This window comes from Odocoileus virginianus, chromosome 33 (assembly GCF_023699985.2).
Source record: "Odocoileus virginianus isolate 20LAN1187 ecotype Illinois chromosome 33, Ovbor_1.2, whole genome shotgun sequence".
Lineage (NCBI taxonomy): Eukaryota > Metazoa > Chordata > Mammalia > Artiodactyla > Cervidae > Odocoileus > Odocoileus virginianus.
The window spans coordinates 25,003,506-25,054,553 of NC_069706.1; the positions used below are offsets into that span (position 1 = coordinate 25,003,506).

At 49.6% G+C, this 51,048-nt stretch overlaps 4 protein-coding genes and 1 non-coding gene across 10 annotated transcripts; 2 read left to right on the forward strand and 3 right to left on the reverse strand.

Annotated features, from left to right (window-relative positions):
* Positions 1 to 5,073: 5,073 nt before the first annotated feature.
* CLN3 (CLN3 lysosomal/endosomal transmembrane protein, battenin) lies at positions 5,074 to 18,621 on the reverse strand. 6 transcript variants are annotated; one of them, XM_020909553.2, is made up of 17 exons: positions 17,902 to 18,621; positions 17,038 to 17,177; positions 16,730 to 16,852; positions 16,486 to 16,564; positions 14,775 to 14,871; positions 13,522 to 13,593; positions 13,032 to 13,111; positions 12,832 to 12,917; positions 11,910 to 11,982; positions 11,678 to 11,821; positions 10,401 to 10,513; positions 9,341 to 9,387; positions 9,193 to 9,261; positions 9,043 to 9,098; positions 8,812 to 8,905; positions 5,561 to 5,701; positions 5,074 to 5,453 (listed from the first exon to the last, which is right to left on the reverse strand). In XM_020909553.2, the coding sequence occupies exons 3-17, from the start codon at positions 16,773 to 16,775 to the stop codon at positions 5,334 to 5,336; spliced, it is 1,317 nt and encodes a 438-aa protein (XP_020765212.1). In that variant the 5' UTR covers positions 16,776 to 16,852; positions 17,038 to 17,177; positions 17,902 to 18,621; the 3' UTR covers positions 5,074 to 5,333. The 6 variants fall into 6 exon arrangements, with proteins under 6 accessions (XP_020765212.1, XP_070317249.1, XP_070317252.1 ...); XM_070461148.1 differs by having other exon boundaries at positions 16,473 to 16,564; XM_070461151.1 differs by having other exon boundaries at positions 17,135 to 17,233.
* Positions 18,622 to 18,695: 74 nt separating this feature from the next.
* Positions 18,696 to 23,188, forward strand: APOBR (apolipoprotein B receptor). Its single transcript, XM_020909551.2, has 4 exons — positions 18,696 to 18,817; positions 19,154 to 21,811; positions 21,903 to 22,165; positions 22,256 to 23,188. The coding sequence occupies exons 1-4, from the start codon at positions 18,761 to 18,763 to the stop codon at positions 22,323 to 22,325; spliced, it is 3,048 nt and encodes a 1,015-aa protein (XP_020765210.2). The 5' UTR covers positions 18,696 to 18,760; the 3' UTR covers positions 22,326 to 23,188.
* IL27 (interleukin 27) lies at positions 23,053 to 28,481 on the reverse strand. Its single transcript, XM_020909555.2, has 5 exons — positions 28,333 to 28,481; positions 25,839 to 26,011; positions 25,656 to 25,754; positions 24,490 to 24,648; positions 23,053 to 23,572 (listed from the first exon to the last, which is right to left on the reverse strand). The coding sequence occupies exons 1-5, from the start codon at positions 28,361 to 28,363 to the stop codon at positions 23,321 to 23,323; spliced, it is 714 nt and encodes a 237-aa protein (XP_020765214.2). The 5' UTR covers positions 28,364 to 28,481; the 3' UTR covers positions 23,053 to 23,320.
* A 3,380-nt stretch (positions 28,482 to 31,861) lies between these two features.
* Positions 31,862 to 31,965, forward strand: LOC139032914 (U6 spliceosomal RNA). The gene has a single exon (XR_011485552.1). It is a non-coding gene; the product is annotated as a U6 spliceosomal RNA (small nuclear RNA).
* Positions 31,966 to 44,360: 12,395 nt separating this feature from the next.
* NUPR1 (nuclear protein 1, transcriptional regulator) lies at positions 44,361 to 45,852 on the reverse strand. Its single transcript, XM_020909549.2, has 3 exons — positions 45,553 to 45,852; positions 44,980 to 45,129; positions 44,361 to 44,652 (listed from the first exon to the last, which is right to left on the reverse strand). Exons 1-2 carry the CDS (start codon positions 45,662 to 45,664, stop codon positions 44,993 to 44,995), a joined length of 249 nt encoding a protein of 82 aa, XP_020765208.1. The 5' UTR covers positions 45,665 to 45,852; the 3' UTR covers positions 44,361 to 44,652; positions 44,980 to 44,992.
* Positions 45,853 to 51,048: the final 5,196 nt, after the last annotated feature.

Here is a 51,048-nt window from a genome sequence, read left to right on the forward strand (position 1 = left end):
AGCTAAGTAAATAATTTTTTAAAATATGTATTTAAGTATGTAAATGTTGAGACAGTTCCTTAGAAGATACAAAGAAATAGAAATTTGCACCTATTTGCAGTGACATTGTTTGGATTTATGAAGGGTCAATTATCATATGAACAAATGTTGAATTTCTTTCTTCATGTTTGACATTTTGAAATAAGGATGTATATGTATACTTAGCGTTTTTATATATACTTAGAATCACAGTGAATGAGGCAATGGGTATTCCCTTTACTAAGCGGATTTTTCAAACATTGCAACAAGCTCTTGATAAATATTCAAACAAAACAAAATGCAGTCTTCCTTCCATGAACATGATACTTGAGATCCTGTAAAATTCATGTATATTAAAACTAAGCAAGATATACTCTGGGTTCACATGTAAAATGGAGCTAGATATCTTGAGGGGGACACTGAAAAGTCACTCACGCATAGGAAAATTACTCTTCACGCAGGACCATGTTGTACACCGTAGGATGGCTTGGCCCTCAGCTTCTCATAGGCTCTCTGCCCCATTTACAATAGGATTCAAAATCCCACAAACTACCAAAATGACCATAGGGGGCAGTACCACCCCATTGACGACCACTGTTCAAGACCTATTCTATAAGAACAACCACCTGTGGTTTATTTAACTTAACTCATTAGTATTAAATGAAATTAAAATTTCAGTTTCTCAGTCATACTAACCACATTTCAACTGCTTAAAAGCCACATGTAGCAAAAACTCTGGGAGACAGTGAAGGACAAGGAAGCCTGGCATGCTGCCATCTATAGGGTCGCAAAGAATTGGACACGACAGAACAATAACAAAAAAGCAAAAATTACCCACAGAAAAAAGTCCAGATCCACATGGTTTCACTAGCTAACTCTACAAATATTTAAAGAATTAACACCAGTTCCTCACAAACTCTTCCTTCAAAATAGAAGAGGGAATACTTCTCAACTCCTACTCTGAGGCCTACATTGACCAGATATTAAAACCAAACAAAAATGACACAAGAAAAGGAAATTACAGACCAGTTTCTGTCATGAATGTTGGCATAAAAGTCCTCAGCAAATTACTAGAAAATCTCATACATAAACCATAAACCATAACCAAGTGGGATTTTCTCAGAAATGCAAAGTCAGGTTTTGTTTTTTTTTTAGTTATTTTTATCTGGCTGCAGTGGGTCTAAGTTGTGACACATGGGACCTTTAGTTATAGAAAACTCTTAGTTGTGGGTTCCAGTTTCCTGATCAGGGATTGAACCCAGGCCCCCTGCATTGGGAGCACGGAGTCTTAGCCACTGGACCACCAAGGAAGTCTCGCAAAGTCAGTTTTAATTAAAAACCACATGATCAAAAAAATAAAAAATAAAAACCACATGATCATCTCAATAAATTTAAAAAAAAAAGCATTTGACAACATTTTTCACCCCTTCATGAGCAAAACACCTAACAGAGTAGGCATAGAAGGGAACTTCTTCAATATAATAAAAGGCATCCATAAAAAATCCACAGCTAATATCATACTTAATGAAAAATGACTGAAAGCTTTCCCCTAAGATCAGGAACAAGACAAGAGTGTCCACTGTTGTCATTTCTATTCAACGTTGTACTGGAGGTTCTAGCCAGTGCAATTAGATCAGAAAGTGAAACAAAAGGCATTCAGATTAGGAAGGTTTGCGGAGAACGTAATCTTGTATATAGAAGATCCTAAGGACTCTACAAAAACCTATTTGAACTAATAAATTCAGCAGGGCTGGAGGGCAAAAAGATCAATGGACAAAAATCAATTGTATTTTTAGACAATTGCAATGAAAAACCCAGAAAGGAAATTAGGACAGTAATTCCATGTACAAAAGCACCAAAAACAGTAATTTTATTCAGGCAAAATTTTTATCTTTTTTTTTTTTTGCTGTGCTGGGTCTTCACTGCAGCGGGCAGACGTAGTTGGCCTGCAGCATGTGGGATTCTAGTTCTGAGACCAGGGATCAAACCTGTGTCCCCCGCACTGGAAGGCAGACTCCTTACCACTAGACCACCAGGGACATCCCTAGGCATAAATTTAACAAAAGAGATACAAAATGTGTACGATGAAAGCAACAAAATATTGTTGAAAGAAAATAATGAAGATCAGGTCCCTGGTGGCTCAGACTGTAAAGAATCCACCTGCAATGCAGGAGACCTGGGTTGGGAAGATCCCATGGAGAAGGAAACGGCAACCCACTCCAGTATTCTTGCCTAGAGCATTCCGTAGACAGAAGAGCCTGGCAGGCTATAGTCCATGGGGTCGCAAAGAGTCAAACATGACTGAACGACTAACACTTTCATTAATAAATAAGTGAAGGACATCCCATGTTCATGGATCATAAATTAGCCCTTTCATTGATGTGGTTCAGGTTTAATCCTGGATGGGGAACTAAGATCCCACAAGCCACAAAGGGCAGCAGACAAAAGAAAAAAAGTTTTTTTTTTAAATTCCACATGTAAATGAAATCCTACAGTGTTTGTCTTTTGCTATCAATCTTATTCACCTAGCGTAATGCCTTCAAGCTTCATCCATGTAGCTGCAAAGGGTAGAATTCATGTGTGTGTGTGTGTGTGTGTCTTTTTTTGCCACAACTTCTTCATCCACTTATCCATCAGTGGATACTTAGGTTGTTCCCATGTCTTGGCTATTGTAAATAACACTGCTATGAACATAGGGGTGCAGGTATTTTTCTTTTAAAAAATTTTTATTTATTTTTGGTTGCGCTCAGTCTTCGTTGCTTTCTCTACTTGCAGTGAACCAGGCTACTCTTCCTTGAGGTGCACCGGCTCTAGAATGAGTGAGTTCAGTAGTTGTGACACTCAGGCTTACTTGCTCCACAGCATGTGGTCTTTCCGGACCAGGGATCGAACCTGTATCCCCTGCATTGGCAGGCAAATTCTTATCCACTGAGTCACCAGGGAAGTCCAGATATCTTTTGAAATTAGTGTTTTCATTTCCTTTAGATATATTCCCAGAAGTGGAATTGCTGCATCATATGGTAGTTCTTTTAATTTTTTGAGGATCTTCTCACCGTTTTCCATAGGGGCTGCGCAAATTTACAATCCCACCAATGCTCAAGGGTTCTCTTTACTATTCATCCTTGCCAGCGTTTGTTATCTCTGGTCTTTTTGAGGATGGCTATTCTAAGAGGTGTGAAGTGACATGTTACTGTGGTTTTGATTTGCATTCCCCTAATGACTAGTGGTTTTTTTGTTTTGTTTTGGCCGCCCCACTCGGCTTGCGGGATTTCAGTTCCCTGACCAGAGCCTGAACTCAGGCCACAGCACTAAAAGCCAGGAATCCTAACCACTAGGCCACCAGGGAACTCCCATGACTAGTGATATTGAGCATCTTTTCAAGTACCTGTTGACCTGTTAACCTTTCATATTTCTTTAGAGGAATATCTATTCAGTTCCTTTGCCCACTTTAAATTGGATTATTATTATTATTTTTTTTGCTACTGGATTGTATTATTTCTTTACGTATTTTGGATATGAATTCAGCCATCTGTATTTCAACAAGCCTTATGGTGCACACTCATTGGAAAAGACCCTGATGCTAGGAAAGATTGAAGGCAAAAGGAGAAGAGGTCAGCACAGGATGAGATAATTGGATAGCATCACCGACTCAATGGACATGAACTTGGGCAAACTCCAGGAGATAGTGAGGGACAGAGAAGCCTGGCGTGCTGCAGTCCATGGGGTCACAATATTCCGACACTGACTTAGCAATTGAACAACATGGTGTACACTAAAGTTTGAGAACCACTGAAATAAGACAAGATGAAAGGTAGAGTCAAACCACAACATGATCTAAGCCAACATCAACTGAGTGCCATGCTTTCCCAGGGGCTCATGTAATTTCCACAGCCACTTTATGATGTGTTGGTCTTATTAACATCTGACAGATCACGAGATTGAGGTTCAGAGAAATGAAGAGATTTGCACAAGATTTTAGAACTACTGGATAGCAGATTTGGGACCCCAAAACCAGGTTTCTCCACCTCCAAAGCCCATGCTGTCAACCACCAAGTCAGCGTTTTCCCTGAATGTGGGCCAAAAATATCACTGATAGAGATGGGGTAGTCTCAGAGGGTACTTGAATGTTAGTTTTACATTCCACTAGCTATATATTTTAACACATTCTTGAAAAACTATATATATAACTAGCATTCCAAACTCATCATTTTAATAGTAACATTGTTTTTCTTTAAAATAACCAAATTTTATTAAAAGTTAATTGCTTTAATGAAAAATCTTAATAAAGTATTGTTATGCACAGGTATAGCAAATATGGTAGAGACAGTAATAATGAAGAGTAGGAAAGACTGCAAAGTCAACCTCAGTTACTTTGAAACTATGTAACTGTAACAGATTTGTGCATTTTACTGTATGTAAATAACCTTGAAAAGGGACTGTAAACAAGACTAGATTCTAGGTAAAACTGTGCATGCCGAAGCATTTAGAGGGAGGTTTTTTTGTAGTCACCCTCTTTCTTTGAAACACATCACAAAAATAAGTTGAACTAAGGAAAGGTTAGATGTGCGTGGAAGGTTGGCTACATGACAAAGCAAACAGCAAAACATTCACTGTAGAAGCCAGGTGGTGCGTACAATAGTACTCACTGTGGAAGTTCTTTCAGCCTCTGTAGGTTTGGAAACTTACATGTTGGCAGAAAAAAAGGTATATAGATTGTCCCGCACAGTGAATGAATAAAGGAACTAACAAATAAAGCCTCAAAGACTAGACCATTTGCTGAAGTGCTTCCTTCACACTCTCCTTGTATATATTCCATAGTGAACTTACTATTTTTATAAACAGAACAAAATGTTTTTGTTTTTTAAAGTCTTTACTGAATTTGTTACAATATTGCTTCTGTTTTATGTTTTAGTTTTTTGCCCAAGAGGCTTGTGGGATCTTACCTCCCTGACCAGGGATCGAACCCCCAACCCTTGCATTGGAAGGTGAAGTCTTAACCACTGGACTACCAGGGAAGTCCCAGGAAATGTTTTCAAAGAGAAAAATGGCCAAGAGTCAATTGATAAAATAGGCATTTATTCCGAGGGCCTAATGCCAAGATATTCCCTGAAACCAGCTTGGTAGCGGTAGAAAAATTGCTGCCCCTCCATCCAAGGGGAATGGGGCCTCAGCACTTTTCTACACCACAGCCATGTAGCGAAGGCTGGGGATAGACCTCATAGATGGGATCTGGGTGGGCATGGGGTTGGTCCAACCTGTCCACCTATCAGTAGAGACCCAGGTCAGTGTGTCCTATGTCCCAAGGAGTCAGAATGTCAGGAGAGTTGGCAGAGGAAGTCATGCAGAGGCAGGGCCAGGAGCCCTGAGAGCGAGATCCCCAAGGTGTCAGAGATACAGGCGGTTGCCATGGCAAATTCCCGGTGCTCATCGCTGGTCTGGGGAGGGTGGGGAGCGAAAGTGAGGCTTCAGTCCTCAACACTCCTGCTTGGGACTTTTCCCAGAGAGGCCGCCCACCCACAGCCCTCGCCCGGCTGGTGCTGACCTCCATGGCAATGTTGTGAAAGGTGTTCACGTAGGCCGCGCCCCCTAGGAGCCCCTCATACACAATGATCAGGAAGACAACGTAGATGCTCGGCAGGAAGCTCAGCCACACGTCCACCAGCAGGAAGGCCAGGTTGAGGCACTGTGGGTGCAGGGAGAGGAGAAGGGTGAACCTGGGACCAGAGGAGGGCAAGAAGGGAGGTGCCATCCCATCCAGTGGTCCGGGGTCTGGGAGAATGCTGATGAAGGTGAGGGCTGACAGGCGGGGACCAAATTCCAACACCCAGCTGGCCTACTGGACCCTGGGACCTGGGGGAGGCCTTCTCCCTACCGCTTCCCAGCAGCCTGGACCCTGGAGGTCTCCTCCCCTCCTCCCTACGCCCGTGTCACTCCCACCGTCTGGGATGCTAGCCTGCGGTCCCCCGCTTGGGCTCTCCTAGTCACCACTGTTCACGGCTCAGCTTGGATCAAGGCCACTCTCACTCCCATGATCTCATTCCCCCTCCCAAAGGCTCCCTGAGGGGAGAGGTCTCCCTTCCCCCGATTTTACCAGCCAGATGCTAAGTGAGACCAGAGGTTCTCAATGGGCGTGACTCTGATGCCTATGGGACATGCGGCAACATCCAGAGATGTTCCTGGTTGTTACACCTGGGGAGGGAGGGTGCTACGGGCAAGGAGTGGGTAGAGGCCAGGGATGCTGCTCAACATCCTATGGCTCCCAGGGCAGCCTAACAACGAAGAACCATCCAGGCCCAAAATGCCAATAAAGTCAAGATTGAGAAAGCAGGGCTAAGGTGTTCCCTTGCCTTCTAGGAAGGCTTGCTGACTCCATCCAAGGGTGTAGGTCCCTTCCTCTGTGCCCTAGTCCTTCAGGGCATCCTACCAACCCAGTGGGACATAAGTTTGCCTCCCTAGTCTGCAGGCCACCCCAGTGGTTCACATGCTTCATGTATTGGGTTGGCCAAAAAGTTCATTTGAGGTTTTCACTACAATGGCATGGGGAAACCTGAACGAACTTTTTGGCCAAGCCAATACATACAGATCACCTGTGGGTCTTGTTACATAGGCCTTGCCCTCAGAGGTTCTAATTCAGGAAGCCAGAGGTGGGCTCAGAGATCTGCATCTAAAAGAACACACCCTGGTAATACCAAGGTCACCCTAGAAATACTGCACACACATTCATCTGGCACATCAGGGCCAGATGCTTTCTGTAATGGAATCAAACGATTATACGCCGCTAATTCTATGAAGTAGCCTTGCTTAAAATTATAGCGAAAATCGTAAGTGACTCATTTCAGTGGCATCTAATGAAGAATCCAAGTTAAGAACATACACTTTGGAACTTGGCAAGTACAAAGCCCTAGGCTGACAATAGTTTAAATAAATAAGGAAGAAACTGAGAGGATATTTGCATGCAGTTGACTTAACATTAAAGTATAATCTATTCTAATGCTGTACCTTGTTATCATAGAAGTGAGTTAAAATTATTAAAAAGGGCAAAGGACTTTCCTGTAAGTTCAGCTGCTCAGTCGTGCCCAACTCTTTGAGACGCCATGGACTGCAGCATACCAGGCTTCCCTGTCTATCACCAACTCCCGGAGCCTACTCAAACTCATGTCCATTGCATCAGTGATGCCATCCAACCACCTCATCCTGTCTTCCCCTTCTCCTCCTGTCTTCAATCTTTCCCAGCATCAGGGTCTCTTCCAGTGAATCAGTTATTCACATCAGGTGGCCAAAGCATTGGAGTTTCAGCTTTAGCATCAGTCCTTCCAATGAACATTCAGGACTGATTTCCTTCAGGACGGACTGGTTGGATCTCCTTGCAGTCCAAGGGACTCTCAAGACCAAGGGACTCTCCAACATCACAGTTCAAAAGCATCAATTCTTTAGTGCTCAGTTTTCTTTATAGTCCAACTCTCACATCCATAAATGACTACTGGAAAAGCCATAACTTTGACTAGACGGACCTTTGTGAGATTTATTTTTTAAAGGTCACCTTTTTATATGCCCTTCTGGGCTTCCCTGGTGGCTCAGACGGTAAAGAGTCTGCCTGCGGAGACCCAGGTTCAATCCCTAAGTAGGGAAGATCTCCTGGAGAAGGAAATGGCAACCCACTCCAATATCCTTGCCTGGAAAATTCCATGGACGGAAGAGTCTGGCAGGCTACAGTCCATGGGGTCTCAAAGAGTCGGACACAACTGAACAACTTCACTTGCTTTCTTTCTGTTCCCAAGAGCATGGTCCAGAGTGATATTAAAATAATTTAGAGGTTGCCAACCACTTGTTTTGGGCTTCCCTGATAGCTCAGTGTCAAAGAATCCGTCTGCTAAGCAGGAGATGTAGATTTAATCACTGGGTTTTGGAAGATCCCCTGGAGGAGGAAATAGCAACTCGCTCCAGTACTCTTGCCTGGAAAAAAATCCCCTGGACAGAGCAAACTGGCAGGCTACAGTCCACGGGATCGCAAACAGTTGGACACGACTGAGCGGGTGAGCACACAATAAGGACTTATTTTTGTTTGACCAAGAACTCTGACATTTAGAAACGAATAAAAAGACATGAATGTTTAAAATCATGTTTTCTTAAAAAAAAAAAAAGAAGTCGAAGGTTTATTAGTTACCTTCAGTGGCTTTAATTGCATGACAATGAAATGATTGCTGGTTATGTAAAACTCCTTTCATTAAAATTGTTGTATGGAATGGTGTTTTTGCTTATTTAAAGCTTAATCACTTACATGACCTTTGCCATGAATTTGCTCACCAGTCTTGAGATAAATAACCTGCTTTACTCACAAAGTCACTGGTTCTATATAATTACATCCGGGATAAAAGAACAGGACGTTTTTCTGATTGTTAGAAACATTCTTTGAAAGTCTGCCTCTTTGCATGAGGCTTGGGTAAATAGTCATCTAACTGATTAAGACATGATACACAATCTCGCTCTTTCATGCTTCACATTTCCATTTCTTACAACCATGCCCAGTTTACAGATGAAGAAACTGAGGTTCAAGATTAGCTCAGAGACCTGCCCTAAATCACACAGCTACTGAGTATAGAAGCTGGGATCTGCACCCAGGTTTGCTGGGCACCTGAGGCCATGCATCTTACACAGACCCCTGTTGGCCTCCATTCCCCATGATTAGAACATGATGGGATGCGATCAATAACCCCTGCTGAGGGAGAGAAATGATGGAACCTGGGGAAGCTGGGAGCCAAGGGAGGAGGGGAGTGAGGGCCAGGGGCTCAGTACCTGCAGCAAGGCCAGGATCCACGTGTGGCGGATGCGACAGCAGCGGAGGGAGGAGCGGGAGGCAAAGACGCCAGCCTGGTACAGCATCTGGTACCTTCGATGGGGCACGGAGAAGTAGGAAGCCCCTCTGGTGCCTCCTTGGCAGGGCAGCCCCTCCCAACTCCAGTCCTTATCATCGAGGGGCGCCCCCAGCCCCCTGCTGGTCCTGCCGCCCACCCCCACACTTCTCACCAGCGGTACTGCTGAGCATGAGTCAGGAATGTGTTCCTGAAGAAGAGGAGTTCAAACTGCAGCAAAGAGCAGACAGGGGAGATGGACAAGGCCGTGTGGGTCCCCACCTCCATCACTGTTCCCACGCCCCTCCTGGCAGCCCTCACTCACAAGTCCCTGGTTGATGAAATACTCAGCGAAGTAAACCAGCACCAAGGGGACGATGTAGTGCAACAGGCCCTGGAAAGTCAGGAGACGTGAGTGGGAGGCGGGTGATGAATGCTGGCCGCGGGGGACACGCCACAGCCACCATCCGTACCTTAAACACGGTCCACCTTTCCTGAAGGGAAAGGGGTGAGCCGAAGCCTGCAGGGCGGCAGGGAGAGAAGGGCAGGTGAGGTCAGCACCTTGACTCAGAAAAAGGGGTGCTGGTGTGCAGGAATCAACCAGCCAACACTACAGTGTGAATGCACACAGGCCACTGGACTGTACAATTCAATATGGTTAAACTGATAAACTTCATGGTATGAATGTTACCATGATTTAAAAAAAAAAAGTAACCAGATAAAAGATTTTTTCATGACTCCTGTATAGCTCTTATTTTTTTTGCCACATGGTTCAGTATATGGGATCTTAATTCCCTGACCAGGGATTGAACCCGTGCCCCTTGCATTGGAAGGCAGAGTCTTAACCACTGGACCATCAGGAAAGTCCCTGTATAGCTTACAGCTTGATGGTGGTATACAGGGCCCTGCCCGCAGCCACACTGGGCCCCTCTTTCTGTTTCTTTGAACAACATCCAAGCTCATTCCCACCACAGGGCCTTAACACTTGCTGATCCCTCTGCCTGGAACCTATTCACCCCAATGGACACAGAGCTGACTCCCTGTCTTTCATATTTCAAACCAATGAGATGTCCTCAAAAAGGCCTTCGATGAGCACCTTCTCTAAGTAGAACCCCTCTCCTTCCCACCATGTCATTTCCAAGCACATCACTCTGTTATGCTCTTCTAATACTTATCAGCATCATGTGAAAATGAGTTTCTGATCTGGTTATTTGTTTACAAATGACATAATACGTAGTATTTGATAATTTTTTTTTTTTTTTTTTTTGCCGTACTACACAGCATATGGAAACTTTGTTCCCTGACCAAGGACTGAACCCATGCCCCTTGCATTGGAAGCGCAGAGTCTGAACCACTGGACTGCCAGGGAAGTCCCAAAGACAAGTGTTTCTTGAATAGACTAATGTGATTGGCTCTCACCATAACCGGCCTGCCCATCCATGTCCCCTCCAAACTGCCCACAGTAGAAAGGAAAAGACTGAAACCCAGAGAGAGAAAGTGACCACTGCTCTGAGGGGCTCCTGAGTCTCCTACCTGGCTTCGACTCTGAAGTCTCATTGTTGATCAGCGGCTGCCGAGCTGCTGGGTCTGAATCCTCTTCCCCTCTAGGATCCTGTGGCCCAGGAGATGTGAGCAACAAGAAATAGCTAGAAAAGGACAGAATGAAGAGAAGATTGAAGAGCCTCTGTCGGACTGGAAAGGCCACTCCCTCCCAGGATAGCCCCCATCATTCCTCCCCTCCTCCAAGACACCTCAAACCTGGCCAGAGAGCCTTTAACTGTGCAAAAATGCTTCTTCCTCTGGAGCTGAAATGTATATCCTTGTTTCTAAACCACGGGCCCTCATTTTGACTCTCGGCTCACAAGCAGCGTATCAGCTCTGTCTTCTTGTTATTTTTCTAATAATCACTCTCATTTAGTCACTGAGTCATCTCAGACTCTGTGACCCCATGGACTGTAGCCCACCAAGCTCCTCTGTCCGTGGGATTTCTCAGGCAAGAATACTGGAGTGGGTTGCTGTTTCTTTCTCCAGGGGATCTTCCCCACCCAGGGATCGAACCCATGTTTTCTGCATTGGCAGGTGGATTCTTTAGCACTGAGCCACCAGGAAAGCACCAATAATCACTCCAGTTTCCATTGATGATGTGCTCATCCTGTAAGACGCTGATGCTGGGAGGGATTGGGGGCAGGAGGAGAAGGGGATGACAGAAGATGAGATGGCTGGATGGCATCACCGACTCGATGGACATGAGTTTGAGTAAACTCCGGGAGTTGGTGATGGACAGGGAGGCCTGGTGTGCTGCAATTCATGGGGTCGCAAAAAGTCGGACACGACTGAGCAACTGAACTGAACTGAACTGAGCATCCTGTACTAGACCAGAACTTCCCAAAGTTCGGTCACTTATGTTTTGCCTTCATGATATTTGCCATGTCCATATCCCTCCTGTATATCATATTTTTTTACTTAGTATTTCCCTTTCAATTGACTCCCTTTTTTCTACATGGCCTGGTCCTAAGCGATCATCTGTGAAATCACAGGTTTGATTGACCAATGAAAATGTTTTCCTAACACACATGAAAATACACACAAGATGAACAGGGTCCACCTACGGGAAAACTGAGGGTCAGAGGTGTAAAGCAACTTGTCCCATATAAGACCGCTAACAAGAAGCAGGCTCCAGAATTCAAACCCAGGCCTGTCAGAGACCAGAACCCATATCCCCCCACTTGGCTGTAGGGATCTGAAGATCGGGATCATAGTCAAGTTCTCACTCCTCGAATCCCTCTTCCTCCCAGCCCAGGGCTGCTTACCTGGCCAGCAGCAGGGCGGGAATACCCAGCATGGACAGTAGGGTGTGCTGGGGAGAGAGGCCAGCCTGGGTGAGGCCCAAGTAAGACAGTGCCCCTAGCAGCCCTGCTCCCCCAGTACCTGAGGACCAGCAGGAGATCACGGCCCTGAGAAGGAGAACACAGTAGCAGTAGGTAGGATCAAAGCCAGCAGCAGGGCCCCCTCCTCCCCTCACTCCCTGCTCTGCCTGCTTACCTGGGGTAGAAGGCAGTGAGAGAGAGGAAGGTGACCTCCCCCAGACCCGAAGAGATGCTAGCCAAGACCACACCTGGGGGACGACAAGCATGGCAGTGGCCACACCTGGCCTTTCCCCGACAGCCCCAATCCCCTAAGCAGGTATGGCCACAACCTCCTCTGCATCCACACGGAGGGGCTGAAAAGAGACCTCCTGGGACTTCCCTGGTGATCCAGTGGTTAAGAATCCGCCTTCCAATGTAGGGAACGTGGGTTCGATCCCACATGATGATGGGCAACTAACTTCATGCTCCACAACAAGAGAACACCAAGCCACAACTAGAGAAGACCCCGCATGCCGCAAACTAGAGAAAGCCCTCATGCCACAAGGAAGACCCCACGCAGCCAAAAATCAAATAAATAAAAACAGCTCCCTGGGATAGGCTGGGCTCCAGATGTGAAGTAGAACCAAGCCCCTTCCTCTGTACGTCCTCTCATAGGGAATGGCACCCTCCACCCACCCAGCTATCAAACCAAGAGCAAGAACTCATTCTTTTTGTTTGTTTTGGCTGGGCGTGTAGCTTGCAGGATCTTAGTTCCCCAACCAGTTTTCCAACCTGGGCCACAGCAATGAAAGCGCTGAGTCCTAACCACTGGACCACCAGGGAATTCCCAAGAATTCCCTGTCCTTGATGCCTCCTCCACCTCCATCACAAACTCTTGGTGACTGCTCATCTTGATCTCCATCTATTCTGTCCATTTTCTCCCATCTCCCCTACCTATCCCTCCAGATTGACCTCATGTCCTGTTTCCTACCGTGACAGTTTTAGCAGGTGTCTGAGGGTTATAAAAAATGCTCTCTCTCCTCTGGGAAGTTGGGGAGACTACCTTGTCTGTTGTGGATCCTTTGAACCCCCCACTTGACATAAAACCTCCCACTCACCACACAGGCTGATCGTCACGGAATGAGAAAAGGCAACTAGGAGGAAGCTTCCTGCAGCACAGATCCCACTGGTGAGCACCCGGGGGCTGGAGGGAGGTGGGAGACGGGGATGGTCAGCTATCATTCTCAGCTCCCCAGCCCTCCCCGTCTCCCCACTCACAGATCCCACCTGCCTTTCCTCCCGCCACCCACACCCAGACCTGTAGGGCAGCAGATGAAGGCCAAGAGGAGCCAGCAATTTGATGACGAGGGTGGGAAGGATGTCGGCCAGAAGCACTGCCTGGGATCAGAGAATCCGAATGAGACCCCAGACCTTCCCAGGGACAAGCCTTCCAACCCAGTGGCCAAGGAAAGACAGAAACCCGGGTTAGTTGGGTACAAACACAGGTTCTGACATCACATAGGTCTGGATCCCAGTCCCAGCTCTGCTGCTCCTGAGTTATGTGTTCAGTATTCACATTCTCTGAGTTTCAGTTTATTGAGAAAATGGAGATCCTTATAGAGTCTAACTCACAGTACTGTTACATGGATTCAATAAGCTAATTCCTGCTGCACACAGGAAGTGCTCAGTAGATGGCAGCCTTAATGATTAGAATCATTAAGATTAGAATTAGAATCATGCTGGGTTCTGAGTGGGTGGGATCTATGGACCCAGAAGAAGGGGAAGGGGAGGACCAGATGGGTACTCACTGCTGTGGAGACAGGGTTGCAGTCAAATCGAGATGAGCTATTGTGTGAGGTGGGCGTTGAGTCTGGGTCCACCTGATGGAAGAGAAGAAAGTTTTTCACCCAGGGAGGCAGGAGGGCAGACAAACAAGGCCTGATTCCATTCCCAGCTCTGCTCTGACTTGAAGGATGTCCTTGGGTCAGTCCTCGCCTCTTAAGACCTCACTTTCTCTACGGGCTCAATGGGAAGGGGGAGGTTTCCACCGGAGTCTCAAATTAAAGGTCGACATGCCAAAGAGGGCCCTGTAAACGGACTTTATTTGGGTAACACACTCGGGAACTTTCATTTTAAAAACCTAGGTTTCCAGACAAATTTGATCTTGGGCCAAATTTCCTGTTGGACCTGAAAGGTGGTAGCTGTTCCTCTTAGGCCTGCCTCCTCTAGCTCATGATAGACAAGAAGTTTTCAACCAAAGGTGATTATACCCTCCAGGGAACATTTGGCCATGTCTGGAGACATTCTTGGTTGTCATCAACTGGAGCGTGAGGGACATTCTATTAGTGTCCAGTGGGCAGAGGCCAGATATGCTGTTAAACATCGTATGATGCATAGGAAGGTCACCCAACAAAGAATTATCCAGCCCCAAACGTCAACAATAATGCTGGGGTTAAAAAACCATGCTTCAGACCATAGTCCCACCCAGCCAACATTTGAGTTTGCAATTGGTTTGCAAGAACCAACTGATTCTTTTCTAAAAAAAAGTTTTAAATTTTATTTATCTTTGGCTATACTGGGTCTTCATTGCTGCACAGTCTTCTCTCTAGTTGTGGCAAGTGGGGGCTCCTCTCCGGTTGCAGTGGGCAGGCTTCTCACTGTGGTAGCCCCTCTGGTTGCAGAGCAGGGACTCTCGGGCACTCAGGATTCAGGAGTGGCAGCCCACAGGCTCAATGGTTGCGGCTCCTGGGCCCCAGAGCACAGGCTCAATAGGTGTGGCTCATGGGCTTATTTGCTCTGCGGCATGTGGGATCTTCTCAGATCAGGGATTGAACCCTTGTCTTCTACACTGGCAGGCAAATTCTTTACCACAGAGCCACCAAGGAAGCCCATACCAATTGATTCTTAAAGGCCCTTACTGCTCCGAGGTCTGGGAACTTTAGCCATCTTGCCCCACCCCTTAGCCATCCCATTCCATGAGTGTTTCAAGTGGGTCTCTGCCCAAGGTGAGTCCCTCATCTTCCCACAGCAACTGCTGGTGGTGGTAGAGAGGGTCACTTACATGGCTCTGATTCCCAGGTGTTCTCTGGTGACTAAGGATGTCGTGGGCAGCGCTGAGCATCACCACATAAGAGAAGTTGTTGCAGAGGCCCAAGAGCCTGGAGTCAGCAGGACAGATCCCCCCATCCCCAGTTTTATTGAGATACAATTGACAAATGAGAATAGATCATAACCTCTATTTAGGACTACAATCTATCCACCATCCCAGCACCAAACCTCCCCCTTCCCCATGCCTTCTTTTTCCTCTGTCTTCAGACCACATCCCCATGTAGTGGGAGGGTTCGAAATACAGGCCTCGGGATGACAAACTTAGGTTCACATCTAATCTTCGAGACCTCTCCCAGGAAGAGAAGGAAGTCATCCTTGATGATTCTCTCCTCCAAGCTCCCACCATGACTCAATTCCTGGGGCATTTCTAATCCATGGATCCAATGTCTCCAACTGTGGTATAGTAGAAAGATCCTGGGGGCTTGAAACCCAAAGGACTATGTTCAGGTCCCAAGTCTGCCACTTCCTACTTGAGTGGCCTCAGTCAAGTCATGTGTAAAATGGGGGTACAAACTTCCCTGCTGACTGTGTCAGAATGATGTAGAGATCAAAACAAGATAATACCCTTTATGATCCATGAAGGATCTTGTTCACTTACTCTCATCTCCCACAGCTGCTGTCAGCGATGGGTAGGGAACAGGGCACAGCAATAGAATTTCATGTGTCCTTTTCACAAGCCTACGAAGTGGTACTGCTGCTCCTCCCATTTTACTGCCGAGAAACTGAGGCTGAGAGAGAGAAGCCTCACTTCCAACCCAATCTGCTACCCAAGTCCTTGATGCTTGTTGCTGTTGTTGTAAATATCACCAAGTCGTGTCCGACTCTTTGCAATGCCATGGACTATAGCACGCCAGGCTCCTCTGTCCATGGGATTTTCCAGGTAAGGATACTGGGGTGGGTTGCCATTTCCTTCTCCAGGGGATCTTCCCAACCCAGGAATCAAACCTGGTTCTCCTGCTTGGCAGGTGGATTCTGTACTGCTGAGCCACCGGGGAAGCCCCCTTGATGTTTAAGTTAGTGCTAAAATTATTTCCTAAGGCTCAGTATTTGAATGATTTCAGGAGGTAGACAGATGACTTTTTTTTTTTTTGACAGATGACTTTTTAAAGTTAGTGATGCATTTATTCAAAAGTGCATTAAGAAAATATTGGCGTTTAATCCAGAATAGTGACTTACAGTTTTCTTTTTAAAAATACATGTATTTATACATTTAAAGGCTGAGTTGATTGCAGTAAAAACAAGAAGAAAATAACCCTCCAGGTGATATGCAAAACTGACCAAAAGGTGAAAGTGAATGAGCGAAATGTGGAAAATTTACAGTGGATCCTCAGGGCAAAAAAAAACTTCCCTGGTGGCTCAATGGTAAAGAATCTGCCTGCCAAGGCAGGGAATGTGGGTTCCATCCCTGGGTGGGAAAGATCCTCTGGAAAAGCAAATGGCAAATCACTCCAGCATTCTAGCTGGAAAACCCCGCCGGCAAAGGAGCCTGCCTGGCAGGTTACAATTCACTGGGTTGCAAAAGAATCTCGACTTAGCGACTAAAACAACAAACAACAAAAAAATTTTGTGAATTCAGCTCCTTTTCTGAAGCTCAATTCTTTCTTTCCTCTTTCCTCTGTTGCTTCCCTCTTCCCACCAGCTTTTTACTTACTCAGGCCACTCACCAGAAGCCCACCGCGTTCTTCCAATGGGCGCCCTGACTGTCTTGCAGCGGAGGCCGAGGTGCCGGGTCTGTCTCCTCCCCTGAAAGAGGGAAAAAAGAGGGCATGACTCCCACCCCAATCTCAGGTGCACGATGGTCCCACGGATATTCTCCCGGGGCCGACCAGCGCCCGAGCCTGTCAGGTACTTCGCGAGGACACAGGAAGTCAATCCCGTTGAGGGATTATACTCAGCGGCTATACTCACCCTCGGAATCCGAAAGGCGCCGCGGCGAGCCCGTACAGCCTCCCATGGCATCAAGTTCTGGTCCCTCCGGGAGTCCGAAGTCAGCGAGAGTTCAAACTTGGCTCCAATGGGACGGATGAGGGTCTGAGACAGGTAAGAGGGATCAACGCCTCATTGCCGTCCCAGTTTCGAGTCCTCCGTTGCACTCACGCCCGGCAAGCCACGACCCTAACCCCGGGCTCCATCTCCCACCCTGGTACGCCCTACCAAGCCCCGTTGTCGGACTCTGCCCCCGCCCCCTCTAAAGCAGGGGGCCCTGCAGCCTGTACCTTTAAGAGTAGCTGAACATTTCGCACCCGCACCCTTAAACAGACAGTCACGTGACAGCACCGGCGGGTCCCTCATCACGTGCTTTAAAGTCCTCACCACTTCCGGGTCTTCTCTCGGCCTTCGTTTTAGACCTTCCCAGCTTCGGGGCGTAGGAGAGATAGAGGCTGTGAGAATCGTGGTACCACCGGTTTAAAACTGGTGTGGATAGGATAAGCAAGAAGAGCTATGATGTTAGGTGGCAGCGCCCAAGGCCTTGAACGTCTTGCCAGCACTAGTCATGGCTACCAATGGCTTCAGTTTCTCTCACGGCCTGCAACTTCCAGAAACAAATATGGCCACACAGCTACCCCAGACTGTTTCTGGCTGACAACAAAGGCAGCCGCTTCACATCATTTTTATTCCTATCTGTTGCCTTTAGATTGCTTTAGAAACTGTAAGTAAAGATAGCACCCAACTAAAAAGATTTTATGAATTATCTATTGGCAGTATCCAAGAGTTAAGGGAACTCTTTTCTTAATTTATGTTAGAACCAAGGTAGTTCAACCCTGGTTTTACAGAGAGAAAACAAAAAAGGAAAGCTACTGATGATCATACAAAATTAGATCTAAAGGTGACTTTAGAAACTCGGCATTAAGAAATAGAGCACCAGGGGCAGGGTTGCTGGCTGAGCTGGCTGCAGATTCCTGCCTGCATTCAGGGTGCTTAGACCAAATGATTCTAAGGTCGGAGATTCTGAGTCTGTGATCTCATCTAGTTCCTCTCATTGAAAATTTAGAAAGTGAGGCTCCAAGAGGGGATAGAGGAAGAGGTGTAGATTAAAGTCGTTTCACGTAGTCCCAAATAAGGAGCAGTTATCCTCTTACCTTCCTCTAGGTGGTAAAGCAGCATCCTGCATTTTCTTCATCACGTCCTTCCCCTGCTAATCTCTCTTGTGGGCTTCCAACAGTCAGTGCCCACCTCTCCCAGCTCTTTCTCCCCACCAGGCCCTCAGACTTGCTGTTTGAAGTGTACCCCCCTTGGTATGCTTCCCAGATCACTCAACCAATGAAAAACAGGATCCTACTGCCCATACTGGGCTCTAGAAATTCAGCAACATGTCATACATGGCCTCCTCCTTCAAGGAACTGGAAGGTGGGAGGTAGACGTGAATAACCACAATACAAAGTGCAGCCAAGTTTCGTTTTGCAAGAATGACTACAGATGAGCGAATGGGCCTTGTAGCCACCAATCCAGCTCTTTCTTCCTCTTGGGGAAGCATTAATGACCCTGAAATGAGAAACCAGAGCTCTTACCAGCCCCCTGCTCACTCCTACTCCTTGTCCCCAGGCAAAACAGGAACCACAAACCCCAGCTTCCTCTCACAGAGAGGCTGTGGCTTTGAGGGGAGACAGAAATGGCTGAGGTGTAAATACAAGACCTGAGTCACTTGAGCTGCAGTTGCCCCATACTGCTTCAGCAGACCCCAATTCTGAGGTCTTTGGCTCCCACTTTTCCCTTTTGGTCTTCCTCTCTTGCCTTCTAGCTGCAAATGCACATCCAAGTCCCTTATGTGATAGATACCTATTTCCCAACCTGTGCTGGAAGCAGCTGTGGGCAGGGCTTGGGGTGGGGATGCGTCAGGAAGAGATAGGGGAAGAGGAAGTGTCTTGGGTCCTGGGGAAGACCGGTTCAGTGGGTGGGGACAATCATTATCAGTTTTCTGGACACACAGAGACAGACAGGATGGATTTCCTCCGGCTACATCTCCCTGGGCTGCATCAGGCCTTGAGAGGGGCACTGGTGAGAGGGGCAAAGAGATGCTGGAGCCTTTCACCCTGCTCTCTGGGGCCTCACCTTCCTTTCTCCCTTTGAGTCTCTCCTCAGACCCAGATTCCTTCCCAGGATCAGGCAGCCTGTTAGCCCAATCTTTGGATTGCAATCCCCCAATTCCCGCAAACGTATCCACAGACCTCTCATCTAGGCCCTTTCCTACTCCTTCTGCAGATCCTGTCCTCCTCCTTCCCCCAGATCCTAGAACCCCTCTTTCTTATCCTGAGTTCCTCTTGCCCAGGGCCCCCAGGAAGAGGGCCGGGCCTCCCCTTAATGCCTTTTGTCTCCCTCCCTCTTTTTTTCTAGGACTCTCTCAATACCTTTGTTTCCTACCTTATAGGAGATGAAGTCCCCACTGTAGAGAGGAAGGAGGCATGTGCAGCTAAGGAACTGAGGGAGGTGGCTGCAGGAAGGCCCCTGGGGAAGGTGGAAGAGGAAGCCCAGGAGGCCCTGGAGGGTCTTGGAGGCAGTCAAAGCACGGAGGATGGAGGGCTGAGACAGCCTGGAGAGACTGGAAGATGCTGGGAGGAAAGCTCAGCTATAGAACAGACCTCAGGTGGGGGAGAAGGCAGCTCCCGTGGGTCTCAAGCTGAGAGGCACGACACTGGGGACTGGGAGGCAGCCAAAGCCATCAGATGCCAGGATTCAGGTATCCCCTTGGAGGCCAGAAAGAAGTCGGAGGCTGGTCAAGATAGGAGGGGCCAAGCTCTGGAGAGCCAGGAGCATGATGAGCAGGAAGTGAAGAGAGAGGAGACACTGAGAACATGGGAACGGGAGGAGGAAGAGGTCAGGGCAACAGAGCCAGGGATGGCGGGAGGGGTGGAGTCAGAGCGGGCCTGGCACAAGGAGCCTGAGGGGAAGGCCGGTGCTGATGGGCACAAGGTGGCAGGGGGTGGCAAGGAGTCAGAGCAGGTGGTCAGTGAGGCAGCGGCAGAGGAGATCCAGGGCCCTGGGGCCAAAGGGGCTGGCAGGGAAGAAGGGGTGGTGGTGGTCAGGTATGACCGAAGCCCAAGGGCACTGGGGACGCAGGAGCCGGGGGCAGAATCTGAGGATGGGGAAGCCTCAGGCAGGGAGGAGGCTGACCTCCCAGGAGTCGAGGAGGCAGAATATGGAGCAGTCCCAGAAAAAAGGATCCCAGAGGGTACTGGTAGAGTCTGGGCCCTAGAGGAGACCTCCAAGAGAGACCAAGAGGAGGAGGAGGTGGACGAGAATAGAGAGACTGAAGTGAGCCTGTTCCCTGAACAGACTCAGGTCCTAGGAACCCGGAGAGTGGAAGCAGAAGCCAAAGGCCAGGCAGCAGGGAGGGAGACTGAGGAAGGGCCGAGGTCAGTGGGGGAGGTAAGGGAGGGCTTTGAGGGCCAGGCAGATGGGGCTGAGGAAGAGGCCGTGGGCAGGCAAGGCTCAGAGGTCAAGGCTGGTCAAGCCAGTCTCAAGGAGATGGTACAAACAGAGGAGGCTGAGGAGCAGAAGAGGGAGAGTCGCTCGGCCGCAGAGGCTGAGCTGCCCCAGGCCAAAGTAGCTAATGAGGCTAAAGGGGATGCTGACTTGGAGGCAACCCCAGAGGCCAGGCCCCAGCAGTTCAATGGGCGGAGAGGGGAGGAAGAGACTCAGACAGGGGATGAAGCATTGGAGGAGGAGCGGGGTGGCCTTGAGCACACGGTCACTGGAGGCCAAGAACCTGAGCTGATGGGAGGCCCCCAGACCACAACAGAGCAACTTGAAGAAGGGCCGGTGGGTAAAGAAGAGCTCCAGAGCCTTCTAGCCCTGAGCAGAGAGGAGACAGAGAGGAGCCTGCAGGAATATCCCAGGCACGTGGGGCATGTGAAGCCTAACAGCTCTGTGACTGAAGCCTGGGAAAATATAAGAAAGGATGTGGAGAGAGATGATGCCCAGGAGGAAAAAGGAGATGCTGAAGAGAGGGAGGAGGAGGCTACAAGAGGCCAGGCATCGGTGGTGGAGGCTGCAGGAGGCCGAGAGTTGGCACGACCAGCAATCCCAGAAGCAGGTGGGGAGTGGATGGAAGCCTGGCATGGAGCAGAGGAGGCGGAGGCCCCGGGAGCAGAGAACCAGGAGCAGGGCAGAAGGCACGGGGCAGAAGCAGGGACCAGCCAGTTCCTGGGAGAGTTGGACATCAGAGAAACCCAGGAGGAGGAGGTAGAGGCCCCTGGGCCCTTCGGGGAGGACAGACCTTCAGGGAAAGGCTGGAGGCTGGAGGCGGAGGCTTTGAGCCCCCAGAGCAGCGAGAGCCCGGAGGCAGATTCTTTGGCTGTTGAGATGGTGGAGGATAAGGCAGCTTTGGATGGAGGGGCCCTTGGGCCTGGAGAAGAGCCCAAAAGAGAGGCTGGGGATGCCTTTGGGAGAGGCTGGGATTCGGAAGGGAGAGAGGAAGCTCACAGAGGTGAGCTGGTGGAGGCTGCAGAGGGAGAGAAGGGAAGGGGGCAGGAGTTTGGCCTGGAGGGCTCAGCCGAGGAGGAGGTGCCTGGCCAAGGTAGCCAAGCAGAGGCTCCTGAGGCTACCCTGGAAGGTGAGCCAGAGGGAGAGGTGACGGGGCTGGGGGAATCAGCAGGGGCAGAAGGAATCTGTGAGGTGGATGACTTTCCCTCGGGCTCACAGGCGCTGAGGGCAGAGGACCTCCCAGGAGGGCAGGCACTGTGGGAAGGAGAGGCTGGGGCATGGCGAGCAAGGGAGCAGGGGCAGAGTGGTGAGGGGCAGCGTGGGAACCAGCACCCCGAGGAGGGAAAAGCACAAAGGCCCCTTGACGTGGAGGATGCCGGGGTGACCGGAGGCCAAAAGGCAGAGGCCGCGGAGACTGATCCAGACGGCCTGGAGGATATCCAAGGCCTGGAGGATGTCCAAGCCCTGGAGGACCAGTCGACCAATGAGGGCCCTGCGGAGGCTGAGCCGGGACCACGAGGGGAGGCTGACCGGAGCGCTGGACAGGATGCTGATGGCAAGTGGGGTGAGGTGAGCGCTCTGGGTAGGGTCCAGGGCAGGATGGAGCAAAATCCCAAAGCTGTAGCTGGCCCCGTGGTACCCTGTGCCCTCTTCCCTACAGGCCCTGCTCCCGGGGTCCCGCCTGGACGTCTCTGTCTCGAGGAGCCGGGTATTCCTGTCCCGCAGCTCCTCGCAGCGCCGCTCCCGGCCCTCTTTCCGTCGGACCCCGGGCCCTGAGCCGCCCGAGGAGCCTCCCAGCCCCCCTCCTGAGGAGGAGCCATCAGCCCCAGAGCGGAGAATCCAGCCAGAGCAGCCGCCAGAGCCAAGGCCCCCCAGGCCTGAAGGGACTCCACTGCCGGCCAGGAGAAGTCCCTTGGGACAGGGGTGAGCACAGGGTGGGGTGACCCGGTCGGCCTGGGAAGAGGCTAACAGCACCTGGAGGCCAGCTCCCCACGGCCTGTCTTCCATCTGCAGGTTTGGCCTGGCACACCCAGGCATGATGCAGGAACTGCGAGCCCGGCTGGGCCAGCCAAAGCCCCAGTGACGGGATTCGAGGCCCTGGGACCCAGGCGCCGAGCAAGGCTTGCTGGGACGGCTGGGTCGAACCCAGCTCAGCCTGACTTCCTCTGCCGCTTTGGACGTGTCCTTTTCACCGACCCCCGCTACCCACCCCCGCCGGACCTGAGTTGCTGCATGTGTTGTCCGGGAGCAGACAGAACCAGATGCCAGCGAGAACCATGAACTTAAGGAGTCTGCCTCTCCATTGTGGCTGATGGACCCCTGCCCTGCTGGGGTTGCCTCTCTCTGAGGACCTGCCTTGCCTGCCTCATAAATCTGTCTCAGCTGCTTGGAAAACCGAGGGAAGACAGAGACAGTTCTCCCCACAGCCTTCCCTCTCAGACGGCACCCACTCTTTGCTCTCCCTAACCCTGTCCCTGACTAGGCCCTTGGTGCTGTGGAGGAGGAACGCGATCCTCTGAGGTTGAAGCCAGCCTGAAGGAAAGAGTCAGGAGGGGCTGTGGAGCTCCATTTGCAATCAAAGGGAAGCAAGCCAGTTGCCTGGAACTTCCAGAATGGGAGCTGAGTCCGGGAACTCTGTTGGTTACTATGGCAACCACCAGCTGAACAAACCAGAGTGGGAAAATGTGGGCCAGAAACCCCCAAAATGGAGGAGCAGAGAGGAGTCCAGGGTGGCCAAAAGCTGCAGTCTCCGCGCCAGGGCCCCTCGGGGTGTCAGGCACCCCTTCTCTGGAAAGAAACCAAGGCAGAGAGAGGGTGGGAGTGCTTTATTAGACAGCATGGTGGCCTAGTCTGAGGATGACTAGCAGGCCCCCAAAACAATAAATAAACCTTCATTTTTCTAAACAATAAATAAATATCTAAGAAATAAATATCTGATAAAGACTGGAGGGGCCTTAAGTTATTGGGTAGGGTCTGGGATGGGGTCGTGCCTTGTCTAAGGCAAATGAGCTGGAGGCTGTCTGATGCCCCAGACTCCAGTCCTCAAGTCCTAATGGGTTCTGCTAAGAGGTCAGTCCATCAGGGCTGGGAGCTGGGCGTGGGGAACCCCAAGGCCTGGACTGAGTTCCCGCCCCGGGAGAGCAGCAGCAAGTCCCGCACGGTCCGAGACAAGACAAGTTCCAAGGAGTGTAGCAATCGGTAGGTGTAGAGGAACTGGGACCAGGATACCTGGGCAGATATCTGTAAGGGGGCGCCCAGAGCCCCTGGGAGCAGTCCTTTTTCCTCCTCATTCTCATGCTCTTCAGGAAGGTTGAATCCCGCAGCCAGCATCTGCAAGGAGAGGAGCAGGGGGTCAGAGAATGGCCAGCCTGAGACCCCAAGTGAAACCTTGTCTCTTTCTGTGCCCCATGGTGTAGAGTGACATCAGAGACCACAAGGTTCAGATTTCCCTGGACAACCCCTACTTCACATCTTCCATGATGTCATCATTTCATATGAACTGCCTGATTCATTTTTTGGTTCAAAAAAAAATTGGAAGTCACAAGGCAAGATGGTGCTCACAAAGCGGGCTGTCAGTCACCCAGGATTTCCCTGGGGGTTGGGAGTTCTGGAAGGTCCTCTCTTTCCCTCTCTCTCTTTTTTTTCTTTAGGTTTCAGTCCAGGGTTTGAAGGATGTTCCCCGACCAGGGATCGAACCTGGTCCCCAGGAGTGAAAGTCTGGAGTCCTAAGAGGCTTAGTAGGAGTCCTGCTAGTCCACCAGGGAACCAGAAGGTCCTCTCTCAAGGGTCATCTTAGGATCAGAAATGGGCATAAAAGTGATCTGGTTAGTTTTTATGATATCTTCCTTTTCTGTTCTCCTTTTACTAAGGATAAAATTCCTATTTCCCTTTGAAATGTTCAAGAAAATCTGGTGATGTCAGAGGATGAGAGAGAAGGGAACCTAATTGGATGCAGGACGTGCTGATGCCAGGTGCTGTCCTGGCTTCTCTCATTTAAGACCAAGACCCCAAGAAAAGGCAGAGATTCAGGGGGCAGAGCCAGGGCCTCGTGCACCTACACACACACTGTCACACACACACACACAAACACAGAGCATCTCCTTCCAGACACCATATGTCTGGGCAGGGGGAGTGTTTTAAAAGGAAGCCAGTGAAAAATTTAAAAATACAAAAAAAAAAAGGAGCCAGTGAGCCTTAGTTTTGTGTGTTGGTCTCTGGGGGTGGAGGAGGGTGGATGGACACTCTACCTGGAAGCGGAGATGCTGCTGCAAATCTCGGAGATCCAACCTCGTGACCTGCAGTTGCATCCTCTCTGAGCTGGTCCAGAACTCCTGTCTCCCCAGCCCTCCCAACAGGGTACAGAAGGGACGAAGTGTCAGAGAGAGGAAGCAGAGTCGTTCTGGGTCCTGTGGCAGGGGAGGGAAGGCATCAGGAAAGGCCTGCAGGCCAAGGATCCACTTTCAACCCACTTCATCTCTCTCTGGGTCCCATCCCCAACACAACTCCAGCCTCCATTCCATCACCAAATCTATTCTTGGTAGAACTCTTTTTTTGGCCACACCACGCATGAGGGATCTTAGTTCTCCAACGAGGGAGTGAACCTACACCCCCTGCAGTAGAAGCATGGAGTCGTAACCACTGAACCACTAGGGAAGTCCCTTCATGGCTATTCACATCCTTAACCCCATCTCTATCCGTACTTCTTTCTTGTGCTCATCACCATTCCTATCTCCATGGTCTCTGATCTCTATCCTATCTCCTTTCCCAACCTCATTTTCAGTCTTACGCCCAAACTCATCTCTAACCCTAACCGCATCTCCATCCTCCTATCACTCTCTATCCACAACCCCATTCCATTCCTTCTCTACCATCCCATCCCAGCTCCATCTTCTCACTTGTTTTTATTCTGTCTCCAACTTCTTTCCTATCCTTATTCCCATCCTTATCCCAGTGTCGTCCCTCTTCCATGTGTCCAGCCTCACTGTCACCGTGTCTCCATCCCATCTCCAACTGTACCCACCCCCATTCCATTCCCATCTTCACAAGCAATCCTATTTCTCTGCCCCCCACTTCATTTCCACACATCTCCAGCCTCTTCCCCCATTCCTAACCTCTCACCATTCTCTCTCCTCATACCAACTGCATGCCTCCTCCCTACTAATCTCTATCCCCAATCCCATTCTATTCCCATCCCGGCCTCTGTCCTTGCTCAGCTTCATTCTTAACCTTCTTTCTAATGCCATTTCTTTATTCCAGCCTCATCTTTATACTCAGTGACCTATCCAGCCTCATCCAGATGCTCTCCTTCAATTTATCCCCAAATCCATCTTCAATTCAGGGGACTTGATCTCCATGGACCCAGACCAGCCTCATTGCCAATTCGCCTGCCCCACCCTGCCAGCCCCCAACTCACAGAGAGGCCACGCCAGGCCCGGAAGGTCGTGGAAACGTTGGGGAGCTGCTCTCCCAGGGGCAGGAGGTCGAGGTTCACTCCTGGCAGGTGAGATTCAGCCTATGGGACAAGGTCTATAAGTGGGGGCCCAAGGGGATTGGGGATCTTCCCATCCCCAGAGCCAACTGCATTAGGGAAACTCACAAAGTGATGAGCCTGGAACCGAACTGCGGAGAGCAGCTTCCTGGCAAGATGCAGGCTGACCTTGAACTCCCTCTGCAACTCCTGCAGGCTCAGGGGGGGCCTCCCCGGGGGCCTCGGGAATCCCCAGACGCCAGCTCGAGCCAGAAGCAAGAAGAGCAGCAAAAGGCTGAGCCCTGGAGAGATGGGGGAGGGGAGTGAACAAGATGAGGGGTGAGCTTGAGGAGAACTTGGGTGAAGGAAGGAAGGGACCGTGCCTTTTCTGAGTCTGTGCTACAGGCACGTGCTATGTGTCATCCCACTGACTCCTCAAAACCACTAATGAGCTATTGAGACACCATATGGCATCTCTTGTGGGCTTCCCAGGTGGCGCAAGTGGTAAAGAACCGCCTGCCAATGCAGGAGACATAAGAGACTCATGTTCCATCCCTGGGTCGGGAAGAACCCCTGGAGGAGGGCATGGCAACCCACTCCAGTATTCTTGCCTGGAGAATCCCATGAAGAGAGGAGCCTGGTGGGCTACAGCCCATAGAGTCGCACAGAGTCAGACATAACTGAAGCATCTTGGCACGTATGCACGCACGCCTGCATCCCTGACAATGAAAGGAAAATGCCCTTTCCCCAGGTACACACAGCCTGGCACAGAGTGCCCACTTTTGAAGCACATCTCGGGCTGCATCTTGATCGCCACTAACTCCCTTGGCCAAATGCCTTCCTCAGTGCACAAACTGCACAAGGGTGTGAGGAAATCTGGGTGCTATCATTCTCCCTATTTTGCAGATGGGGAAAATGAGGCTCAGGGAGGGTGACTTGCCAGAAGGTGAGCAGACCGGGACTGGCGTCCAGATTGGCCCAAATGCAGAGTCTGAGTGCTTCTCCCAGCGACCTCAGGGGAAGGCCACCACCTCCACCGCAGTGGGCACTGTCTATTCTGCCAATGATTCCCCGGGCTTAGCCAGGCGGCTTGGATGGCCTGAACCAGAACCTCAGGGGAGGGCTGGTGATGCTGAAGGCTCTATCCCAGGGGGTCAGAAGGACAGATGGGTCCAGCCTCCCCCAAGGCAGGTAGATCACTCTGCAGTGTGGGAGAAACAGGGCTCCCAGGAGAGGGAGGAGGGCCTGGAACGGGAGGCAGCAGCCTTGTCTCTCTATTGGGTTCTTCCCTTGAGCAAGCCACCTCTGATCTCTGTGCCTTGGGCTCCCATCTGTAAAATGGAGGATCAGATGGGCTGATCTCTGAAAATGCCTCCTGCCCTGCATTTCCTGGAAAGAAGGAAGAGGGGCAGTGGGGCTGGAGCTCTGGGAAGAGGGCAGTTTCTTCTTCGGGGAGAGGAAATCTAGCAATCCCTAGGCAGTTGCACAACTCTCCTCGAAACCCAAACCAAAACTGCTTACTAAGTCGAAGTTTATTCTTGACTCCCTCTTCTCTCCCTGCTTCTTTCCTATCTGTTCTCTATCTCCAAACCCTGAGCTCTGCTCCTTGAAATGTCCTCTCAATAAAGACTAAGAGGAAATTCTGGGTGCTTCCGCTACCCCCATGGACTTCCAGAGATGGTGGGTCTTGTCTCTAATCTCCAGCATTCAGGTTCCGTGGCTTGGGGGCCACTCTGACACTCTGAAGACTTAAGACAGAGTGAGGTCCTTTCTAGTTCCATATATTGCCCACCCAGAACCGAGCTGTGCCGTTTCCTGCTGACCCCCTGCTTTCTGCTTGGACTCTGGAGCCCCCAGAACTTTCCCTTGGCTTCTCCTTCCCCTCTGCAGCCAATCCTGGGGTTTTGGACCTGGTCTTTGAGGGTTCTGTCCCCATCTTCCAGCCCTTGGTCCCTACCCTGATCCTCCCATCGGCTCCTCTGCCTATAGCTCTGGTTCCAACCTCTGAGTCCTTCAGTCACCCACTGTAGCTTGAACCTCCTTCCAAGCTTCAAACTCCACACCCTTGACCCAGTAAGGCTGCTAACTCCTTGGCCCCAGTCCCCTGCTCCTTCTGTCCTTCCCCTAGCCAGCCCCAGTTCTCACCCAAGCTGACTGAGCAGGGGCTCATTCATCCCAAATAAATGCTTAGTTTATCTGCCTGGCCTTGATCCTGGTCAGACTGCCTGCCCAGTTTTCCCCATTCATGCCAGTCAGGTCTTCCCATCATCAGCCCAGCTCTCACCAAATTTCCTCCCGTCTACTCCTGTCTCCTCATTCATGCCAGCCAACCTGCCCCACCCTCTGCCCAGCCCTAGCCTCTGCCCCAGCCTTTCTCCCCAAGTTATGCCTATCTCATTCCCATCTTTTATCCAGCTGTGTCCTGTATCCTTGTGTGTGTGTGTGTGTGTGTGTGTGTGTGTGTGTGTGTGTGTGTTACTTGCTCAGCCTCTTTCCTTAGTCTTGGCCACATAGTAGCCTCTCAGCCCTTGGTCCCTATCCACAGTGGTCAAATTCACCCATCCTCTGCCCAGTCTCAGCCAAGCCCCTACCCCTCTGCCCCCAGCCCTGGCCTCAAACTCACGCCAGCCAAGGTCGCCTGCCGTCTGGCCCATGGCGGGGCCCAGCCTCCTTGGACAGCCATCTCCCGGGCAGGGGGAGTCTTATACTGGGGGCTGCGCCCAGTTTCACTTTCCGTCCTGCTTCTACTTTCGGCTTTGTGTTCACCGAGTCTTCCCTCATCACCACCCCTTGCTAAAATGGGGAAATGTAATTTCCCTTCCCAGAGAGGGTGGGAGGTGCAGTGGGGGTGGCGGGAAGCTGGGGTTTCGGTCAATCTCAGCTCCTGACTCCCTGCTGCACTCTACAGTCCAGCTATCCCCTTACTTCGCCACCCTTGGGTGAGCCGCCCCACTCTGCTTGCTGGTAGGTCCCAGGGACTCCAGCCCCCCCCTCCTGTTTCCCTTCTTTGTTGCCATCATCCCAGTGCCATCACCAGTCCATTGTCCTTCTAAAGACGGATGGCCAGGTAAGGGGATTGCCCATTAGAGGGGACTTGGGGTTTTGAGTCATCCTTATGCTCTGCTGGTTTACCAGATGGCTGAGGAAGGGAGTGCCAGGGAAGTCAGGGCTCAGTGGGTGGCTGGGATGAGGCTGTGTGTGAGGTGGTAGGGTCTCAGTCTGGGCAGGCTCAAGGGTTCAGTCTGTAGTCAGGATCAGGGCAGGATGAGAATAGGTTCATTCAGGGCCAAGCTCAGACTTCAGCCAGGATCAGATCTCGGATTAGCACTCAGGACTCAGTCTAGGGCCAGACTCTGAACTTCATCTGGGGTCAATGCCCTGGCTCTGCCCTGGCTCTGTGTTTGGGGTCAGAGCTATCAATGACGTGGGGGCCCTGTGTGGAACCAGTTAGGGTTGGGCTCAGAGCTCAGACCAGACGGGGCACAAACTTCAGTCTGCGGCCGACATCCTGAGCGCTTGGGTGACTCTGGTCAGGGCTCAGGCTTGGGCCGGGTTAAGAGCTCAGTGGATGAGCAGAGTCAGGGCTCAGCCCATGGCCAGGTTGGGTTCTGTGAGGTCAGGATCAGGGCTCGGCCAGGTCCCCGAATTGCTCTGGTGTTTCTGCTCTGTAGATGGCTGTCAGGCCTGGCTACAGATCTCCCTTCCAGCGCTGTCCCGCCTTCAGCCCCACCCTGGATTTCCCATCTTCAAGAAGATGGGGTTTCTTGGTCTTCCCCCAAGCCCACTGCTGCCACTTTCCTTTTAGGACCCATGGGGTTTCCCTGCTGGCCCCCGGCTGTGTTACAGAAACCAAAGGGGCTTCCCCTTCCTATACCCTGCCTCCCCAGCCGTGCCCATGCACAGGGCCACCAGGGACCAACTCCCAGGGAAGTGTCAGCACCTGCCAAGGAACCCTGCAGAAGGCCACTGGAGGAAAAGGAAAAAGAAGGGTGGCTCGCACCTGCTCAGCCAGGACCAGTTTCCTTTGCAGCGCCCCCCAGTGGTGGCAGCCCATTCCCCCACATCCCAGGCAACTGATGCTCCTCCCTGTTGGGTCCCATCCATCCTGAGACTGATGCTGACAAGGCCCTGGCTGGTTTTCCTCACATCCCCGAGCCCTGCCATTGTTCTGGAGGCATGGACACTCCGCCCTCTCCCCAACCACAGCCACTCCTGACTCTTTGCCATCACCCAGAGCCACTTTGCCCTTCAAACCTTGAACCCCATCTTCCACTCTCTGACTACAATCTCCTGACCTTCCCAAACTTCTCAGTGTTCCTTGGGACCTCCCGGCCCTTGCCGCTTCTCAATCTGGCTGTGGTTGACTCCTCCAGCCTCACACCTCCCTCCAGCCCTCTTCTTGCTCCACCAGTTGCTTCTTTGCCTTTGCACAGGCTGGTCTCTCAGCCTAGAATGCCCTCACTGCCTTCTCTGAAGGTCCCTTTCCCCAACCTTTTCTGTACCCAGACCCCTCGGCATGGGCTTTCTTCCCTGAATGGCTCATCCCTTCCTGCCATAAATCTTGTCTCCAGTGGACATCTCACATTTCTTTATCTTGCCCACTCTATTTTCACTCATACCTTTCTAGCCATACTGGCCTCCTCCTGGCTCTTAGAACATCCTGCTTCAGGACCTTTGCACTTGCTGTTCTGCTTCATGTGTGCAAAGCTCACTTTCTCCTTACTACTGTGCTCAAATGTCTCTTTCACAAATAGGATCTTCACTGACTACCCTGATAAAAGGTGAGCCTGCCCCTGGAATTCTCTAGTCCCTTCCCTGTACTACTTTTCTGCATAGTACTTTAGATATCAAATATTTTCAGATATTGAACATTTTCTCTCTCTCTCTCTCTCTTTTTTTTTTTTGCTCTGTCTCCAGGCACTAGAATATGGGTTCCACAAGGATGGGAATTTTTGCCTGTTTTATGCACTGATGCATAACAGTAGTTAACAAGAGCAGGTTCTCAATAAATCATTGAACCAATCTGTCTTCTGCCAACAAGTGTCTAAACCAGGTTTTGCTTATGGCTGGTGAGCTGTAAACTGCCAGGATGAAACAGAAGGCTTGGGATCAGCAAAGCCCTGAGGTCTCACAGCTAGCTTTCTCCCAGTCTGGCCAAGGCTTCAGCCAGGTGCTGAGTGGGTAAAGTGGCACCTGGGCTGCTGGGTACTGGCCCTGGAAGAGATCTTAGCAGATCCTTGGCAAAAAAGCCAGAGGGCCAGTGAAGGCCATGACAGCCTCTGCCCACATCGTTGAAGGATGGGCCTGCGTCTACCCATCTGGGCCTCAGCTTTCACAAGTGGATCTTGGCTGGTGGGCTGAGGCTTGGACTGGGGCCAGAAGGAAATGGAAGGGATGTGGTGAGGGGTAACAACTGCTGGAAAGAGCTCTAGACTCTGGTGTGCAGCTAACCCTCCTGGTGACCTCAGGTGAGTCACTAGCCTGCTCTGGACCTCAGTTTCCTCATTGAAAAGTGATAACAATTTTCAAATGCTGCCACTGTGATTACATAGAGAAATTAAAACCCAGATGATTAAAAAACAGAGAGAGAGAAAGGAACCATCTGCCAATTTTTCTGATTATTTTCCAAGCCCTGTTACAGCTCTGACCATGTGGGGCACTCCATGGGGTTGCAAGGGAATCCTGAGTTCAGGAAGCAGAAGTTAGAAGCCTCAGATGTGACATCAGGACAGAATCAGGGCGGGGAAGTCTTGTTCAAGGTTACAGAGCAGATCAGTGGCAGAATGAAGACTGGAACTCAAGTCCTTCATTTTCATCCTGGGCTGGCCAGGGGAATCCCTGGGCCCCATGATGTCAGCTTCAAGGTTTGGAACTAACCCCTTGGTGAAACCAAGATGGGCTTTAGTGAAGTCAGGAAGACTGAGGGGGGAGGTGAGGCCAGGTTGGAGCTGGAGTCACACTGCTATCTCCAAAACACAAGTGATAAGACCCTAAGGTTAGGCACAGTGCCCATCAGCTCTCGCGAGAGGAGAGGTGAATTAAGTCCTACACCCCAGACCTGATCATTGCACTCCTTGTATGCATGTGCCTGGCTCCTCGCCACATGTATGGTTTCCTCTGCAGTGTCTCAGGGGTAAAAGAACTTGCCTGCCGTGCTCACTTCGGCAGCACATATACTAAAATTGGAATGATACAGAGATTAGCATGGCCCCTGCGCAAGGATGACACGCAAATTCGTGAAGCGTTCCATATTTTTTTACAGTATACTAACACATATATATGGAATTTAGAAAGATGGTAACGATAACCCTATATGCAAAACAGAAAAAGAGACTCAGATGTATAGAACAGACTTGTGGACTCTGGGAGAAGGCGAGGGTGGGATGTTTCAAGAGAACAGCATTGAAACATGTATATTATCTAGGGTGAAACAGATCACCAGCCCAGGTTGGGTGCATGAGACAAGTGCTTGGGCCTGGTGCACTGGGAAGACCCAGAGGGATCGGGTGGAGAGGGAGGTGGGAGGGGGGACCGGGACGGGGAATACATGTAAGTCCGTGGCTAATTCATTTCAATGTATGACAAAAACCACTGCAATGATGTAAAGTAATTAGCCTCCAACTAATAAAAATAAATGGAAAAAAAAAAAAAGAACTTGCCTGCCAATGCAGGAGACGCAGGGGATGTGGGTTCAATCCATGGGTTGGGAAGATCCCCTGGAGGACGAAATGACAACCCATTCCAGTATTCTTAACAGGATAATCCCATAGACAGAGGAGCCTGGTGGGCTACAGTCCTTGGGGTTGCAAAGAGCTGGACCCCACTGGAGTCCCAGCGTCCTGCCCCGTGCTCAAGGCAGCACTGAGGCAGCTTGGGTGCCACGCCCCCTGCCACCCACCTTGGGTGCATCTCTTATGGGACAACCAACCCTGGGGGTGAGGCAGGGGAAGTCTAGCAAGAAAAAAAGGCTTCTCACCCTCAGCCCCTCCTCTTTTTTTCTCCCGTAGGGGGGGCACTCTCTAGGTCACGTCAGGTATGTGGGGAGAGCTGAGGGGAAGGGGGTGCAGGGATCAGCTTGCCATCCCCAAGACGTTCATCGCTGGACATTCTATGAAAATGACATATGAATACAGGGGCAGGAAGAGTGAGCTTCGCGGAATGTGAGAAGGTGGGAAAGCCAGCTTTGTTGAGTGCCAGGAAGGAAGAGTCTGAAGGCCAGGAGTCAGGGCTGCAGAGAAAAAACACCAGCCTGGGGGTGAAAAGTCCCAACGCAAGTCCCCGCTCCACTCTGCCCAAATATGCTGGGCTTCAGTTTCCCCATCGGGAACATGAGGCCCGCCATCCCAGCCCTGCCCACCTCTCAGCTCAAACGAGAAGGCAAAATTAGGAAGGTAGAGGGTTTCAAGGCTCAGGACTCTAGTTGGGAGTCAGACAGACCTTTTGCAGCTCCAAGAGTTTCCAGGGTGACCTTGGACAAGGCAGGAAACATCCCTGTGCCTGGTTTCTCTACCAAGTGGGGACGCCACTCCTGCCAGCCAGCTGGGACAGCAGTGACGATTATACACATAAATGCCTGGCACTGCCGCTGAGTAGCCGTGTGATCTTAAAGCAAGTTATGTAACCTCTCTGTGCCTAGCTTCATCATCTCTAACGTGAGGAAAGGGGACTTCGCTGGTGGTCCAGTGGTTAAGAATCTGCCCTCCAATGCAGGGGACATGGGTTCGATTCCTGCTCAGGAAACTGAGATCTCACACGTCTCGGGGCGACTAGAGAGGCGTGAATTCCACTGCTACTGAGCCACAAGCTCTAGAGCCTCTGCTCCCTAAGAGAAGCCCGCCCACTGCCGGGAGAAGCCCTTGCACAGCAGCAAGAAAAAGCCACGTGGCAACTAGAAATAGCCCGCGCCACAACAAAGACCCAGCTCGGCCCAAAGGAAAACAAAATGAAGAAAATAATCCAAACTCATAAGACTATTTTAGAGGATTCAATGAGCCATTGTTTGTAAAGTGCTTAGAACGGGGATTGACACGTAGTAAAGCTGTCGGTTTAGCTCTTAGTAGTAGTATAAGTCCTGCTCCACAAACTCCTAGGAAATGCTAGTTGTCATTAATAAATACTCTGGGATGGTTGTTATCAATGGGCAAAAAAAGGCTAAAGGAGGGTTGGAAGAAGAGAGTAAGGAAGAGGGCTTCCCTGGTAGCTCAGTGGTTAAGGAATTCGCCTGCCAGTGCAGGAGACATAGGTTCAATCCCTGGTCTGGGAAGATCCTACATGCCTTGGAGCAGCTGAACCTGTGCACCACAACTGCTGAGCCTGTGCCCCAGAGCCCGGGAACTGCAACTATTGAGCCCGCGTGCCGCACCTACTGAAGCCCAGGCGCCTAGAGTCCGTGCTCCACAGCTAGAGAAGCCACTGCAACCAGAAGCCTGCACACCGCAACCAAGAGTAGTCTCTGCTTGCTGCAACTAGAGAAACGCCTGTACAGTAACGGAGACCCAGCACACAGCCAAAAATAAATAAATAAGATTAAATATGTAAAAAATGAGAGAGCAAGTAAAGAAGGAACAGAAGAGGCTGCAGTTAGAGCTTGGGAAGTTCGGACAGGTTTGGAGGGCAAATGGGGGTCCCCAGGCCAAAGGAGCCTGGTAACCAGAGATGTGCCTCTCTAGAGCACAGTCTGGGCTGAAGCAGAGGTCTCTGGGCCACAGCCAGCCAAGCAGGCTCTGGGCCACAGCGTGGACAGCCTTGTATCTGAGCACCACTGGTTGGGACTCACTTCCTAGCTTGGGTAAGGTTTCATCAAGCCTCCCTATGGAGAAAACTTGGAGTGAAGACTGACTCTAGGCTGAGCCCTGGGCCAGGCCCTGCTAGGTGTCTGAGAGAGACAGGGGGCCCTGGGCCGACACCAGGTCCTCCAGCAGCCTTACCCTCTGAGGCCGACCCTGGGCCCCATGCCAACCCCGGACCCCTCACCTGGCAGTTGCCATGAGGTCTCTACCACCCCTGACTGCTCTGTCTGTTACTTAATCCTGAGCACTGCACGTGGAGCCCCTTGGTGAGTGGGCAGTTCACTTCCCAGAAACGGGACACGCTCACAGTTTATGAATTATATATAGATATGTATTTAATTTGTTTTTGGCTGCACTGGGCCTTTGTTGCTGCACTCAGGCTTTCTCTGGTTGTGGCGAGCAGGGGCTACTCTCTAGTTGAGACGTGAGGGCTTCTCATTGCCGTGGTTTCTCTTGTCTCGAAGCACGCACTTTAGGCATGGGGACTCAGTGGTTGTGGCACATGAGCTTAGTTGCCCCACAGCATGTGGGACCTTCCCAGGCTGGGGATAGAACCTGTGTTCCCTGCATTAGCAGGTGGATTCTCAATCACTGGACTACCAGGAAAGCACCTAATCAAGACTATGTCTGATGCATTGATTCGTGACTATTACAGAAATTGTGCACCTACTTAGTGACAGGTACCAGCTCTGAAGCAGAGGAACCAGAGGACCCTGATGCTAAGGCGCAGGTGTTTGAGGCCCTAGAATGCCACTCCCAAGCAGAGTGTTAACCACTGGATCACAATGGAAATCCCATACCAGGGTTCAGTAGTTGCGGCTCCCAGGCTTTGGAGCACAGGTTCAAAAGTTGTGGCACATGGGCTTAGCTGCTCTGAGGCATGTGAGATTTTGCTGAATCAGAGATCAAACCTGTGTCTCCTGCATTGGAAGTCAGATTCTCTACCACTGAGGTATCAGGGAAGACCCAAGGTATTTTAAATTGCACAGATACAAAAGTGTTAGTTGGTCAGTCGTGTCTGACTCTTTGCGGCGACCCCTTGGACTGTAGCCCGCCAGGCTCCTCTCTCCATGGAATTCTCCAGGCAGGAATACTGGAATGGATAACCATTCCCTTCTGCAGGGGGTCTTACTGACCCAGGGATCAAACCTGGGTCTCCTGCATTGCAGGTGAATTCTTCACTGTCTGAGCCACCAGAGGCAAGCCTTACTGAAATTCATGGTTTTTTCCTCTTCTTTGTCTGCCCCTCACTACAATTCCAAAAGGAAAAAGCTCGTTGACCACTGTCTCTGTAGCTTTTAGAATATTCCCTGGCTCAGGAAACACCTGCTGAAGGAATAAATAATTCTTTCCTTAAGCAGTTAACAACTCTCCCAACTGTTCCCCAAAAGAGAGATAACAGGGCGAGGCTGCACGGAGCTGGTGCGAACATTTCACAAAGTGCTTAATTTTATACCTCCAGTGTTCTGCTAAAGTTGGAAAGAATGTGTTCAGTCAAGAGGACAGAACAAGAGGTGAGGGGTCATCTTCTGATTCCACAGCGCGGGTGTGTGCTAAGTCAGGGCTTAGTCATGTCCGACTCTCTGCGACCCCTTGGACTGTAGCCCGCTAGGCTCCTCCGTCCATGGGATTCTCCAGGCAAGAATACTGGAGTGGGTTGCCATGCCCTCCTCCAGGGGATCTTCCCCACCCAGGGATCAAATCCATGTCTCCCGGTCTCCTGCATTAACAGGCAGTTTCTTTACCATAGCGCCTCCACAGCATGAGCCGCTTTTGTTTTCAGAGAAGCAAAAAGAACCTTGTTTTACAAAGAAAAGAAAGTGCTTCTGGTTGGCAGAGACCCGGATTCCTGGTGCAGCCTCTGGGGAGCAGTCTCCTCTGTCCAGGCTGGCTGCTTGCACAGGGCCTCGGGGGAGTGAGGTGCTCTTGCTTCTTAGCTTGCTCCCCCTGGACTCCCTGAAGACCACAGAACTCTCTAGAAAGCTTAGGTGTGGTTGTTAGCACACCTGGTCTCCTCCTGGCTGAGCCCGTGACAGTTGGTGAACCCATGACCCAGGTCTTTTCCTTCCCACAGGGCTTTGGTAAATATTCAGTATGATAATAAAAGCCACTGCGATTGTAGATATTTTTTTCTACAAACCCAGGTGGAGTTTTCTTCCTCTTCTTTTTATGCTCATCCCATCACTGTTTAATCAGTGTGGACTTTCATGGCTACAGGGAAGGGATGTCATTGAAGTTTCCTTTTTACTTCAACAGCCTTAGGGGACTCCTGGTGGAACCCTGGAGGCTCAGATGGTAAAGAATCTGCCTGCAATGCAGGAGACCCAGGTTTGATCCCTGGATTGGGAAGATCCCCTGGAGAAGAGAATGACAATCCACTCTTTGTCCCTGGAGAATCCCATGGACAGAGGAGCCTTGTGGGCTGCAGTCCATGGGGTTGCGACGAGTCAGACATGACTGAGCAACTAACATAGGGGACTCAAGGCACAGAAAATCATGAGGACACAAGAACAGGGTGGATGGAGTGGGGAGTGGGCAAATTTTAAAATACTCCCCTGGTGGTCCAGTGATTAAGAACCCACCTTCCAATGCAGGGGATACGGGTTCGATCCCTGGTCGGGGAACTAAGATCTGCTATGCCATGGGGCAACTAAGCCCACATGCTATAACTAGAGAACCCTGTATGCCACGGTGAAGACCCAGCACAGCCAAAAATAAAATAAAATACTCCCCAAATTAAGGAAGAAGGAGGCAATTTGGAAAGGACAGAGGGAGATCTTAGAGCAGACCTGTCCTTGAGAAGGGATTCCTCTGACCTGACTGTTCTGAAGAGTTTGGTGAGATCTGAGGTACGGAAGGAACTCTACCCGTTTTCCAGGTGGACAGACCCCAGCAGTGCCCCTGCACCCCAGTGTGGCACAAAGGCTGCGGGAGGTGGCCCAGAGAACATAGACAAGAGCAGGGGCTGTGCGGCTGATGCTACAGAACAGACAGAAAGGACAGGAAGGCAGAGGGGGAACGTCTTGGCAGATTCCAATGTACTCAAGGCCAAGAGGATTCATGCCGCTTCTCGACTCTGCTCCTGGGGTGCCCTGGGAAAAGAAGTGGAAAAAATGGCAAACTGACCCCTTCAAACACCTGCCGCCGGCAGAAAAGGAACAGGAAATATCGATTCAGTTAAACAACAGACAGATCTCATTTCTTGCACACCTACCCTTGTTTTAATAGCTCACTCACATGATGTTTACTATGTATTTTACATTAACCCAGTCACAGCCATAATGCTGTGTTGAATGTTATCAGCACTCTTACTTCCCATATGGGGAAATGGAGGCAGAGAAAGGTCAAATAACTGGACCAACGTCAGACAGAGATGGTGAGAAAGCTGGGACTTGAAGCCATGGGCCCAGAGCCCATGGTGTCAGCTGTCACTCTGCTACCTTCTTAGGATCTTTTTTGGGTACCCTGTAAAGTGCTTGAAAAACAGTTTCCTTGCATCCTCAAACCATCTCAGGAGGTGCGTGTTCCCTGGGTGGTCCAGTGGTTAGGACTCCATGCTTTCACTGCTTTTGTTGCCCAGGGGCCAGTGTTCAGTCCCTGGTCAGGAAACTAAGGCCCCTCAAGCAGCAAAAGAAAAAACAACAATAAAAGCACCATTCTGGTGACTTCCTGGTGATCCAGTGGTTAAGACTCCATGCTTCCACTGCAGGGGCCACAGGTTCCATCCCTAGTCGGGGAACTAGGATCCCAAAACCCTCAAGGCTTGGCCAAAAATCAATCAATCAAACAAGCAAAAAAACACCCCACACCATTCTGGGAGGTGAATGTTTGCAGTCGAGGAAATTAAGATACAGGGTAAATAATAACTTGTCCCAGGTCACAGTGAAGTTTGCAGGCAGGATCTGGAATGGATCTGGGGAAACTCTAAGTAAGGCTGGCCTAACAACAAACCATCCCCAAACATAATGGTATGAAACAGCTATTTGGTTATGTACCTAGATATTCTGCGGATCAGGAGTTGGAGGTGGCTTGTCTCTACTGCACAATATCTCGGGCCTCGTCCGAGAAGATTCAGTTGCTGAAGATGACCCTACCCTCTGTAGGCTCCCTTCACTCACATGTCTGGAGGCTGGAGATGGCTTTCAGCTGGGACTTCCGCCGCACCAGAGGTCAGACCACCAATAACACGTGACCTTTTCTATATTGACTTTCACGTGGGCTATCTTGAACTTCCTCACAACAGGGTGGCTGGGGTCTAAGAACCGCCAACAACAAGGTACAAGCGCTTGGTGTTTCAGGAAATACCACTTCCGCCACGGTCTATCAGTCATGGGAGTTGCAGAGGTCCTCGCGTGTTCAGAAGGAAAAGAGTCCCATATCCCCCAGTTGATGGAGGGAGCGTCAAGGCCACACTGTCAGGAGAGCTTATGGGGTGGGATCTTGCTGTGATCATCTTTGGTAAATACAGTTCTCAAACTTCACTGCACGTTTGAATCACTTTTTTTTTTAAATTGGGGTAGAGTTGCTTTACAATGTTTTTTTAGTTTCTGCTGCACAACAAAGTGAATTGGCCCTACGTATACATATATCCCCTCCGTCTTGAACCTCCCTTTCCACCCTCATCACACCCATCTCGGTCCTCACAGCATGGAGCTGAGCTCCCGGTGCCCTACAGCAGGTTCCCACTAGCTATGTTTTACACACAGCAGTGTATTTATGTCAATTCCAACCTCTCAGATCTTCCCACCTCCTCTTTCCCTCGACCGGCGTCCACACGTTCATTCTCTACATCTGCATCCACACGTTCATTCTCTACATCTGCATATTTATTCTTGCCCTGCCAATAGGTTCATCTGCACCATTTTCCCAGATTCCACATATATGCATTAGTAGATCATATTTGTTTTTCTTTCTGACTCACTTTTCAAAGTCCCAGTGCCCAAGCTGCACTCCAGACGAATGAAATCAGAATCTCTGGGAGAGGGAGCCAGGAATCAGTATTTTCTTCAATTTCTGGGTGATTACAATGAGGCCGTCTCCCATGTATGCAAAGTTCCTGGCACAGTGTCTAGTTTGTGAACAACCGATTTTTTTCCCCCAAGTGTGGACACTTATGACTCAATACACAAAGTTGTCATAGGTAGTACACAGGTGCACTTAAAATTATGGTTAGGTATTTCTTTTTACAGTTATTTTCTAACTGTGACAAGTGATTTTGGGCTTCCATTTTTGAAAGTTATATAGTTTCCTTCTAAATATATTTGAGTAAAAAAGTAAATAATGGTATAGCTTGAATGCCCATAAGGCAGAAATCATAAAACTGTGAAAGGTAAAGCTGGGAAAACCCTGAGAGAGTAAATCAATAACGGTATCTAGGACTAGGACTGTTATTATTATTAATAGTACCACTTTTAAAAAGTGCTAGTTGAGGGACTTCCCTGGCAGTCAAGTGATCAAGACTCCACATTCACCATGCAGAGGGTGACCAATCTTGGTCAGGAAATTAGATCTCCCATGCCTCAACTGAAAAAGATCCCACAAGCCACAACTAAGACTCAGCGTAGCCAAATAAATTTTTTAAATAATTAATTTTTAAAAAGTGGAACTTCCTGCAGATTCTTGTGTTGCCTGCCGGGAGTTCTTCTGCTCCTCTTTCATTGAATGAGGACCAACTTGAAACCCTGACTGGTGAATCTCCTGGACGCTGGTGCCCTATGAAGGGGCCAGGAATGAAGGAAATGCTTCAGTTCAGACCCTTTTGCTGGCATTCTGGCTTGTTTGATGGATGTGTGCTCTCATTGCACAAAATGCTCATGATTGTTCTAGGCATCCTGGGCACAGTATGCTAACAGAAGAAACTACTGAGCATGGGTCCCTCCGCAGGGTGAAAAAAATCCCACAAATACTGTGGCCACAAATGTGCCTAATAGAGAATAGTTTGGATGGAGTGAGACAAACCTTCCTCTCAAACGAATTATGGAAAAATTTGGTCTATTAACAGGGAATGCCTCGGAATCCTGAACACATTTTCCTAAAAAAAAAAAAAAAAAAAAAAAGTGGAACTTCCTTGGTGGTCCAGGGGTTAGGAAACTGCCTGTCAATGCACCGGACACAGGTTCAATCCCTAGTCCAGGAAGATCTCACATGCTGCAGGGCAACTAAGAATGAGTTCGGCAACTACCGAAGCCCCTGCACCCTAGAGTCTGTGCTCCGCTACAGGAGCCACCGCAATGAGAAGCCCACATGCCACAACTAAAGAAAGGCTGCTCACAGCAACAAAGACCCAGGGCAATCAAAAATAAAAATTAAAAAAAAAACCAAAAAACCACTTTTTTTAAAGTGCTCACTGAAAATCAACTTCGGGTGATTCTGAATTTAAAAATTATATATATCTGAGTGCTGGCCTTTGAGAAAGGAGTGGACAGATGAGGACAGGCAAATAAAGATCCCCAGTGTCTTTCCAGATTCTCTGCAAGGAGCTGGGAATCCTTTGAAGTGTGGCAACCTACCTGGAAATTTCCATAAGCCCCTGAGGGAGAAAGAGAGGTCAGTCAACTCTCCAATTCTCAGAAGAAACCCAAGAAACTGGGGAAACAGGTATTACATACAAGCAGGAGAAGATGAAGATAGGAGTGGAGAGGAAGAGGGAGGTTCTGGAGGGTTCTTGTCCCGACTGGATCCTCAGTCCTCCTGTGTGTTTAAGCCATTCCCACCCTCCTGCACTACCCCCAGGCCTTGATTTTCCCTTCGACAAAGGGAAAAGAGTGGGGCTCCTTAACTGCACATCCTATAAGCCCAAGAATTATCTGGTTCCTGGAACCTCCCAAGCAGAGGCTGTGCCAGGGAAGGGTAGGACCAGGAGTGAGGGGTCATGTATGGGGCCTCCTGGCAAGTGTGGATCAAAGGATCCATTACCCCGGGAGTGACCACACCCAGCTAGACACAACCCTTCCCAGCCTATTTTCTCCTTTGAAGCTGAAAGAAGACAGGATAGTCTCAGCAATTGACAGAGGAAGGAAACAGGTCCAGAGTAATTGACCAGAAATTAACTAGCATCTATGATTCCTCATGGTCAGTTCTTCTCAGGCATGTAGTCACAAAGAGAAAAACCTGGCTTTGAAAATCAGACCTGATTTAAAAGTCCCAGCTTCTGCAGGTTGTGCCTGTGTGATTTTGATGAAGTGACTTAACTTCTCTTTTACAGAAACTTTGGTTTTCTGGTCTGTAAAATGGGATCAGTAATACTCTACCTGGCTCCCAGGTGGCTCAGTGATAAAGAATCTGCCTGCCAATGCAGGAGATACAGGAGATGCAGGTTTGATCCCTGGGTCAGGAAGATCCCCTGGAGGAGGAAATGGCAACCCACAACAGTAGTCCTGCCTGGAAAATCCCATGGACAGAGAAGCTTGGTAGGGTACCGTCCACGGGATTGCAAAGAGTTGAACGTGTGTAAGCAACTGAGAACATAATACTATGCCTACTGAGTTATTGTGAGAATTAAATGGGACAGTACCTATAAAACATGTGTCACAAGAGCAGTATCCCAATACGTGGGAGCTGTTGCTTTGCTTTTCTGAAGCTGACGCATCAGATCTATCCTAGGCAGAGACCTACTGCCTGCCTAGTGCTGCTCCTGCCATTTGACTCCTGAGTCCAAGAAATGACACTGACCCCAAGGTCTGGTTCCAATCCTACCAGGGTCCTGTTCGTCCCTCCTTGCAGGGCATACCTTCAACCAGGTCCTGGTAATATGGTAGGCATCCAATAAGTATTAAATGAATGAATAAATAATCTGTCATGGAAAGAGGGGTTTGAAGGGAAATCTGAAGGAGCTAAATGTCAAAATGACTAAGATTCTGGGCACAGGCTTGCTTGCCTTGGAGGCAAGGAGTCAGGTGGTGAAGGGCAAATAGGAGAAGACTTTGAAGAGCTGAGACTTGCAGGATTAGTGAGAATAAAAGCATCTCAGACAGAAGGGACCAGAAAACAGAAGCTTGCTCAAGGGGCAGGTAGGAAAGTCAGATTTCAGCTCACATTAAGGGATAACTCTGGGGGCTTCCCTGGCAGTCCAGTAGTTGATTCTGTGCTTCCAATGAAAGGGGTGCTGGCTCCATCCCTAGTTGGGGACAAGGTTGGACTAAACACCTTTTTAAAAGGAACTTATTTGGCTGCAGCACACAGGATCTTCAATCTTCATTACAGCACATGGGACCTTTAATTGTGGCAAGTGGGATCTAGTTCCACAACCAGAGGTTGAACCTGAGTCCCCTGCACTGGGAGTGCAGAGTCTTAGCCACTGGACCACCAGGAAAGATATCTTTTATTTTATTTTATTTTGAAAGATATCTTTTAAAGTCCTTTTCAGGTCAGAGATTCTAGGACAGTTATTAGGCAACTCAAGGGAGACTGATAGATAAAGGTTCTTAAAGGTTCAAGCTGGCCTTAATCTGCTGTGCATCTGTTTCTGCTCCAGCTGCTGCCTTATTCCTTTGTTCATATTCTTGGGTCCCTGAGAACAATTGATTCTGAATTTTTCAACCCAGGGTTTATATGCAATGGACAGGAGAAAAGGAAAACGGCTATGCTCAGGGCCAGACCGAGGGGTTTTCTCCATCCTGTAACCCTTGTTGCTTGCTAGTTTCTTCTAATATTCACTCTCTGGCTTCTTTTTTATTTATTTATTTGTGTCTTAGTTGCAGCATGTGGGATCTAGTTCCCTAATCAGGGATCGAACTCAAGCTGCCTTCATTAGGAGCGCAGTCTTAGCCACTGGACCACCAGAGAAGTCCCTCTCCTACTTGATAATAAAACTCTCCCCCAGTTTGGGCTAGTACGTGGCTAAGTAGTTATATACTACATGTCCCAACCTCTCCTGTAGTTGGATGTAGTCATACGTTTAAATTCTGAGAAGATACAATGTGTTCTGCTTTTAGGTTATGGCCTTAAAAATAAAATTATTGTGGCCTCCACCAGTCCCTTTCCCACTCTATTTACATAAGCTGAATGCAGATGAAATGGCAGGTACTGGAGCAGCTAGGTTGGAGTGCAGAGTGGTAGCCATGTTTGAAGAGTGGCTGAAAAATGAGCCTGAAGTAACTGAAATCTCTGACACGATGGAGCTGCCATTTTAACCCCAGAGTACCAACCCTTGGAACTGCTTTATGACACAGAGAGAACTTTCTATCCTGCTTTGTTTGAGTCTTCATGACAGCAGCCTGAGTCTCTTTCTTAATCAACATACCCTACCAGCTCCCAGCATGCCTCTTACTTACTCCACATTTTTCCTGGAAGTCTGGCTGTAAGACTGATAACACTGGGTAAGAATTTTCCTGCTCACCTGACTTTCCAGAGCCCTGTCCTGGCGGCCCCCTTGGCAAAGGGACCTACCTCACACTTGAGGACAATAAGAATCCTTGAATTTGAGCCCTGAGTTACTTGAGGCAAGTCCCGAAATGTTTTAAATCCCACTTTTTGCCGTTCTGCAGGTGGCACCAATAAATAACATTCACTTCAAAAGGTGGTTTGATATGAAGACGACAGGTTTGTTGTTCCAAAAATGGAGAGGAGCTGAGGAGGGGGCTTGTTTCATGGGCAGCATCTCAAAGAAACAAGAGGAAATTCTTGTACACCTCCTGAGAAACCACAGAAACAAATGCACCCAAACACATATATACAAAAAAAAAAAAAAATGCTCACCTCCACACCCATACAAAATTAGAAACACCCCTCCCAGACACATAGCCCAAAACAAACTCACCAAAATGCTCTCATTGGTTCATGCAAATGCAGACACTTGCAGGCAGAAGTGTGCACCCAAAAAGCCACACAAAGAGAGCGAACGAAAACACACAACACACAGTCAGCAGCTGCTACACTTTGTTTATTGTCACCGTCACCCTGGGGAGCTCTGGTTTCTTCTTTTTGGGGGGAGGTACCTTCTTGATTCTGCCTCTGTCTATTCTCTGCCTCTTGCTCCCCATCTTGTCCTTTCTCTGGGGCTGGGGGTGGTTCTTCCGTGGTGCCCCAGGAGCCTCAGTCAGGTGGGGTTAAGTCCTGGGGCTTAGGTGTGGCAAGCAGGCCTGGATCTCACCCCCAGGGCTGGTTCCGCCTCAGTCCTATTTCCATTGCTGTGGGTGTCCGTCCTCTGGCCTCATCTGGGGGAAGGAAAGCAGCTGGTGAAAAATCCAGAGCCTGGGTTCTAGTTCTGCCTCTCCTGTTTACTTGCTCCGTGACTCCAGAGAAAGACCCTACCCTCTCTGGGCCTCAGTTTTCCTGTCTGTAAATCAAATGTTGCTCCACTTGCAAAGGGTCTGTTTCTCCCTTTGCTCTGGTTGCTAGGCAACGCCAACAAGTGTCTCATTTTATTCTATGTTGAGACAACAATTCTTGGCTCCCTCCTCCCGGCCCAACCTCGCACATTCAGGTCTGTCCCGTCCAGGCAGAGGGACCTTTACAGTTGCTGGGGGCCCCTGACTCCTTACCTCCTGTCCTGTCTCAGGGCCGTGCCCCTCGCTTTTTCCGCTCCGTGTTCTGAAGCTTGGTCACCAGCTTCCTCTCGTGCCCACCAGGGCTGTGGCGGTTGGTGTTGATGGCGGCTTCTCTCTTGCTGCGACCTTTCCGGCCTCCCACTCCTGGGAAATGAGGCAAGAGTCCGTGGTGAGGTGGGCAGAGGTGTGAGGCTCAGGGGGTCCAGAGGGCAGGGGTGGAAAGAGCTTGGGTTAAAGTTGGGAGGCCAGGGATCGTCACCACACAGATTTAGGGCAGTCTTTGTCCCTGCTTCCGCATCTGTGGATTGAGGGACTTCCCCCCTTCCTCATGATCTCCAATATTCTAGAAGTGTGTGAGGTCCCAAGGCTGAGTAGGACAGTGCTCACTGGATGAGGGGTTAAGGGGAGCGGGTGACTCCAGGGGTCAAGGAGACAGGTTGGAGAAGGGTGATGGGTGGGCAGGAGCTCAAGGAGGGATCCTAGTGGGGGGAGGTGGGGTTCAGTCCGCTTGTGACGGGGGGACATTGGAGATGGAAGGACCAGGAAGGTGGTGGGGCCAGGCCTTACCCGGGTAAGAATGAGCCAGGCTATAGAGGTCGTACTCATCTAGGATGGCATCTTCATCCTCTGGGCCTGGGGGCTGCCTGGACGGGCTGGCTGCTCTTGGGAAGGTGGCCATAATGTCTATCTGTCTGTCTCTGTCTGTCTGTCTCTTCCTCTCCCGTCTTCTAAAGTTTTGTTTGTGTCTGGTTTGCTGACACCTCCCAGTTCACTGGCCTCAACTTATAAAGCCACGTCTCCTCCTCAGCCCACAGTCTGGCTCCAGCCCCTCAGGCCCAGTCTGATGCAATCTGGCCTTTTCCCAGAACCCAGCCCAGTAAGGATCAGTCACGAGAGAGAGAGCGGGGCGGGCGGAGGGGTGGGGTGGGGTGGGGGGGGGGAGAAAGAGCTGGTCCTGTGAGTCCCAGCCCCCTTTGCCTCCTTTCTCACTGGGGCTCGCCCAGCTGGGTAGTTTTCCACGGAGGAGATCCCCGCCCCTCAGAGGGGAGGGGGTAAGAGACAGGGTTTGGGCATAAACAGTGTTTGTGGTCAAGGCCCACAGGGAACTGAGGGCCTCACCTGGCTGACTTGTTCCTTATCCATCTCCCGCCCTCTGCCCTTTGCCACATGCCCCTCCTGGGCTGGGGGTCATGGCCACACAGCTGAGCCCCACCCCACCCACTTCCGGCTCAGATTCAGGACCCTGGTGGCAGATCATGGAATAAAGAATGATCCAGGAGAGGGTACAACCCACCATGTGTTATGTCACTGATCCTCACACTGATCACGCTCAGGCCTCTTTTTTTTTTTAAATATAAAAAACATCCTGGAAACCCCCCTTAACATCCTGAACTGGGGGTCCCTAGGTAATCTCCCTCTCCTGAGAGGGAGACTAGCAGAATGGTTAAGCCGATTCTGGAGCCAGATGCCTTGGATTTAAACCCGTGATCCACTACTTCCTGTATGACCCTGGACAAGTCACTTTACCTCTCTGAGCCTCTGTTTTCTCCTCTGTAAACTGAGGGTGATAGTAACTGTATCTACCTCATAGAGTTGACATTTGTGCCAAGTCACTTCAGTTGTGTCTGACTCTTTGCAACCCCATGAACTGTGTAGCCCACCAGGCTCCTCTGTCCAGGGGATTCTCCAGGCAAGAATACTGGAGGGAGTTGCCATGCCCTCCTCCAGGGGATCTTCCTGACCCAGGGATCGAACCCATGCCTTCTGCATTGGGAGGTGGGTTCTTTAGGACTAGCACCACCTAGAGTTGGGGAGAAGATCAAATGAGATAATCCATGGCAAAGTACTGGCTACAGTGTAAACTGCGTTGTATGAACTGATCACATAGTTTTCAAACAATTGGCTCAAATGCCCTCCCTGAAATGTAAAAGACACATAAAAGAAAATCAATTTAAGATAAAATTATACACGGGGCTTCCCTGGTGGCTCAGTGGTAAAGAGTCCATCTGCCAATGCAGGAGACACAGGTTCCATCCCTGATTCAGGAAGACCCCACATGCCATGGAGCAACTAAGCCCGATCACTGTAACTTCTGAGCCTGTGCTCTAGAGCCCGTGCTCTGCAACAAGAGAAGCCAGCACCATGAGCTGCACCGCAACTAGACAGTAGTCTGCATAGCAACAAAGACTCAGCATGGCCAAAAATTAAGAAAAGAAGAAAACCTTTATTAAAAAATAAATAATATATATTTCAAACCATGGATATACTGAGGTAGAGACCATTGTGAAGTAAACAGATGTTTGTGCTACTTTAATATGAATTAAAGGAAGGGGATCGGATAAGAAACAGGGGAAAGTGGAATTTTCCACTCTTGCCTGAAGGCTCTGACCCTGTGGCTCTGTTGACCCAGAGAGGCCACACCCTGAGTTGCTTTAGCTGAGGCTTGAGCACTATGGACAGTGAAGGAAGTAGACTGCAACATTCCTTTTTTCTTTTTCTTTTTTTAGCTCCGTGGTCTCAGTCCAGGGTAGGTGTTAGGTGTTAATTCTCTGCTCACATTCCCACTTTGCTGTGAGCCAACTGAAACACTGTTCCATTTCAATATTACCAAAACTTCACTCTTCCTCAGAGCCCTATAATAAGCCAGTATCATTCTCTGTTGAACAAGAAGGGACACTCTAGCTTGCGTTTCTCCCTGGCCTGAGCCAGAATTAGATTTAACTTCTGGTTTCCTGGGGATCACAATAACAGATCAGATGATAAGAGAAAGAGGAATTTAACCGTAACTTAAACAAACATGGGAGAAGGAAATGGCAACCCTCTCCAGTATTCTTGCCTGGAGAATCACATGGATGGAGCAGCCTGGAGGAGTCCATGGGATCACAGAGAGTTGGATTCGACTAAGTGACTAACACTTACTAAACTAACATAGCAAACACACCAAGGCAAATTAAGGTGGAGAAATTAGGAAGTATGGAGTTCTTGCAAAATAATGGGTTTTATCATGAAGCATTGTAGCAAAATAATTCCCTCCAGCATGACACACGGGGGCTTCCCTGGTAGCTCAGTGATAAAGAATCCATGTGCCAGTGCAGGAGACAAGGGTTTGATCTCTGATCTTGGAAGATCCCCTGGAGAAGGGGATGGCTACCCACTCCACTATTCTTGCCTGGAGAACCCTATGGACGGAGGATCCTGGCAGGCTACATTTCATGGGGTCACAAATAATCAACACAATTTAGCGACTGAACGACAACAAGAAGCATAACACAAGATGGGATAGGCTCTAGGCTTGGGTAGGTTCTAGGCTCGGGTCATTGAAATAAGTTTTACTTACTTATTTTTTTAAAGTTTTATTTTTTTAAAGACTCATTTATTAGGTTATTTCATGAGAGCAGAAGTGTGTGTGTGTGTGTGTGTGTGTCTGTCTGTCTGTGTGTTGCTCAGTCATGTCTGACTGTTTTTTCAACCCTATGGACTGTAGCCCGCCAGGCTCATCAGTCCATGGGATTCTCCAGACAAGAAGTGGCTTGCCATTTTCTTCTCCAAAGTTTTATTTTTAATACCTTCGTGAATGTCTAGCAGGACAGTCAGACATCGTGTGGGATGTGGGACAATTCTGGGTAGGATGAACTCTTTTGCTCCAATCCGAGGTCACCGTGACTACCAACACGCTCACAAATTCCCGAGCTGCCTCTAGGGGGCGATCTTTCGCTTACTCACTTCTGCTAGTCCACCAGCGAGCTGCTCTGCGATCTTGAACCCCCTCTGAGCTTCAGTCGGCTCATCTGTCAAGGCAGAAGGCAACAAGGCCTGATGTGCCACAGGACTTCCTCCAGACCCGCGCGTGGTGCACTGCTATTTCCCCCAGTCTTCAAAGAAGGAAGGGCTTCCCTGGTGGCTCAGTGGGTAAAGAGTCTGCCTGCAGTGTGGGAAAGCTGGGTTTGATCCCTGGCTTGGGAAGACCCCCCTGGAGAAGGAAATGGCAACCCACTCCAGTATTCTTGTCTGGAGAATTCCATGCACAGAGGAGCCTGGTGGCCTACAGTCCACGGGGTCACAAAGAGTCGGGCACCACTGAGTGACTAACACTCAAAGAAGGAAAACCGAGACTCAGAGAGCAACTTGCTCAAGATCACACGATGGGCTGATGAGTGGTGAAGGGTTCCTCCCATCGTTTGCCTGACCCTAGTTTCGGGCCTCATTCTAAGTCAGCACAGCTGACCAAACACTGGCAAAGATTTGGCAGCCGTGTGTATGGAGGCAGCTGTCAGGGTTTCCTTCTTCCTCCCTTCCTCCCAAACAGTGCCTCCCTTGGACCAGGCCAGGTACCCAAGATGGGGGAGGTGGGTCTTTAACAAATCAGTGCACATTTCCTATCCATAATACCACACAACCTCTCAGTACATTACCTTTTCATTTTACTTTCTCAATGGCATTCAATTATTACTAATCAAAACTATCTTTGTTTACTTCTCCATGATTTGTCCCTACTAGTTTTGTGGGTGTTGTTCAGTCGCTCAGCTGTGTCTGACTTTATGATCCCATGGACTGCAGCACGCCAGGCTTCACTGTCCTTCACCATCTCCCGGAGTTTGCTCAAATTCACGTCCATCGAGTCAGTGACACCATCCCACCATCTCATCCTTTGTTGCCCTCTTCTCCTCTTGCCCTCAGTCTTTCCCAGTATCAGAGTCTTTTCCAATGAGTTGGCTCTTTGCATCAGGTGGCCAAAGTATTGGAGCTTCAGCTTCAGCCCTACAAGTTTAGTTAGCAGTTAAAGGAGTAGGCTCTGCAGCGAGACTGCCTGGGTTCAAAGCATGGTTCTGTTAATACCAATTGTACCCTTAGACAATTGGATAATTTGCCCTTAGACAGATTACTTAACCTCTCTATTCTTCAGTTTCCTCATTTGTAAGGTGAGATTGATAATAGTTCAATACCTACCTAGGAGGATTGTTGGGAGGATTAAAGGACCAATTTTTATAAAAACTTAGTATGATACTTAGGTGGCTCAGATGGTAAAGAACATTCAGTTCAGTCGCTCAATCGTGTCCAACTCTTTGCGACCCCTTGGACTGCAGCTCACCAGGCTTCCCTGTCCATCACCAACTCCCAGAGCTTGCTTAAACTCATGTCTATTGAGTCAGTGATGCCATCCAACCATCTCATTCTCTGTTGTCCCCTTCTCCTCCTGCCTTCAATCTTTCCCAGCATCAGGATCTTTTCCAGTGAGTCAGTTCTTCGCATCAGGTGGCCAAGTATTGGAGTTTCAGCTTCAGCATCAGTCCTCCCAATGAATACTCAGGACTGATTTCCTTCAGGATTGACTGGTTGGATCTCCTTGCAGTCCAAGGGACTCTCAAGAGTCTTCTCCAACACTGCAATTCAAAAGCATCAATTCTTCAGTGCTCAGCTTTCTTTATGGTCCAACTCTCACATCCACACATGACTACTGGAAAAACCATAGCTTTGACTAGATGGACCTTTGCCAGTAAAGTAATGTCTCTGCTTTTTAATATGCTGTCTAGGGTGGCCATAGGTTTTCTTCCAAGGTAAAGAACATAGTAAGTGTTCAATAAATATATATTTTGACTTTGAACATGCAGGACCTTAGCTCCCCAATCAGGGTTTGAACCTGAGCCCCCTGCATTGGAAGCGCAGAGTCCCAACCACTGGACTGCCAGGGAAGTGCCAATGGATGCAGTATTGATAAGACTGTTAAATACACATACTCCCTGAGAAATCCCCTACAGAAATACCCCCAGCCTTGTTTGTAGTCGTGAAAAACTGGAAACAACTTACGTGTTCATCAGTAGGTGACTGATCAACATCCTTCTGTGAAATATTCTGTAACCATTAAAAAGAATAAGCTACACTGATAGCCTTGATGAGAAAGCTGTCCACAAATCATTGTTAAATGAAAACAATAGGTTAACAGAACATCATGTATACTATAATTCAAGTTTTTGCATTATATCTGTTTAAATAATATAGATAACGAGTATTTCATTTCAGCATAATACAGGTGTGACACATTTCTCTTGGTAAGTAAAGAAGATA

Coding starts and splice junctions, on each gene's coding strand:
- CLN3 (XM_070461148.1), bottom strand. CDS start 16,780: ATGCCATGGGAGGCTGTACGGGCTCGCCGCGGCGCCTTTCGGATTCCG. Junction 10,514..11,677: donor CCCGCCCTGCTGCTGGCCAG/GTAAGCAGCCCT, acceptor GTCCTTTTCTAG/CTATTTCTTGTTGCTCACAT. Junction 9,262..9,340: donor AAAGGTGGACCGTGTTTAAG/GTACGGATGGTG, acceptor CTGACTTTCCAG/GGCCTGTTGCACTACATCGT.
- APOBR (XM_020909551.2), top strand. CDS start 18,761: ATGGATTTCCTCCGGCTACATCTCCCTGGGCTGCATCAGGCCTTGAGA. Junction 21,812..21,902: donor CTGATGGCAAGTGGGGTGAG/GTGAGCGCTCTG, acceptor TCTTCCCTACAG/GCCCTGCTCCCGGGGTCCCG. Junction 22,166..22,255: donor AGAAGTCCCTTGGGACAGGG/GTGAGCACAGGG, acceptor TTCCATCTGCAG/GTTTGGCCTGGCACACCCAG.
- IL27 (XM_020909555.2), bottom strand. CDS start 28,363: ATGGGCCAGACGGCAGGCGACCTTGGCTGGC. Junction 26,012..28,332: donor GGCAGGCGACCTTGGCTGGC/GTGAGTTTGAGG, acceptor CCATCTCTCCAG/GGCTCAGCCTTTTGCTGCTC. Junction 25,755..25,838: donor GGTTCCAGGCTCATCACTTT/GTGAGTTTCCCT, acceptor CTTGTCCCATAG/GCTGAATCTCACCTGCCAGG.
- NUPR1 (XM_020909549.2), bottom strand. CDS start 45,664: ATGGCCACCTTCCCAAGAGCAGCCAGCCCGTCCAGGCAGCCCCCAGGC. Junction 45,130..45,552: donor CCTGGCTCATTCTTACCCGG/GTAAGGCCTGGC, acceptor CTCATTTCCCAG/GAGTGGGAGGCCGGAAAGGT.